The following is a 70,282-nucleotide window of genomic DNA, read 5'->3' on the forward strand; positions in this document are numbered from 1 at the left end:
GCGTATATGTTGCTGTTTAAGTCCATATCAGACAAATTTGAAGCATGAGTTGGAGAACTTCTTCATGTACAGCAGCATACTATATGCTTGGAGGGATTCTGCTGCTATTGTGAACACATTGAAGGCACATCTCACATCTACGCTGAGTAAGATTGACAGGTTTCTTCTCTGAGCTGAAGTGAACCTCTCGCCCTGAGTGTGTGTGTAATGAGAGACAGGTCTTATGACAAGCACTAATCAGCCCAGACTCTTGACCCTGTGGCAGTCAGGGAATACACCCCGACACTGCTAACAACTCCCCCGACCTCTGTGTGTGTGTGTGTGTGTGTGTGTGTGTGTGTGTGTGTATGTGTGTGTGTGTGCGGATGAGCGTGTGTCATTTCAGGTAGTAGAGACATAGCAAGAATGAGTTTATGTTCAGTTCAATCAAGCCCGGATGTGAATTTTCTTCAAAAGGAGAAAATATTCTGATATGAAAAGGTTATTAAATCTGTTTTTTAAGAGATTATTTGGAAGAAAAGAATGTTAAGGGATCTTATTTGTCCACAAAGGAAATTTGATTGATTCTAAAAGTTTAAAAAATCCCTTCAACTCACATTTAAGCTGCCGTAGGGTCAAGACATGTCCAGCAAATCAATCAGAAAGTCAGTTTCTGCTAATTAAAGCAATCGTTATTTTTCTCAAGAAATACGCTTATTCGCTTTCTTGCTCAGTTAGATGAGAAGATTGATGCCACTTTCACTTCTCACAGTCAGCAGCTTGTTAGCTTAGCCTAGCAAAAAAACTGGAAACAGGAAAATGGATAGCCTGGCTCTGTGCCACGTTTACAAAATCTTCCAGCACCTCTAAAACTCACAAAAACTTTATATTTTGTTTGTTTATGTGCCCGACTATTTCTTTGCCAGGAACAGTAACTTACTGGAGTCTCTGCTGGTTGCCTAGCAACTGTCCCTGCCAAGAAATAGTCCAACACATTGTCAACAAATTGTCATTTTTACACTTCGTTTTTTGAATGGATTAAACAAAAAACAAAAAAAACAGCCTGTTGCCAGTCTTTATGCAAAGCTAATCTAACTGGTTGCTGAGACTGGCATCGATCTTCTCATCTAACTTATGGCAATAAAGTGAATAAGCAAATTTCATGAAACTATTCCTCCATTAATGGCCACCATTTTGAGTTTTGCCAAAAATACACCTTTACCCCATGTTGGCTTAGTTGTAACAGACATAACATTAGTCGAATCAGCCGTTTTCTGCATTGCTCTGTTTAATCATGGTGAAAACTGCTCATTAAATACACAAGTCCTCAGTGTACTTGGATGTACCCTGCTGCCCCATGCTGCTTAAAGGAAAACTCAACTGTAGGTATGATTTTCATTTCGTTTGAAGGTTGAAGTGACACACTGCTGAGTAGCTGCACGAGCAGAAGCAGGGCAGAAAGACTACTGTCCTTGTTTTGTCACATTTCTCAAACGTATTCTCAAATAATCAAGACTGGAAGCTGGTAATACCATAACTCCATCTCATTGTAGAGTGTGAGTGCTTGGGATTTACCAGTCTATGTGTGTGTGTGTGTGTGTGTGTGTGCGTGCCTGTGTGCTGGCTTGTATTATTGTCACAGTGACACTCAGCAGGAGTGACAGTGGCTTTCTAGGAGTATCATCAGTGCTGCTGATAAGAGGGGCTATAGCCTCAGAACAAACAACACACTCCTTACACATCATCGATAAAAGAAGCATGACTAGATGAACTGAGCCAGGTATGTTTATTGTTATCCAGAGTGCACTGACAGACCAGAATAGACATACAGCACAGAAAAGAGTGAGCATTCAATAGAAAACAGAAATAAAATCTGACCTCACTTTGACATTTATGTCTGATAAAAAGGGTTAATAGGTGGAATATAGACCTGGTAATTTACAGTATCTGTCAGTTAACATGTATTAATCTGCAGTGCAGTGGAATAAAACTGAGTGCAGCATTTACAGTGGAGTGATTATGTGTGTAAATGTATTAAGATGCGTTTGATATACGCTCCAATAATTCTCAGAAGTCTCATCCGATTATACGGGAAGTGATATATGGAGTGTAACGTATCCGTGGAAATCTTTACCATATAATCCAGTCATTAAAGATACTATCACTCAGACCTGTGTGGCAAGTTAGCAGATGTGTTGCTCAAAAATAAAAAACACACACACACACAATCAAATAAAAAGGATTTGATTGATGAGGCAGCTAAGTGATTGACAGTTGGACATAATCAAGGCTTCGAGACCTGGGTGTACCTTTCACTCAGCAACAACATCCGTTAAAAGGTATATTTACAAGACACATTATTTATTGTTCGATAGACTTTTCATTGTATTAAATATATTACATAAATCATATTCTTACATGCAGAAAATGCAGTGTTGTACTGTAAAGAGAGTTTCCTCTGATATTCATAAAAAACAAAACAAAAAAACAACTACGATCTGTAAAAGGGCTGGTTTCAAATGTGTGGTTCAAGCCTCGTCCTTTATTCTTTCTTTCCTGAATGAAACGCACTCACTGTCCGCGCAGGGAGAAGGCTATCGCTGTCTGTTCAACTGGCCCTTTTTCCAGCTATAATCTACTTAATAAATCAATCTTAATACAACTAAATTCTTCACAAAATCTCCTACCTCAAAATATTGTGTTCATTCACCTTGCATAGTATCCATCTTTGTCACTGTACGTTGGCTGGTTGGCAGTAAAAGGGGTTAGCAAAATAAAAAGTTTTGACAGTGTTGTAGGAAATGAGATGTCATATCTGTTTCGAGATCCGAGCAACACAACCCCTGCATCAAGTAAAAAGCTCAACCTGTCTCGCTCGCAGCTAATCTGAACAGGCTCCGTGATGAATGACATAAGTGTTATAGGTGGCAACAAACTGAGTGTATTGCACGTGTCTTTAGAAAAGGTGATTTACGTCTGCGTCAGTTTGAGTGAGTAACATGCAGTGCTTAATGAATGCAGTGAAAACTAAAATGTGTCATTTGGGCTTACAGCTACTGTATGAGGAGCGTGAAAGCAACAATGTCATGGTGGATCATCACTCAGTACCAGCACTTACTGTATAAATTATTGCACCACACATGTTAAGTGTTCCCTGCACTAGAAAGGTTGCACAGTAAACCTTCTATGAGATAAAGAAATGAGCAATTCACAGGGAAGGTAATACTGCTTCTTGGCAAATTCAATACAAAAAAAAAGAATCAGACAAGTACATGGGGACTGAATGGGAGATGCATAAATGTGTTATCTGTATTTACTGTATATGTATTTGTGTGTCCAGTCTGAAAGGACAGCCAGTTCCCCAGCATGCAACGCTGATTTCCGCAGTCCCACAATGTACAGCGTCTATTTGGACCAGTCCACTCTGGCAAAGAAAGGGTGGGATTTGATATCATCCACGCCTCCCACACCTGCCCCCAGTCTCTCCATTGGGTTGTACTGGAGCAACTGCATGGGAGGACAAGGCGGAGACAAACAAATCAGACAAATCAAAATAAATTAATTAATAAAAGTCAGTCACTGCAGCATTTTTAGCCAGAGACATTAAGTATATACATTAATTTACAGAAGAGAGCCAAAGCATTAACATGCAAACAGGTTAAACTGAGTGTAATGACTAAATCCAGTCATGGGGCAGTCCAAATACATTTTTACAATTGAAGTAATAAAGCCACAGTGTCTGCATGTCCACTCCTCACAGCACAAGTACACTGGATATTCATGGCATTTGGATTTGTGCCACATTAAGTGGAGATAAATCCATGATAACCATGTTAAAATACATCTGAAGATTACCAGTGTTGAGGATTTGCAATTAGCTGTAAGATATTAGCATGGTGCGAGCTCTGTTATTAAGGACATGTCCACTGTGTGTAGGATGTGTGTTCATCTATTATAATCTGTCAGAAAAATGCATACATTCCTACATACTAAGTAGTCTGGTTTTTATTTTTGGTCTCACTGCTGTCATGTCTTTGCTGCACTTCCCAGAGATCACTCATCTATCAGATAGCGTTTTCAGTACTGGGATGTATTTTACTTCTGATGATAAAAATCTTGTAGCAGGTCATGCTAACCATGTAGCTGCTGTAGGAAATTACTTATTGTGCATCTTTTTCCCCTGGGAAAGACCCCGAAAACTGGGCATGTTAAATATCACACATTTCTATAGACTCTGTCTACATTAAATTACTATTGTGTTTACTAATCAGTGAGAGAGAGTTGATTTATTTAAAAATGCAGCAGATTATCAACAGAGTCCCTCACTTACCCATCTCCCATTAGCACAATTCATGTTCATGTCTCTTTTTTTTAATAACACAATTACAAAAAAACTTTTTAAGTCGGGGAAATCTATATGAGTGGGCCACTCAGTTAAATTCTGTACATGAAATGACAACACTATCAACATACAAGTTACCAGCCGCACACGAAACTCTCACCTGCTCCAGCAGAGATCTGGCCTCCTCTGAAACAGACTCAGGGATGTTGAGAGCAGTGTGGCGACCGATTCCTGCTGGATGGCACCGCAGCAGAGACTGTACAGAGGGAAGGGGGGTGGAAAGAATAGATAACCATCAATCAAAACAAAGACAAACCTGTCGGACTGAGAGCTAAAGGGACAGATATACTGACAACCGCAGAGCCTAGGTCATTGTGAGGGCACCAGGACTGGACAAATAGGAGGAGACCAAAGAGCCAGAGCACCTGAAACAACACTGATCACACCAACTACAACACGATAATGAATTCACTCCTGTTGCTCTTTCTTGGAACTGCTGTGTGTGTGTGTGTGTGTGTGTGTGTGTGTGTGTGTGTGTGTGTGTGTGTGTCAGACGGAAAGGATGACATGTTTTTACATTATACATCGTTCATACTGAGCAACTTTACTGGAAGCACCAAGCAGCAGCAAACATAAAGCCCTTTTATTTGTTTTTAGAGTAAAGACTGACCAGGTCAAACTGTCAATTACAAGAAATCATTGCTCTGGCAGAAAAATAAACCAAAAATTATCTCAGAAGTAATAGAAAGACCCGCAAGAGCTTTTCTAACCACAGAATGCAGCCCTATTGTTAAAATAATTGACAATAATGACCGTAATCATTGTATGTTGCAACAGCACATCTTTCAGGGCATCTACAACTACAAATTGAAAAGGCTAGAACAGAACGTGCACAGCAAGAGAAAGCTGTAGACTGTTTGAGTGTTTGTGTTGGGGGACCCTGTGTTTTTTTTCCATCAGTTAGGTCGGTTGCCTCTCTGTATCTCTCTCTCTCTCTCTCTCCTGATACGTGCTGCAGGAGTTCTGGCTGGGTTCCTAGCAGCAGTCAAGACTGCTCCAGGCAAGATCTTATCCTGCAAGGATCAAGAGACACTATGTGTGCCTGTGTGTGTGTATCCTTGCCAGGACTGTACCCAGACATAATCATCAAAGGAGACATCTGTGTGACTGACTTTATTTTTTTTTCCAGGTAAGTGGGTGTATATTGTTCAACACAATAGCACTAACCTAACACCCCGACTCATGTTTGGACCATAGATGGGAACCACTGATAGCCGATATGAAAATATGCCCACCGGCAATCAGTTAGAATTTATTCAAATTTAATAGATAATGAAAAATTGAAGGGACGCTCTGCACCTGCACTGGGTGTCTGTGCGTGCTACTGCGTGTGCATTTGTCCTTGAAGAGAGCAGCAACTTATAATTAGCATGTGTGCATGTATAACAGATGTGTATATCTGTTGTCTTCCAAACAAGAAAAGCTCTGAGATGCTCCCCTTCCTCCCAAGCTTGTCTTAAAAGATTGTCCCTCAGACAGCCCTGATCCTGGACCAGCCGAGTTCCAGCACCTTGAGAGCTGCCCTGGTCCTCACCTTCCATGCCGACCTCGGATCGGCACGCTCAAAGCCCAGCGCTGCTCCAGGAGCCAGCAAAGAGGCCCGGGGAGAGCTGACCCCCTGGCCCAGCAGATGGAGCTCAGGCTGGGGGAGAAAGTCACACCGACACCCCTGGCACTCCCCGAGAACCAGAGTAAGAGACGGCAGCCAAGACGCACCTCTCTCTCTCTCACACACACACACACACAGCAAAACAACAAACTCCACCTACTCAAACACATACAGACACGCGCACAGAATCACACACAACCTGGCATGACCATAAAGAGTGTGAGAGAGTTGAAAGCCAAGACACCTACAGACATCCCACAACACCTTAGCAACAAAGATAACATTTTTTTCGGGTACTTTTCGACTCACCATGCCAGTCAGGAGCTCAAACAGGATGGCGCCCAAACTCCACCAATCGCATGCTGCTGTCTCCTCACTGATACCTCCCACCTCTGAAACAAGAAGCAAAAAGAGAGGGAAGACATTGAATTAATCAATAAACAACAAGCAGAGAAATAGTTTATGTGTTGGGGAAGAACACAGGGAAGAATCATCAACTTATGATGGATGTAAAATAAGAAAATAATCAAATATGTGTAATTAAAATAATTTACTGATCTTAGGCTTAGACACCAAATACATAAGATACATCATTTTAGGTATTGTGCTTTAGGCCTCTTGGGTTCCTTAATGTTTCATTGAATTGATAGAATCAATTCAAAATGAGCACAAAACCATGGACACAGTCACACACAAACAAGTGTGTGTCTCATAAAAGGGTGATTTGCATAATAAAAAAGCAGTTAAATTGAGGAAACCGTCTGCTGCAACTTCACACCATCTGCATGACCTGACCTCAAACAAAAACACACACGCATACAACACACACGCATACATCACACACACACCAAGAAATTTGAAGCAAGAACAACCGAGAACAAATAGTAGAACATTTGTGTTCAGTTTTCTTTATCCCCGCACTACTTTTAGCTCCTGAAAATAAGCTACACAGACTAGAGCTGCAACTAACGATTATTTTCATTAGCGATTAATTTGCTGATTATTTTCTCAATTAATTGTTGTCTGTTAAATGTCAGTGGCAAATTAGTAAATCACAATTTACTAAAGCAGAAAAGTAATTCAATCAAATGTCTTGTTTTGTCCGTTTAACAGTCAAAACTCCTTAAACTTAATAATCAAATCGCCACATCATCACAGCCTTACCACAGACCCTGACGACAGGGCGTCATTAAGGTTTTTGTCTTGACAACCAAAACTAAATAAAGGCTCAATAATCAATAATTACAGACATTATTTACCGTCTTTTCCTTTTTCTAAAATTCTACCTCTTTGGACAGTCAATCTTTAAAACACCGAAACCCTTGCATCTACGCATGTGTGTGAAGACTACAAAACCCTCTCAAGGTGAACATTTAACGGGAAGTCTGTCCACTTTGAATCAAAAGTCTAGCTCATGGCCACGTTCTGCAGGAATCCACAACCAGTCTAAGTGCCAGCTTGATGTTTGTGTTTAAGTAAGACACACAAACCAAGAGTGAGCGTTTGCTACCGTCAAAAGAGTATGTGTGAGAGTGTGTGCGTCTGCTAGCTCCACTGGGTACCAGATGGCCTCTTGTGCCGCTCAGCTCCCCTCTGCTCTCTCCAGAGGGGCGGGACCCAGGGTCACGTCTGTGTGTGCCCAGAGACCAGGCTCCTCAGCTGGGGGAGCATAAGAGACAAAGACCCCTCATCTCCTGGAGGCTGCCGGGAACTCCAGGGGCCTGTGCGACTCTCTCGCAGCAAAGGTTAGAGAGGGCTATGATACGACTTGCACGTTTCATATACATACACACACACAAACACACACAAATACAGCCAACTGAGCAACCAGTCTTCAGGGCTCCCCAGGACTGCTGTTTTGACAGCCAAGGAGAGAAGATCGTCATTGAACGGACTAGTGATACCTGCGTAGTTACGAGCTGGAGGGGAAATACTGGACACACACACACACACGCACACAGACACACGTCTCAGAGCAAGGTCGATGTCATCACAATGGATTAATGTCTAAGGAGCTGCAGGGAGAGTACAGTGGAGCTGGCTACACTTACCGCTCTGTCAGAGCGAGGCAGGGAGAAAGGGAGATAGAGAGAAAGAGGACGGGAAGGGAGAATTAACTGCGTCCACAGGCCATGGGTCATTCAAACCCCACTGTTGCACTGCACTGTGCAATGTGTACATTATAATATTTGACCATACCTCCACTAACCTGGTGTTTTTCTTTCTTGAACAGCATATGAAAAACTTACAAAGAATTCTAAGAAAACAAAAGGATACTGAGGAGTTCAGATACACCACAATACAGTGTGTTCACCTCGTGGCCTCCTCTTCTTCCCTTTCCCCTCAACAATGCAGTTCCCTCCTGCTTTGTATCTTAATCACACTCCATCTCCTCTCTCCTGGGGGCCATAAGGAACTTTCTCTCTTCTCCTCTTCGACCGACTTCCCTAAAACCTTAACTGACAGTCATTGTTGAAAGAGGAAGTGAAGTGTGTGCAGGTAGGAAGTAAGGAGCGATCGGCGTATCATGTTCCAAGACTGTGTACGTGTGTGTGTCTTATGAGCTGGGGAGGCTCTGTTGAAATGGTGCCAATAGTTGATTGAACCAAATCAGTTATATATTAAAAAAAAAACAATCCTATGACGCATCTTTACTATGAGAGTGAAATTATTCAAATAATAAAGCAGAAGTACTTTCAGGGCACAATTTCTTACATGAAAAGGTCTTCAAAACAATGTCATAACAGCACTGTGTCAAAAAGGGAACTGAACGTTATCTTCCATTAGATCATACCGTGGCTGAGCAGGTTAAAGCAAAAACAGAACAGTGAAAAAACAGCAACGACGAGTATGATGATGAGTCGTCAGTAACTGACTTGTTACCTCAGAGGGGAAGAATATTTAATTTCCCTTTTCTTAGACATTGAAGACAATCGGTTTTGGCCTTGCTTCCCTCTCAACAGATTCCCATTTTTGCTCAAATTAGGTAGCATCACACTATCACTCAACAGCTTGTTTTTTTTCCTTATTAGAGAACAAAACATGAGCCACCTGATGTTTATCAGTGATGACAGAATGGTGAGAAAGTAAATAAGCAGAAGGGCAGAATAAATAGATTAATACCCTACTGCTGTATTTTCCGAGTTCACTCCCGTGTTTTTTGGGTGTGAATGTGTGCGTTTTAAAAACATGTTTCCCTCCTTCTTACAGACACACACACACACACACACACACACACACATACGGTCACAGCAGGCCCCCTGCTAGCTTTCTGGCAAACAGTCATAAATCTGTCATCAGGAATGAAGCCATCGCTAGAGCTGACCCTGTCTGGATAAACAGCAATACATAACAAGGGCAGGAGAGAGACACACTCACTAACCTCTGCGTTAAGAGTGTGCGTTCACAAGCACATACATCTGCAGATATATGTATGTACCAAACGCAGGGGTTTGCAGGTATGCAATAAATACAAACAAGCAAAATAGGTGATAGCCATTACTTTGTAATATGTTTATCCCCGAAAACAACATCAAAGAAAGGTGGACATAAGAGACACACAAGAAAAAGAGAAAAAGTTGCCAGTGTTTGAGTCAGACAGTCAATGGACGTGGAAGTGGTACTATCGCTCAACAACAGCATAACACACCCCCTGCTGGCTGCTAATATGTATTACATCCATTGATCCACATGGGATCAACAGTCATTTAACTAACAAGACCTTACACACCTGGGCTGAGGTCACTTCAATTCCACTTCATTTCACTAAAGCGCTGGCTTTATCCACAACATTTAACATTTTTTAACTGGCCATCTTTTGCCGTAAAATATTTATTATTTGTGGGAGCTTAATGTGAACACCACCCAAATGTGATTCAAAGGAGACTCTACTCTTTACTTAAAATGAGTTTTATTGTGTCGGGAGCTACTGTAGAGGATGTGCAACTTTTACATAAAGCCGAGGTTTCTCATTTTATTGCCTCCTCCAGATCCAGATCATACACAGGCACTGTGTCCAACACTGGTTAGACTTGTATTTGTCTTGAAAACAAACCACTACTAAATTTTACAGCGCTTGAAATGATTAGTCGATTAATTTATGGATGTGGTCAATCAAAATTTTGAGTCAATTAATAATTTACATAATTTGACAAAAATTAATATTTGTTTAATGTTTAAAGTGATAAAGTAAAGTTTTTTTGACTGCTGGTCAGATAAAATATGACATTTTAGGAATTGATTTAAAAAAAATGATTACCAAATTACTTTATGGTGAAAATAATCATTGGTTGAAGCCCTAAAATTTTACTGTACTTGACTGATACAGAATTGGCTTAACAATAGTGATAACTAACTGTAAGTCAAGTGTATATTTAGTCCAAATCCACCTTTTTTTAAATTAGATTTGAATGCCAAATTCATTATTAAATAGACAAGATTGTTCAGCATATTACATGTTAGCTTTCAGAGCTACCATCCACGCTCTCAGACAAGTGTGACAATCTCTCACTGCTTATATTAACAAGAAAATTACTACATTAATTACACAATGACTTAAGTGGCAAACATGTCTCGGCTTAGCACTTAGATTTTAGGCTCCATTATGCATCTGTGTGCTGAGCTTTACTCCTGTGTCTTTAGGTCATCTACCGCTGGCCACTATATGCCTCTATGTGCTTCTATTTCCATTAGTAGGCTTTTAAACAAGCTGTTGCTAAGGGAATAAAAATGCACACTTTGGATATTAGATAGAGCATTTGTTGCTTTCAGATTTATTACAACAGCGGCATACTGTATGTTCTAGTCACAAGGAGGATTTAAATCTGAAGTGACCTTCCTGGCTTGAGAGAGAGGATGAATATGAGTGAATAGCTTAATATAAGTGCGTGGGAGAGTGAATGGGCATGAGGGTCATTGTGTACGTCTCAGAGTGCGTCCGGCGTTTGCAGCTAGCACTTATTCAGTCTGCATATTTAAGAAAGATGTAATTAAACACATCACACATAATCTATCCAACAGTGTGAAGCCATATGCTTAAAGCAGCGACATATTGGAAAACTTATCCGCCTACATATGTCAAATGCATGTGCGCGCATACACACACAAACACCACCCCTCACCACAAACACACACGGAAGTGCTAAGCAGGGACATGGTGCTGTAGTCTAGCAGCAGTTTGTTTTAGGCAGCTTGTAAACAGCATGCCAGAGCTGCCACATGCCTGCTGGGGGCAACACATGGGGTTACCCCAACGCTGGCTCACTGTTGCACAACAGCACACTCTACAGGACAATGAAAGAACTACAACAAGATCCAGCTTCTCAAAACTGTGACTGTAAGAGTAAAAAAACAGATATTTCTAATTCATCCTCCAGATATTAACCCCTCTGAGAGTTAATTAAAATGTAAAATAACTGCCATGATAATTACTGTATGTATCCGTTAAACGCAGAAGACCAGAACTGAAAGATACTTATGGATTTCTGTTGATTTCGGAGTCAAGAAGAATCAGTGTTCATCTGTTTCTACTCTCGAGAGTGGTTTATGTATACTTTGATTGTTTATTCATGCCAAGCTATGAATGAGCGTTTTGTGACCATGGGAAAGTGGCCTACTTATGGCCCTGCATGCCTGCATAGAATTAACCCCTCATCAACCTCCCAACTGACACGCAAACACACAAAATGAGGTTCCTAATTAATATATACAAGTATAGAATGAGAAATAAAATAAATAAAGTGTATTAGCATGTATATGTATATCTCACCTGGTGCACTGTACATATTGGCAATAGCCTCTTTGTCACAGGACTCCTCCACGTCACTCCAGCTACAAAAGTAGGTAAGCTGAACATGACCTAAGGAGACAGGAAGAGACAGAAAGTGTGAAACATTCATCTCATGCTCTGCCTCTCATCAACCCCATACAGTCAAGTGTCACTCTGACTGCTACTTTTCAAACTGTTTACTCACCTTTAGAGCACTTCCTTTCTTAGTTCCTTTCTGCCTCTCTACATCCCTCCGCGAGCTTTTCAAGCACACAGCCCCTGCGATTACTCCTGTTTAGCGGCTACCCGTTAACGCTATCATTAGAACTAATGGTGTCATTAGGTAGCCATGGCCATTAGCCTGGGCTAGCCAGACTGATGCACCACACTACGCCGTTGATGGGCCCTTTAGAACAATAATTACCACCGGGGAGACGAAAACAGCCACTCAGCTAATTAGACGCTTGTTGATAACGAGGTGGAGAGAGATGATTGTAGGACGACAAAAGAAGAAGTTGAGGGGGAATCTGTGACCTCCTGGTAAAACAACACTTTCGCCTCTGGAGGAGCCTTCATTTTAGTAAATGGATTACATCATGGTCAACTGACAAGAGGCCGTCCCTCAGTCAAATACTATCTGCTCTAAGAAAGGAATAAGCTTAATTTCATACAAGTTATTCATTTGTGGCTGGAGAAAACAAGCAAATAAATATCACATCCACATGATACAGCAGCTTGAGAGGGATGCTATTTTATGCTTGCTGTAAGAGAAATAAAAGAAGATGCCACCAAGACTGTATAGGATAGGATTTTTTTCCACTAGCCATCATAAGATTTACTTAAAGTTCCCTGGTTTCTTCATTTGGTGCATATTTTATAAGCTAAAAAAAAAAAGTGGTCAATAATCATTGTAATCTAACGGTTTGTTATGTCCACCATGAAGTGAGAGGAATGATGTGTTAAGGTAACAGCAAGCAGATGTTTGCATTCTCTCAGTCCATTCAAGATTGAGGAGACTCACAGCTATGTCTTGCATTAATGTAAGTAAGTAGCTGTGGCATTATTGTTATGTATAATATTCCAGCAAATTTTGCAAGAGCATTTCTTTTTCCACAAACACTCAAACATCTCTGTTTGTAATAAGCTAATACAAGCTTTAAGCTTTAGGAGAGCTATGAGATAGATGACAAGATTGTGGTCCAAGACCTGTGATCTTACAGGACTAAACTAATAATGGATGTCTAACCTTGGTGGTCGAGCAGGATGTTGTTGGGGTTTAGGTCTCGACAGATGATGCCCTCTTGGTGCAGAGAATCCAGGGCTGTCACCATCTCTACAGCCCAGCATCGTACAAACTCCTCCGGGATACGAGCTTGGGATGCAGCCAACGACAGCTCGTCCAGCTCTGCAAACAGCCGCGATACTTCTTTGTCAAATTCGCTCCCACCTGTATTACTAATAACTCTTGATGATTCACCATCTAGACCTGATAAACTCTCACTCAAGACTGCACAGGCCTCAGTCCTGTTTGTGGTCGTGACAGAGCCTGCGTTGTTGTCACTGGGGTCTGGAACCAAGTCTGTATTTACTCTTGTACCACCCTCTAGTTTCTCATTAAGATAGTCAGTAACTGGAGGGTCAAGGGGAAGGTCATTATTTTGGCATGCAGGATGAACCACCATTTTGTCAGAGGCCTCCTGCCCAAATGTCAAGCTGCAGTCATCCCACAGTGAGTTGAAGGTGAAGGAAGATGCAACACTGGTGTCACAAGTTGCAGAGGCTGTACACAAAGATAAAAGCTCCTGCTCCACTGGCTGCTCCTCCTCTTCCTCAGGCTGACTGTGAAGCTGTAAAACATCCGGCTGGATGAACTTCTGAGGAGAGGCTGTGGCCTCGAGGCCCAGACACACCCCCGAAGTATCTAATTCCTCCTGTAAAGAGTCTACAGTCCCACTCATTACGGGCAGGTTGACCAGAAGGTCTGGTGGATGACCCTCATCCTCACCTACTGCCTCTTTAAATGAGATAACTGGCACTGACTCATTAGAGCCTTTATCACTACAGTCCAACCCCCAAAGCTCCGAGCTGTGGCCCTTGACCTCCTGAGCCAGCTCTGGAAGGTCCTCTGTGACATCTGAGCCCAGGTCAGATGTAGAAAAGAGGGGGACCTGTTTGTGAGAAGGACGCTGCTCTCCTAAGTCGAGACAGGTCACCTCACTTGCACTGTCTTTGCTGTCGATACGGAAAAACTCCATGGGCGTGTGCTTGGACTGATCCAAAGACAGAGGCACAGCAGGGGAGGGCAAAGGACTGAAGACTTCACTGTGGTCCTGTCCCTCGCCACGGTATTGCTCATTGTCAAGGGTGTGGCAACTTTTGTCAGATGACTCTGTGAAAAAGCCAAGTTCCTGAGAGCTGATGGGTGAAGAGAGGCTGTCGTTGCTCAGCAGCGAGCGGCTACGTGAGGAAGTGGTGGTTGTCGCTATGGGCACTTCCAGTGACAGCATTTCCTGTTCACTCTTTTCCTCCTCCTCTTCTAGTGCATTTGGTTCTACTTTGTCTTGTTCATACTCATTGCAAAGAGTCAAGTAACTGTTGGTGCACTCTTCCTCAGAGTTGGCTCCGGAGTCTGACTGGGCCCCAATTTGTTCGATAAGCCTGGGCATGAGAGGACTTTTCTTGGGTGACGCAATGAGGTTCTCCCCTTCCTTCTGCAGCCCTGAGACCGAATCAGAACAAGCAACCTGCCCAGAACCAGAACTGGCTGAACCGACATCCAGCTGTGGTACAACATGGTGTGGAGAGTGTACAGCCGCTGTGTGGCTCTTCTGGATGAAAGGAATGTCAAAGCTCTCCTCTGGGCTGGAATTACGAAGGTACTTTCCAATGTGAGACCACAGCTTCCCGCCTAAAGATGAAGGAAACAGGACATTATTGACAAAGAAAAAAGGAGGGTGGATTGAATGAGGAATTGGAGAGAAAGCCGTGGAAATTCTGGAAAATTACAGCACATTCTCACTGCAGGAACCTTTCCAGGAATATTTTTAGGAACTCAGCAAATTCACCTGTGTTTCAACCGGGGGAACCTGGGTCTAAATTTAGTACCTAGGCCATAGCTTCTATCGTCCAAAATGTTCCTGCTCCGGGGGTAGCAGCCCCGAAAGTTGCTGACTGGTCAAACACAAGTCTCAAGGCTGCTACAATTTGTGTATTCACACAGTAAGCAAGCAATGGGTGCCAGCAGTAGGGATTGGGATGGTTTATTGATATTCAAACAAAAGTGTTTGTGCAAAACAGACTTTTAATTCCTGACTTTGGCTCCTTAGTTATTGGGACTATTTGGAAAAAGGGTCATTAGTTTCCACTTAGGAATGAGTAACCAGGGCAAACAAAAACAGTTTTGATTGAACCCAATTTGGCTAAATGAGGTTGGGGTGGGTGCCTGCTTTAGGTTCCCAGTGTAATGTTAGCATTTTGACTTCTCTCTGTCTTACACACACGTGCGTGCGCAGACATACTGATACACACACAGCTGTAGTGTGAGCAATTGGAAGCCAGCATCTGTTGTGTGTGATGAGAATGGATAGGGGGTTCACAGTGATGATAATGATAGCGGGGCAGCTCGATGGCTTAGCAAGTAAAACCATCCACATGTTGTTTTGTCCAATGTCACTCAGGTCACTGCCTCCCTCCTCATCCAACCCATCAGCTGCTAACAGCATACTATAGAAGCATAAGGAGAAACTCTGAATCACAGAGCTGTGGTGAAACTATGCCTTTTCTGGCATTTGATTAGCTTTATTAGATCATGTTGAACAGCCCCATATGATATTCAATACTGCCCACTAATATTAGCGCAGGGTGGTTATAGAGTGCACCAGATTGAATAGGTTACAGGGCATTAAAAAAATATGGCTGCATTTCATTGTACGCACTCACCCACACACATGAGCTACACACACATCCTAGAGTGAATGGGATGTAAGGAGGCCCAGGTGTTGGCATAGCTAATGAAGCATGGCGCCACCTGGTATTCAGAATAATGACCTGTGACACACACCCATCTCTATCAAACATCTGTCTGGAACAAGGGCAGAGAGAGGGGTGGGAGAAGAGAGGGATCAGGTGAAGGAGGGGGAAAGACAGTTGGAGGTAAAGAAGACAAAAGAGGGAAGATGAAACTGATGAGCACGAGATGTGTGTGTTTTACCTTCAGCATACTGCAGCAAAAGAAAAACTGTGTCTTCAGAGACGACAAACTTCCTCAGCTGCACCATGTGGGGCACAGAGTGAGGCATGATTGTCCTCTTAGTCCGCTCACAGTCACTGCTCTTCCTCAGACCCTGTAATAAGAGGGGAGAGGAAAAGGAGGTGAGTAATTACAAGGGAAGTAAGCAAGGAAGAAAGAATGTGCATTTAAGGACAAGAGGAGAAAAGGAAAATTAATCCAAATAAAGAGGGCATGAGCAGAGGAAAAGGAAGGTGGGTCTTTTAGTTTGTGTGTAGAGTAAGGTGTACAAAAAAGATAAGGGAGTGTGGCAAAGGAGAAACCTCCCATTAAAGAGGTGCCAGCTATGCCCCATGGCAACCCAAAGTCACTGGATTCATCAAGCCACATACAGCGTGTGACTTTAACAGAGCCCCACAAATCTATCAGCGCTACACGTAAAGTTCACATTGGTTGCCAGTGTGTGTAGGTATGCATGTGTGTGCGCATGTGTGTGTGTGTGTGTGTGTGTAGTCATGTGTGCCTGCGCTGTGCGTTGGCATCTGGCACACGTCTCACACCTGAGAGCAGAGGAGCTGACAGGGACAGGCCCATTAGAATCAATTACACCGGTCACACACAGGGGTTTCTGGCACACTTCACACTTACACTTACAGTTAGGACGACAAGGGTACGGGAAGCACACACACACATGCGCACATATTACACTTACTTTCAGGATGAACGTCTCTTGTGTTCTCTTGTCCATGACCAAAAGAACCTGTGATGGAAGATGCCATTAATTGCCAGGTATGAACACACAGTCTAAGATGATGTAGTGGTTATGTCCTCCAGAGCAGTGTTTTTCAACGACTGGGTCAGGGCACACATAAGGGTCACTGCAAGATAAATGTAGGTCCCTAAATTATACTAGAAAAATTGGCATTAACATCCGGCATCCTGTTGTGTTGACCAAACCAAGTCCCAGCCACATAACAATGACGGAAAGGAATCTATAGATGTCTGTAGTGTAAAATTAATGCAATACTACAGCAGCTGCAAACAGCATATAAGTGACAGAATTAACACATATTTTTATGAATACATCATCATCCTGAATCAATAAGTTGATTGACAGAAAAGTAAATGACAACAATTTCATCAATAAGTCATTTATTAATAATTTGGCAGTTCCATTTCCTCGAATATGGAGATTTGCGAGCAGTAATTGCTAGCAGTGTCATCTTTTCATCTGTACCCAAATTCCAACAAAAAAATAGAGCTCCTACTATCTCTCATTTCACTTTCCTTCACTTTCTCCCTCTAGCTCTTCCTAATAGCTTTATTTTCCCTCTCTCTGACGTCTCCATTGCTCGTCTGCTCCCTCACCATGGCAGGGGAGAGCTCGAGCATATGTGTGTGAGCCGGTCTGTGTTTGTGCGTAGTGGAGTGCGTGCGTATGTTTAGTGGGTGCATTCTCTCCATGTGACCCTGGCGGGGACCAAACAGGTGCAGGCTAAATGGATATGAATGGAGCTGTGAGTAAACAGAGTGGCAGTGCTAGCCAGGGCGCTAATATAATTAAGACACAAACATCAGGGAAGGGGGGAGGTGGAGAAGAGGGCGGGGGGGGGGGGGGGCAGTAGGGTGAGGAGCTCTCTCCATCTGTCCCCTCTGTCCCCATTAAAAGTGAAAGGAGGAAGGAGGAGGAGGAGGAGGAGAGGAAAGCTGGGCCATTTCTGGATAGTGTAGTTTCAGTTTATGGCATTTTTTTTTTTAATGCTGTCTCTGATTTGTTTCTGACATATTGTGGATTTTGTGTGCACCTCTGTAGAGTAACACATGTTGGTATTATGTCAACATTTAACTTGGGGTTTTGTGTGTGTGCATGTGGAGGACGAGCATCATTGATTCAATGTTGTGTGCCGCTCTCTGAGCTGCTTGCCAAGTCATTTCATGGCTGAGTGGTGAAGTTGCTTCACCGGCAGCTGGTTGAGAGGACCAGCAACCTAAACTGACCTTGTGGTAGTCATAACTGACACTAAACATACACACACTCAGCCCTTACCATACCATCCAGTAAATCTATTACGTTTTATCGCTTCAGATAAAAGAGATGGTCGAAGAAGGAAAGGACACAAGGAGGAGAAATTTGAAGTTGGATACCATCCACATTAATCTGGGCCAGAGCAATTATTAAATAAATGAGTGTCTGCCAGACGTAAGTGTAGTTATTTTGTTAGGAGAACGTACTGTTTTGTTTTCACCTTAAGAATTCAACTCTTCCGTATTTACTTTAATATTCAAGAAGAAAATTCAAATCAAAGAAAGGGAAAGGACTTCTGACACTCATCAATTTTTGTCATTTCGTGTCTTTTACACACTATTGATTGTGATTATAAATGAACAACATTAAAGTAAACTCACAAAATGTGGCTGTAACAAGTTGCAAGACCTTTCAATCATAAACTGACCTTATCTATAACCCCCAACACCCTGAAAGCTCTCAGCTCCTCAGATGGACTCTGCTGGCCTCCTCTGCTGGTGGACGGGCAGCACTGTGCCCCCAAAGCCTTGGAAAAAAAAAAACACAATTGGGCAGTTTTATCATTAAAATATCTCAATGTGTCACATTCATTAGGTATTGTGACCTCTTGCAACATGTGACCCAAGTAATATGTGAAAAAGAGTGTCATAGTCAAAATACAAAGACAATATATTGATAATTATAAAAATATTGATTATTTTGGACTGTCAATGTGCTTTATAAAAAGATAGGTTTAACATTTTTCAACACTTGCTGTGATGTTTTCATCGGTTATAAACCCGGCCGCACTCTAATATACTGCCTCAAGTGGTTTGAGGACCCTGGTGGATGCATGCATATAAAGCACATTTGCATAATCTAACATAGACAGCATACAGGCCAATGACATTTCCATCCCACTCACCACTGTCTGTGTTGACCCTTGACCCATGTTGATTCTCAGATGCTGACTGGATATCTGTTCTGCACGCATCAGATACTCTGCAGTCTTCTTCTTCACTGCCTCTCGCCGCGTGGGACTGGGCTCACCTGAAAACACGTGGGTGAGATCAATAGGTTTTCTTTACCAAGCGGTTTTTATAGTGCAGGGTTAAAGGTTTCTGTACTAGCATTTTATTTACTGGTTATTAGAGTGATGAATAAGCTAATAAACCACAAAGTAAAAGTGATGTCTCTTTGGTTTGGCCCCTCCACACTGGGGTGCAAGGTCAGGGTCATTGGAAGCGATTCTCACGACCGGGTCGCATAGATGCTATCTGACAAGAACCGATCATCCATCCACCCCTGCCTGCCAGCACAAGCAATGAAGGCCAGATGATTAGGAATGACGGTGTACATAAATACACATTCGGTTTAGTGTCCTCTCATATATTTTTCTGAGCATCAAAGCTGAGTATCCACCCTGTGTCTGTCAGCAGTGAAGACACTGTAATATAGGGACATAAAATTTTAAAGATGTTGGTGTTCATCAGGCAGGGAGGGTCAAATGTAAAGATGCTACTGAGCTACATTATGGAAGTTCACCTCTAAAATCGCTGGACTACACTGTTGTCAACTCTCACGGTAAAATACCATGTTGGTATTAGTTTTGTCAGTAAAATATCTCTCTCCCAAACTGACCTTGCACTCCTTGCAGCAGCAGGTCCACTCCGCTGCGATAGCAGGAGAAAGCTGCCTGGAAGTCCTGCTCTTTCTCCTTCTGTACAGCTAAACAGATGAGCTCACTGGCTCTGTCCAGGTAGTCTGACTTCCCGTTGACACCACTGGCTTTCTTCAGACTGCCGGAGAAGAGTGGCGTTCGGGTTGGCCAGCTGACCTCTGGGTTAGGGGCTGAGGAGGCAGGGACTGGGGCAGGAGATGGGGTGCGGAGTTCGTGTAGGGAGGGCAAGCGAGGGCTGCAGCTGCTGCTAATGTTGGTGGCTCCCCCCTGTGGTTGGTTTGGGGAGGTGCGGCCTGAGGCCATGCCATCATCCAGCCCAGCCAAAGAGTCTGTATCCACAGGCAGGGAGGTCAGGTCGCTGTCACTGGACGGGCCTGGAGAGGAAAACAATGATACATACCCACTTCATAATAAATCTAATTGAGCTCTAATGTAGGTGGGTGTTATTTTCATGCACAGACAACCTTTACCTCCATACTCAGATGTGATAGTCAAATCATCTGCACCACTGATGTCTCTTTGAACTGAAAAACATGTGCACACATCAATGAGCAGTCATTGTAAATTAAGAGGAAGACTGATTCTGAGGAGGTTATTGTGTGTAATCCTACCGTCAGAGCTGCAGTCTGATAAACTGTCTGCCAGGAAGTCAGAAAAGGGCTCAGCTGGTCCAATGAGCTCTGAGCCGTCGTGAACCTCACCTCCCTTGAAAATAATTAAAAACATTGCAGTCCATGTTCTGTCTCGGGGTACGTTTGTGTTTCTGCATTTGTGTGTTTCGGTACCTTAAAGAAATCTTGGATGTGCTGACTACTATAGAGAGCAGGGATATTAGCAGAGAACTGTAGCAGATCCTCAGAGCACTGTCTTCTTTCCTCAATCACTGAGTCATCAAAACGACCTGCACAGGCATACATGGACAGAAAGATACACACACACACACACACACACACACACACACACACACACACACACACACACACACACACACACACACACACACACACACACAGTGAGATTGCCTTTAAGCAAGTGATCACATCAAGTACGAGTAGTGGTTAGGGTCTGAGTAATAACACACAAGGGGGCAGAGTCATCACTACTTCTCCAGTGGTCCAGGATTTATTGTCTTGTACTACAGCAAAGTCACTTTAACAGGTTTTCTTTGGTCACTTTAGAGAAGATCGACACAGGGGAATTGAGGGGGTGAGTTTCTTACCAAAGACTTTGGCCCTGGCAAAGGGAGGAAACAGCTCTGACTGGCTACATACATTCTTGTGCAGCTGCCAGAGGTTCTGATGAAGCTTCCGGAAATCACTGTATCTCTTCCATACTGTTATCTACAGAAAAAGAGAGAGGACAGATGGATGAAGATAGGGAGGAGGAGTTGGGGAACCAATAATTTCATGTTTAAAGAAGCTTCACCATTATATACTATTGGATTATATACATTTTGTTTACAAAACACTGCTTAAACAAGTAACTTGATTTTGTACTTGTTTTAAAAAGTAATCTCATTATCACTTTTTTTATTTTAAATATCTGAATCATTCAAATGTCCACTATGTCTTGTTAAAGACAACAAAAAAAGAACTCCATAGAGCTATTGCTCCTGTGCCAACACTAGAAACAATCTAACTCATATGACAAGTTACATTCCTCATCTCACTGCCATCTCGTGCAATAAAACTTAACACAAGTCACAACATTCACACACAAACCTGGACGAAGTAGTTCCTTACTCTGTGGGATAAAGCAAAACATAATGGCCGAATGTTGAGATGCAAGTCCTGTTTGCTAAAATCCTGGCCAGTGTGCTGCCGTGAGAAAAACTGGACTGAGCACCTTTCCAAACCAGGAGCACTGCTCAATAATGGAGGTATGTGTTTCCAGGCAAAACTTTTTCACTGTCTCCGAGACACAAATGCAGTAATTGACATCATGCCTGCTACATTAGCGCTGGTTCCAGGCCAGACTGCATTCCTCAGTGTGTCACAAATATAAGAAAGCATGTATGTGTGTTTTCACTGCATGTTCATAGGTACATTGTGAGAAAGGGGAATAGTTAAATTTTCCTTCAAACCTTTTAAAAGACAAAACAGTTGTGATGAGCGAAGATGTGAGAGGCATTCAATAATATATAATTTGTGGACAATAAGTGTCCGTATTCTGACGTATAGACAGTGAGCTTGGAATGTAAAAAAGAGGAATGCAATAGTTCTCCTGCTGTAGGCCTAATTCTTGGCTTTTTTATGTAAAGTATTTTTCACAACTTTTCATGCCAGAAAAATGAAGCTTTGCTTTATAAAATCTCCAACTTGCACGGCTTCTTTCCACAAATTTACCTTTGTCACTTTCAACTTATATTTGTTGTAAATTTCATAAACAAAATCTGTAAAACTGCTAATTTTTAAATGTGTTATTATATTGGTTTTGCAAGGTCTCAACCAACTTAGTCTGACAACAGATAGCTTATACTATTTACAGTAGCAGTGTTTATCTTCCAACCTTGCAGTGAAAATTCCATCGAACTCATGCCTTTCAAGAAAGTCAACTGTTTGCCAGTGGTCTGCGCACTCATACAGTCACAAGATAAAAATAATATGTATAATAATATGTATGTCTTACCTCTTGGACATCCTCTGGGTTCTTCCTAGAGATGATCTGTGTGGAAGAGGGAGAAGAGAACTCAAGGCTTTAGCCTCCATGTGAGTGATTCCTATCTAAAAGTATAAGCTGGTTTCCCGTGAGGCTGGCACAAGTATGAGCAGGGAGATAGCTCTGAGTGTGACAATGAGTGCATTATATAGTGAATGACGGAAGTCTTGAGTGTAAGAACGAGACATCACCAACATTCATAACAAGCAGGATGGCAGGCAGGCAGAGACGAAGTGTGTGTTAAATCACTGTGCGCACTAATAACTGTAGGTCTGACAGAAGTTATGTCTATTCATTTCATCATTACAGGACTTGCTTCTCTATACCCACACTTGATCTGTGATTTGTTGTATATTATCAGTGTTTACAAATTAAAGGCTGATTGTCCAAAGCTGTCAGTGAATTTTGTCTGGATTTATTCTCCTAACTTGAAATATTTTCACAATACAGCAGCACCTTACACTAGGAGATAAATACAGGGAGTTTAAGCCATTGTAGGTTATGAACTTAATCAAGGCTTTGACATTTCTCCATCCCATCTTATATAGCGGGTCTAGACTGGATAATCAGGATCCCCCACAACGTTGATTACGTTCAAGGCATTTCTCTAGGAAACTTGCCCCAACATATAATGACAATATGAACCAGTTATCTAGTTAATGTTAGATAATGAACAGATTTTTTCTGCTTAAATATGCAATATATAATATTATCTCTTTAATGCTCGTCTATCGTAACGCTACATATAACACTAACTAAGCTAGTTAGCTATCTAGCAAGTCAGATTAAATCAGTCAGGCTAATATTGCTAATGTAAGTTAGCCACTACACAACAATCCACTGGGCGTAAAAACCCCAAATATTAAAATATAAGCAAGTCTCAGTGTGTCCGTTAGCTACATCTGCGGTGTCCACAAAAGCTGATACCATTGCCAGCCAACCCTCAAGAGGTTAAAGTAACGTTTCTTGTGTTTGCATCATATTAGCTTGGTTAGCACAGCTCAAGCTAAACAGCTAGTACATATTAGCTAACAACACCTAGCATTAGCCTTGCTGTCAAGAGTGCCCACCCTCCCTTTACTTACCCTTGCGGTGACTTTGTACACAGTATAGCCTTTCTGGTGCTTTTTGGGATCTGTGACAGTATAAAACCGAGCAAGTTCTCCTCTGTCCCGCTGCGATATCATTCTGATAGTGACAACATTGCCAAAGCTACCAGCCGGCTAGCCGTACACATTCATTCCCTGACAGCACAGTGACAGGTAGGCAAATAAGTTAGAGCTCCTCCTTGAGGAAGGTTGGTGAAACTACCTGCCACAACCACTTGCATCCACTTTGTTTTTTCAGATGTGATAACACCAGTTTTATTTATTATTTAGATACATATATAGTATTTATTAAGTGAGTGATTATCAAATGATTGGCTCTTTTAATTAACTATATAACATCATATAAAAAATCAGCAATTAGACTTACAGTGCTTGTACGCGAACAGACAAGTGCATATGTGTTAGTGCCATATAGTCTAATACATAATCATAGCATATGCATAAACTGAATGTGAAATATATAATATAATGTAGAGTTGGCTGACTTCCATTTCGTTACTCTAGTTTCAAGGTATAGTGTTATAGGTATTAAGTTATACATTTGATCATATATGGTGAAATTAAACTACCTTGTCTCCAGGCCCGTATGGCCAAGAATTTTGTGCTTTTATGAAACAGAGTTTAAAGTAAGACAGCAATGTAAATCTCGATATGATAATCAATATGACAGATGCTAAATAATATGACAACCGATCCGTGATTAACAATTAATAGCAAAGAGAAAAGATGCTATGAACAGAGAAAACTAAAACATAGGAAATGGTACACACCGTGTCCTGTAAAGTTGAATATACCCAATACCCAAAACTGTGCCCTCCTTTGTCAAGATTGCAATGGCTTGGAGATGTTGCTCATACAACCACGTTACATTATTGCAATGCAGAGTAGCAAAAGTATGATTGCGGCTAGGTTCACAATCCAGGAAGTGCCCAGACTGCTTGACGCGTTGTTATTTTGACAAGTGACAGTCGGTGTCTTCATCATCTCCCTGATCATGGCATTTCCATGAAAAAAGTTGCCCTGTGAAAAAGAAAAGATGACATAAATACATAAAATTCTCTATACTGTATATGAGACGCAAAATTAAATTTTGTGGAGACATGCAGATCAGCTCCAAAATAAAGGTGTGTCTGATACAGGTCTGTATCAGAAGACTGACTGATAATAAAAATAAAATGTATGTATCATTAAAATGATATAGTCAAGAAAATGTTTTACACAAACACAAAGGACCAGAAGAGACACAATATGAATGTGTTTTTTAGTTTGGAGGTTGAAAATAAAAGACACATTAAAACATTTCAGTTACTTTTTAAAATTCTGTTACTTACATCGTCATCCATGATCAGCTGAAGTTGCGGTAGGTTCTTTAACAAACTCTCATACTCAGCAATTCCATCCTGGTCTGAAGTTGTCATCCTGTCAGAAATAAGTATAGAGCTTCTTCAAAAGAGCAAGACATCAAGATACATCTGCATGAAAAATATAATGTATGTAACCTGTAAGCAGTTTGTAAAGCAGCACTGGTGCTAGAGAAATATCATGTGAAGGATTACATCGGGTCTTACTTGTAGCTTGTCTTCATCGATGGATGCTTTGTATCTGGGTGGCTAACACATGTGCTGATCTCGATTGCAGGATAGTAGAATAGGAAGGCCAGGCACATCTCATCAGTGGTTGCTAACCCCATCTGAAGGAGGAAAATGTGAAACATCTATATATCTATTGACCAGTAGCTTTCAGCTATTTTAGCTAGCATTTCTTGGAGAGCACTGATTTCATTTAGAGCACATTATATGCGTAATGACATTAGGTTATACAGTATTTACCCACCTGAGTGACTCTGGTGCGATTGATAGTACTGTAGGTGCACTCCACTGCAATCTCATCGCCCTGTGATGGGAAACAAGTGATGTGGCATCATAAACTATAGAGCGCAGTTAATATTATATAGTTTTTGAGAGCCTAATAACTGCCTTGTGACATATGGGTACAACATATGGAGGCAATGGAGACTTACCTGCTTGATGGTCTTGATGTTTCCCAAATTGGTCATCTGCTGCATCTCAAAGTTGTAGTTTTCATCCAAGCCCAAGAAGTCTATCTGCTTTCCATTTCTACAGAGACCAGGAAGTATGAAATAAGCTTAACAATATGTTTACAAGAAAACAATAGTACAATGTATAATTGGCATCAAACCTTTTTATTTTATTTCATTCCAAAACACAACTACCCTGAGCTCATTATTCAATATCTTATAGTTAACAATTTGTTACTGTGTTTTTACATAAACAGTCAAATTATATAAATCTCTTTTTTTATTCTTCAATTTAGATATTGACAGACATAAAGCAAATCCCCAATCTCTCTTTCTTACCTGTAGTGGCCAACTCTGACTTTCCTCCCAGCCAAGTGAGTGTGCATCAGCACAGCGAACACGTGAAGGTCCGGTAAAGGATTCACACGCTAGGGGTGGATTGTAAAGATTATCAGGAACACAGTCATGAACAATAAAAAGAAAATGACCTCTTAACTTGTCTCTAGTAGCCACTGCTGCAGTTTGAAATCCATACTGAACCACAACAGACCTGAGAAAAGATGCTGGTGTTACACACTGAGTAGGTGTGGAATTGACTGGCTTTTGGAGGGATGTTGTACTGCAAGTGGTCCAATGTTTGCAGACCTGCGGTCATGATGCCCACATCATGCTGCCGGAGTTGGGCTGTATAGTACAGTCTAAGTCCTGAGCTGTCTGTCCTACCTATACAGGGGGGGAGACAGAAGTTTAAAAAATGTTGCATCTTGGTCATGTGATGAAGAGACACATGACAAAAATAAGTACTTTATTTACACAGTATTTAAAACGGTATTAGTACCGTTAGAGTGTATACTGTGTATTATTGTCCAGACAGCAGCCGAAGAACTAGTTTTTCATTGTATTAAAATGCACTGGTGGCATTTTAAAGGTAAATTCCTCCAATTGTATACATAAGGGTCAATTTACTGATCATGGGGAGTATTATTTTCAGCCGGTGAAAACAGGTCCATAATGTCTTCTGTGGCCCTTAAGTGGGCTATGCCAAGTCAGAGAAAATTACCCTGGGGATGTAATCGGGGTTATTTGGCTTTGAGCTTGAAAAGTATAAACCTATAAGAGAAAATCTGTGTTACAAACAGGAGGTTTGGTGCATACAAGAAGTGGGAAGCTAAAGGGCTGGTAGGGTTTAACGAAGAGATGCTATTGGTTACATCATGGAACTTGACCCATACTGGGGACAAAAAGTCAGGATATCTCGGCCTCTGCTTCTTTGATAGTAACCATTCTTTTTTAATCTGTCTTTTGTGAGCACTTAATGCACAGAGCAATAGATTCAGTAAATCATTAAATCCCTCAACAATAAATGTCCAATCTGTAACCAATATTACATGTGTACTTTGTAATATCACAATTCTATTCACAATTCTATATATATATATATATATATATATATATATATACTCTACTGTATTGTATAGTGCAGCATGAAAAGGATCTACAGTATTTACCTGTTATATTGTTTGGATTATTGTAGTGGATTTCCAGCCTATAGAACATCTCCCTGTCCTCACCTCCAACAGGAATACCTGCATTTTCTGGGAGCTCAGACACCTGAGGTTTCAGAGATAAACTGGGGATCAACTTGCAAAAGCACAACAATGACATGGACATACACAGAAGAAGACAAAATGATCAGACATGGACACTTGATTCTCCCTTACCCCTCCGCCCACTGCCCATGTAGCCACCACCCCGAAGCAGGCATCCCCTATGTCGCCCCCGTAGCACGGCTTGTCGTACGGCTCCGTCACAAAGGAGGGGCAGCGGTACAGCAGCATGTGATGGACAATGTCATGGTGCTCAATCACCGGTTCAACCTGCGGTAGAGTGAGGAGAGATTTGGTACTGAAGGTTTAAAGAATGATGAGTGTTGGTAGAAATAAATATGAAAATTGTTGTTCATTATCATGTTCACTTTTCAGGTGTGGGGCCACAAGTTCCTGATAAATGACACTTACCTTTACATCAATGATTTTTATTGTAGCTGCTTTAGTCAGACCAATTCACTCAAAAGCTGATCAAACGCATCATGTAAAGAGTATTGGATTGCAGATTTTGGTTAAAGGTGGTTGAAGAGTGATGACGGTAATATGTAGAAAGCATAATTACCAGATATATATGATGCTTTGTATTTAGCGTTGGAAACTTCATGACCTTGCAGTGGTAATAGGTATGAATGGGAGGGAGATTGATCTGTAAAAAAAAAAAAAAGATAAAAGGTGAACAAAATACAATTTGTGTCTGTCTTAGTTCAGATGATCAAATTGTTTTGATTTGTTTTGATTTTTAAATTGTTTCCATCCCTTCATCCAAACTGTATATTGAAAAAATAAAAAGTAAAAACTGCAATGTATTCCAGCCCTCCTCTTAGATATTCTGTCTAATTTGATAAGTGAGCTACAAGGTCAGATATTGAGAAAAATCTACAATTTATCCCACAAACACGCATTGTCTATCATTGTCATAACTGTTTTAAATTATTCTTACATTGTCCACTGTGGCATTGAGAAAGTTGCCGTTGGTTAAGATCGTTCTGGGGGTATAGTTCAGCAGGTTGACTTCCTTGGTGCCTCTACGGGCCGCATGGTAAGTGATCTCATCTGTTGATCCGTAGGCATAGATCACTTTAATGGGCTGAGCCTATAAAAGAGATGGCAGTTTTAGTCAACAAATATGATACAATTACAAAAGCAACTACATGAAATGGAGTTTATTGGGGGGACAGGGACATGGTGTGTTTCTGTGTTCCCAAAGCTGAAAAATCAAGTCTTTATCTATCAGTTTTTTAAATTCAGGTGATACAGATAGCCGTTTACTGTGCGTGACCACAAATGTAAAAACGTACAGCCAGCTTTTATTACCAAAAACGTATAGCATTTCAGGTGTTCAATGCGAAACAAAATCTTGGGTGCCTCTTTCTGTTGCTGCCATTGTCTTCATATCTGAAAACACGCAATTGAATGCGTGGTAAAGGCACATTGAGGTGAACCTAACAAAAGAACTCCTATAAAAGAGTTTACATGGATACAAGCAGGAAACTTGAGCTTTACACCGAGAATCAGATTAGAAATACAAAAGACTATAGTATTAAAGGCTTGTGCTTCAGGTTGTCAAGCTCCATGGTGTACTACCACAAACAAAGTTTAAATGAGGTGTAATTAGTTGATTAGGGATGTTGGTCTGTAGGCATTCATTTTGGCTATCGTTACCATGGAAACAGCAGCCTCCTAGCTGGGGTAGTTTTCCACCATCCTTACAAAACATGGTTTCATACTGTATAAAGTTTTAACCAGTCTGACATCAACAAGACTGACATTTTTCTGACATTGTATAGTGAGGAACTTTCCAGTCGCATCACTTAGACAATAAATCACTGAATAGTCAAGTGCATCTTTGTATCAATAGTAACTCCTGCTGCTCCTTTGTTAACGTATTTAAGTTAAAATGAAGTTGATATTGCAATATTGGTGCAACTAATGCCATACATGCAGAATGTACTGTAGACAGTTGGGAGATCATATCTGAATGTCTTACAGTGATGTGGAAGTCTTGGTCATCACACGACTGAATGGACCTCTCAAAGGTCACGATGGTTTGACCTTCACTTTCAGTCAGAGACAGGAGAGTGTAGCTCTGCTGCTCGTCCACCAAAGGCATGGAGTTCCCTGTAGCGTGATAATCCTAATGGACAGAAAGACGAAACCTTCACAGAGCAGAAAGCTGAACATGGAAACATTAAACTCATTCACACATGTAGGACTAAAGTATCTGGTAATAGCTTACTTTGAAGTAGCTTCCACTGGGTCCAAGCCCCCCCATGACGATATCTGACCCCTTCATGCCTCCGTTCGTACTGAAGCCAAAGCCCACCCAGCCTGTTGTGTTGACTACCAGTTTGAATGTAATGTTCCCTTGTAGGTCATCAAAGCCCCACTTCAGGCAAACCAAATGGTCCTGGTCCAGGTACTCCATGAAGGGCATGGTAGGGTCTGATGCCCCTGCTCTATTTGTCCCAACCAAGAACAGATAGAGGAAAGGAAGCAGAGAGTGCATGATGTCTCTGTGAAGGTGGAGGTCTTCAAACTGAGCTCACTCTTTGCAGAGTTGCCAAATACCCTCCCGCACTCCTCCTCCTCCTCCTCCTCCTTCTCCTCCTCCAACACACCTGCGTAGCTAGATGAACTCAAGTGATACAGGCAAAAAGTGCTCAGTCATTTGGTATTTGCCCTTGTGGAACAACTAAACCTGTGCATCACTTTGGCAGCAGCCTCAATCACATTCTGATTTTTGTGTTAATTTCACTTTTAAATTCAAAGATTTCTTCAAAGCTTATTCTCAGTGTTAAATCTGCAAGTTCACTGTCTTTGATGTCAGAGCAGTGAAAATCTTCAGCCTCCCTCTCAAGTCTTTTCATATAACTACACACTCAAACCCTCTTTCTGTCTCTGTCAGTGAGCTGTGGTCGGGTGGACTGTGGACTTCATCTACTTACAGTAAACTGTATCCCCTCTCAGCTACTCATTGATATCAACCAGTTCCACCGGTTCTTTGCCATTGACAGACAAGTGAGACTACTGCTGGCCTTGTGTGTTTGATATATGAGGAGGTGACGAGGAGGGAGCAGGGATGAAAGGTGTAGCTCTCATTTTGGCCAGAGTCGAGGTTGTCAATATATTAGCTCTGGCCAAAATGAAAGGAATACGTCTTATCAGCTCACTCTTTCACTCTCTTTGTCACCTTCTCACTTCATATGGAAATGTGAATCGTGGGATTATTCTTTGAGTTGATCCTCAGCATTTAAAGTCAGTCGAATTTTTGTAATTCAACATCATTCTGATCAACATTCTCATATTTACTGTGTTTAAAATTTCTATTTACAGTGCACACACTTCAACTATCTCTGGCACTTCAACTTTAACAGAAATGTCAACTGCTTTCAGCCTCTACACATTAACTGACAGCTCAAATACTGACTTCTTATGTACCAACTCACAAATGTTTACAGGACACTTTAACTATCTCTGTCGCTTAAAATTTAAATTTCTTTCATCTTTCACACCTCAATTGACAGTTCAACTGCTTTCAATGCTGAAACAGGGCTGAAACTTTACATTCAAATTTCAAATGCTTTTAGAAATTGCACCTGAGGAATAGGATATTACATAAAGTGTCAATCAAAACACAGTACAGCGCAGCAAAGCTAGCCCAGAGCAGGCATGTGTGTATTATCTGTACAAAAAAAACACATTAACAACGCAGTGAAACTCTAGAAGTTGCTTACTGTAAAGAAGTGGTATCTGCATCAAGCCAGACCTGATGTGAGCCTTTCTGACAGCACTTTAAGTGATTTCAACGGCTTTTGGCTTTAACACTTCAAGACACTTCAAACCCATTCTGTGCTTCAACTGCTACAAACAGCTGGTTTAAGAGATTCACCTTAAACTCCCATTCAACATCTCAGATGCAAATAATTAACATTTTAAATTTCCTTTAAAAGTCCAGCATTTTCTTGTTTTGTAATCAAAGATGTGAGATGTGATTATTATTACTGCTATTGTTGTTTTGTCTTTGTATTTTTATTTGAAGGCCAAAAACTTGGACAGTCGACCTATCCGATCCTGACCACTGGGATATCAACGATGGACCTTGCTTGTAATGTAATAGCATATTGAGCCCAGCAGAGGTCGCCTTCAGCATAAGACATAAATTCAGGGAAACTCCCTTTCAGCCGTCAACACGTCAGTAAACGCACCACAGGAGCTGCCTTAACATTAAATTAATATAATTTTTGCCATTTTTCATTATAACATTTTGCCATAGCTTGGGCTCAGAATAAAACCAACTAAAATGACGAATTAAGATAAAATAAATCTTAATATTAGGCTTTTCTTTTTTTAAAGTAAACATGGCTGCTATTGATTTAATGACATATTTGCAATTTGACTGATACTGTTATTATTAATAAAAAATAATTATATTTGCCGTTAACTGTTTTTATAGCTATAAAATGTCTTTGAGAGTTTCATGAATTAATATTGTTATTATTGAGTATTATTTCAGGATTTCAGCATTTTGCCATATTTGTGAATATTATTTGAGTTTTATTTGTTCCCTATATTTTACTTTTTTGTCATTTGTAATTTCATTTTATATTAGTTGAACTAGTCACGTCTTGGAGGGCCTTATCGGACCTAGACTACCTTTCCGGTTTCTCTCGCGGTGCAGGTCACTCCCTCCGTGCTGTCAGCAGCTCCCTGCGCGGTTCAAACTCGCAGTCGCCTTGAAATAGTCTGTTCCCACCGTGTGCGTTTTCCAGGTTTTTGGAGTTTTTAAGTGACAAACTGTTTTTAAGTAATGTGTTAAAGTCTGTGTTGCGGCGGCTGTCCACTGGGAGGAATTACTGCGTTTTCTTCGCTTTAGTTGAAAAGCAGCGGGTAGAAATGTCCAGCTGAGGACTGGAAATCCTGAAAACCGCAGGGCCTGTTTTTGTAATGATTGATCAATGCTTCGACAATGGCGCTAAAGGTAAGTCTGGCAACTTTTCTAGGCTGTTTTAACGTCAACCCGGCTGTATTGCCTCATCCAGTTTCCACTGACAATAGTTTTTAAAGGAAAACTGCGGGCTGTGGACTTGTAGGAGCTCAGAGTTACAGTTTCTCGCAGTAGGTCTACAGTGAACACTCAACTCGGCAAGATACATAACAAGAGTCAAAAACTTTTCAATACTCTCGTTTAGAAGCGCTTACGACACATTTGTATGCAGTAATTGTGAAACGCGTGTTTTTGCTGTAGGCCTACATGGAAAATGTGTCTCATTAAGAAAGTGTCTTGTGACATTTTACTACCTTTCCAGTGCGGGTCATTTCTACCACCGCGGAATGCTGGGAAATGTAGTCTTTGGCGTGTGTATGGCTTTTTGTTCATTCAGTACAGTGTATGTGTGAGTGAGAGTGATTATTGTTAATCTTGGTCATAGACTATATTGTGTATTATCATCATTAATACAGTGAGTTTTAGTATTATTAACACAATCCTTTGAGTTACTGTTAGTATCAATAGTATGAGCTGCCTATGATTAGTAGTTACTATTAAAATAACAGGAAATAGGTGGGTGGGTGTGAGACTTATTTTGATTACAATTCGGTTTTTTGGTCTGATTTTTCCACAAAAACTTCCTCAACTCTGTCTCAGTCATTCAAAAACACAGCATCTATGAAAATGCAAATATTGTTCATATCAGAAGTTTTACTGCTTCACACAAGATGTCTCCTACTTCACTGAAAACATTCAAAATCATGCTTGTTGGTACACGTGTTAAAATCAGATTTAAGATTTAAGAGAGAGAGAGAGAGAGAAACCCTTCTGCACATGAACAGCTTTCTAGTGTCAAACACAAGTAAAACGCCTTTTTGATTGCAGGGGGACTTTAAATTGAGATAACGTGCAAATGACATCATGCAATCATGCTAGGAAGATGAACAAAGTGCTTTCACTACATCAAAGCAATAACTGAGCCAGTAGGCGCTTTCTCTCATGAAGTTTAAAAACACCATCCAGCGTCCTTGCCTCCAGGGAGGTGGCAGGCTAATGGTGAAACAGATCTCTGTTCAGGGAAGAGCTAATAGCCTTGCATTCCATCTTATTGGTTAATGAGCAAGTTAGTTACATAGTCGAGCAGTGTTAATGAGATACTGTTGTGATAACGCAAGGCTGACTTTTTAGTTTGGATAAGAACTGGCAATCCCAGTGAATTTGGATAGTCAAACTAATGAATATGAATGAGTGGGTAGGCGTGAACATCAGCCGTGAAGTGAACTGTGAAAAGAGAAGTCATATTTACAATAGTTTTCACTGTCATTTGTTGAATGTATTTGTTTGTGTGTGTGTGTGTGTGTGTGTGTGTGTGTGTGTGTGTGTGTGTGTGTGTGTGTGTGTGTGTGTGTGTGTGGGTGGGTGGGTGGGTCTATGTGTGTGTGTCTGGGGCCAAGGGGGAAGGGCAGATTAGTAGATGTGGGTCAGTATGAGAACAACTGCAGGCTCCTGTATTAAACTGAACCAGGTAACGTGATGGTGCTGGCCTTGTTTTTGGTTGATACTGGTGCCTGGTTAAGAGTCAGCATAATATACCCAGAAGAACTAGTTTAGCCTGTTTCACTGTGATCTTATTTCACTCCACAAGAGGTACAATACTGACGGTGCTATTGGGTGTGTTGCTATATGTGTGTGTGCATGCACATACACGTGCAAGTATATGTCCATGTGCTGCCTGTCTTCATAAAAGTGTCCATCAAACATGCACTAAGTCTTGTGTGTTTTTTTCTTGATTGTCTTCAGGCACAAGTTTTATATGACTTCACTGCTGAGGCTGGAAACAACGAGTTGACGGTGAAAGAAGGCGAGACAGTCACTATCACCAACCAGGTAAATCTATACCAGCACTCCTCTACCTTCCTTCTCCCTACCTGTTTTATGTACATCATGTAAAATATGAATTTAAATCAATGTAGTTTGCATTGTCTGATATCTTTTATTAAGAATTGTTTGTCACCACTGACACTGTGAAGAGGAAGAGGAAGAAAGTTAAATATTAAGTTTAATTCAATAAAGATTTGGCAGCTTATATTATGTTTTTTCAGCAAGTAACTTTTTATTTGTGGTATTTTCCGCCTAAAATTCCAGTAATAGTTAACTATAATAGCTTTGTGTGTTGTAGCCTCAAATTTCAAAAATGTTCATGTGACTCTTCTGTAACATTGCTATTGCCTATAAAGGCCCAACTCACATGATCTCCGAATATCTATAAATGATGAACAAATACGTACAGAGGGCGCAAACATGATGTCATTACAGCAAGTCGCCAACAGTTCAAAGGTCACTCACTGTGTGCTGACCTAAATAGTTTTATAACCAAAGTCGCTCTTAAGCGAATCAGGACCTACTGTATGAGGGAAACAATCTTTTTTTTTTTTTTCACTAAATAAACGGACTGTGGAGGAATTTGTCCTGGGAGCTCTCAGTGTGTTTACAGACACTTGGGTAACGTGGTTATTGTCAGCTTTTAGCTCTAACCCAATTTCTTTAAGGACATGTAAATTGGAAACCTGGTTTTCCTTAATTGCAGTAACGGTTTGCGAGAAACACAGCTACATTTTTTGTGGAGAGACCTGATTTCTCATGGGTTTTTGCACAGATGCACATGCAAATACTTCACAGTATTGGCAAGTATTGCTGTGGCAGCAGAGCAACAGGATCAAAGGGAACATCATTACTTGTAGCAATGTATCCTTGCATCAAAAGGAATGGAATAAGTGTGACATAAACTGAAATAAATACATCATCATCTACATCTAATAGACTGCTCTCTCATTTTTACTGTGGTCTCATCTGTGCTGTCATCAACATGCTCCAAACACCTTAAGCATCATTTGAAAAAACAGTACAAACAACAGCAGAAATCTGACTACTGACCAGTTGCATGTAAATGTGTGTTTTAGAGCAATTGGGTTACTGCAATGCATTTAAACACATTCTCAGATTTCCTTTGAATGTGGTTTTTCCCCCCAGTAGCCTGGTCTTTTGTGTGCATGTGATGCAGACACCTGCAGCCAGTCCTGGTCATTTATGCTAACATGTTGTTTCGGGTCTCACTCTATCTCAGGGTATTGGAGGCGGCTGGATTGAAGCACAGAACTCCAGAGGGGAAGTTGGACTGGTGCCAGAAGACTACATCGAGGTGAGATAGTCCGTCACTTGGTGTATGGTGGTAATTTTACCTGCAGAAAATTAAGCTGCTAAGCCATCTGCTATCATGCTTTGAGGTTAAGATGCACAACATGTACTATCTACATCAGAGTACAACTAAATATTTAACATTTGAACCTCTCAATGCCTCTATCCGTTAGATATTTGTCATTATAGACAAGGATATGTTTCTGCATTGACTGCAGACTGTGCCTGAAACAAACTGTGCAGACTGTGCCTGAAACAAAAATCACAACAGGATGTTCGTCCTTCAGGGTTTTGCTGATTAGGGTGTTTGTGTGTGTGTCCAGTTTGATCGAGCAACTCTGACTTCATCATGAGGATATGATTCACTCTGAAGACATTCAGAAAGAGACCCGGAGAGAGTTTGATTAAAAGTAAAGTCTGCGAAGACTGTTTAGCCTCACTCAAACAACACATCTAACAATGTAGTGTCTGTGTGTACAAGAGAGAGGTTGATATTATCCGTCTGCTTTACTTAGCAAACAAGCTCATGCGGATGTGTGTGTTTATCTGACCTTAAGTTACCTCTCCAGCTGCCCCCAGACTGTTTTGATCATAAAAACCCACTGATGACAAATGCACTTGTAGCTTATGTAATTTCTAATGAAAAACATCAGGACACAGTCTGTTTCTCAAGCAAGTACTTTCTATTTCAGCGCACTCTACGGGTAACAATAAGAGGATGTTGAACTGCAAACATAGCCTGAAGAATTAAGTGTGGTATCTTCATATTGACTAAAGCAGATTTAAATGTGTAAATTCAAGTATCACCAGCAAGGGCTATCACACTTTGGATAAACTGAGAAAGTTAAAAACCCAGTTTGCAAAGCCAGGGAATACCAAGGAGACACGATCACATTACTGCAGAAGAATGTACCTTTAAAAGTCATTAAACCACACTGGAATATCTGGATTTGTTCTCTTAATAGGACTGTTTTCTGTCTCTCCCTTTTTAAAAAAATCTTTTTATTTGTAGTTTCCATCGCTCCCAGGAGCAGGAACCTCAGCACTTACTCCAAGTGTAGGAAATGTTGCAGCTCCCGACCTTTCCCTCTTTGATGCCTACGCTCCCCCATCAGTACCTGCACCAAACCAGGTAATGCACTCTCCTAATGAAGGTATGGGTATATTTAAGTAAACATAAATACCTACAATAGTACAACAGTACACCTGCCCTGTTTTTCATTCTCCCGCTCAAAAGTATGTGTGATGGGGTGATAAAGCAGAAAGCAGAAGTGAGCGATGACGGAGCTGTACTGACGTTCATGCAGCGTGTGTGAACCCCAGAGATGCAGAAGTGAGAGCAGCTGCTGTGGAAGATGTTCGGCATGGTCATGTCATTTATAACTGACACAGGTTTTAGCTCTGGTAAAATAGAACCCAGAGGAAACAAGTTCAGAGAAATCTTTTGTCGTTAGCAGGCAGGAAGTTCCATAAATATGAGCGTACTGCTGGATCAGTAGAAATTTGGGCACAGTAAGAGGTTGAGTCAAGGCAGGATGTGTGTCAGCCATCATCCCTCATGCTCTCACACACAGACGAGCACATCTGTATCCAGCATCACGTTAACCCATCCCCTGCTGAGTGTAAACCTTCACTGCTGGTGCTGTGTGTTGATGTCACCTTCTTTTCCCCCTCAAGGTGGATGCTGGGGGCTTAAGTCCCCAGCCGGACACCCCCGACACCCCAGTTTCCCCCTACCTTTCGTCCCCTGATGAGGTAACTGCCACCTGGAGGTGGTGGATTAGGCCAGTGGCATGAAAGCAAGCCCTCCACCTCATTCCCTGCCCCAAGCCCCGTCCTATCTGATTGGTCTGCTTTGGCAAATTCCCCCTCCTACTCCTGCTGCCTGCAGAAAGCATGATCTCACCCTCTCCGTTCACCTCGCACCACAGCACACACTTTCACATTCGCACTCACGCGTCACCAATCGACTCCCGCACCCTACCAATGAGCACCACAGTGAAACTTTAAAAGCTTAAAGATCAGAGTCGATGATCTTCGTGTCTCACATATAATTGACTAATCACACTGACGAATCATCAGACATTTACTCCAGATGATGATCAGAATCTCATAAATAATCCTCAAAAATTTTCCAATGCCATTTTGACTGACTGTTAAAATGTGTGTATCAAATGTTGTCTATTTATGTGCAGTGTAGGTGCTGCTGAATCTGGGAAGCGCTGTTGGAGTGTTGCTCCTCACTGCACTGCAATGTTCACTGTGTCAACGTCATTGCAGCATTTTTTTGGTGTGAAATTTCTGTATGTCTAGGTGCATTATGTGGTGTATTAAGTAACCCTGCTCTAGTCCAGTGTTCAGGTAGCTCAGTGCTGCTTGGTTAGCATTAAGCTAACTGCAACCTACAAAAGGCACACATAAACTCTATTGCATGCCCATGCCCACATGTTTTCATAGTGGTCTACACAGTGTGTCTGCCTTGCAAGCATGGCATGGAGTTGCATTTTCAGTTTGTAAGTACTGTAAAAAGAAATGTGTGCATGAACTTGAGAATGGTAGTGTTCACCATTATAAGCATGTGTCCTTTTTTCAAATATGCAGTATTATTTTTGATATTTGTAGTTACTGCGTATGTTAAGCAGCATTTACAAACTACAGTGTCACAGTCAAGTTGATTACCTTAGCAGATTCCCTGTTTGAGGCCAGGTCTGCATGTTGTTTTAAGACTCCTGTCAGCTTCTCATTAAACAGACTCCAAACAAGACTGGACTCTACTCTCTCCCTCTCCATTTCACTGCTTCTTTCATCCCTCACATTTCCTCTATCCGTCTCTTTCAGGCTAGTAATGGTAATGATCCCTGGTCGGTGTGGAACACGGACCCGTCGGGGGGCTCCAGCAACAACTGGGCCTCCAATCCAGAGGGCACCCAGACAGGGAAGAGTGTTGCTGACCCATGGGCCTCTGTATCACATGGCCATCCTCAGGCTTACCAGGGCCCAGGTAAGAACAGCTTTTCAGTTAGCAGCCATGGTTGATGTCGGAAACATAATGTGTGTCAGTACAGTGATCACTGCCTGTGATCTTGGAACATTTATAAATTGTAAGTTTGATTCTTGTGGTTGTACATACCCTACTCAGAACTGCTATTCAAAACCTCGGCTTTTAAATAGGGAAATGAAGACTGCGCCGCTCGTGTGTCATTCTAAAGTGCTTTCTTTTCAAGTTCTTATATTTGTTTGCTGTCTAATGTTTAACATGGGAAGGCCACACTGTTTTTAGCTCTTGTCATCATTATCTTTCTTAACAGTTTAGCGTACTGTTTGCAGATTTAAAGGTTTGAAACTGTAATTGTGGGGACAGGATACAGTGGATGTGGTTGTTCTGGAAAGCCAAGACTTACTGCTGAGCCCTCTGGAGGTGTGAGCTCAATTCAAATAATCAAATTTAAGCAAGCCTGTGTTACTCTACACTGCAACACAGTTGGATTATGTGGCTTGTGAATCGTGTTGTACATTTATAACAGTGTCGTCTGATGTCAAAATCATCTTTCTGTTTGGATGCTTGTTTTGGATTGTCATGATAGAGGCAGCTAAACCCCACAACATTCAGTGTTTTAGTGCACACCCTGTATAAATGTTTCCAGACATGGTGAAAGGTCTCTGTTTGGTTAATCCTGTAATGTAATGTAATCCTGAATGTTTGAGAAGTGTAAGAGTGTCTTGGTCGTAAGACAGTTTAAAGATATAAGGATTTTTAAATGTGCTTAATGTCTAATGTTTTGCTCCCAGATGTGGTTCTGCTCAGTCATCTGTCTCTGGCCAGTCCCTCCACACAGATGCTCCAGTATGTGAACTGGACAGGACAATCAAGTCATGTTTTTGCCAGACTGTGGAAAACATAGCCTCACGCATGACTCAGAAGGACAAATTACTTGACCTGTTTTTTAAATTCTCCAGTTGTTATTGTAGAAGAGAGAAGTGGGGGAATAAATGGCAAGGAGGAGAATTAACAGACTTTTCCTTTCTTTCTTTCCCTCTTGCCAAAGACATCTACCCGTATCCTTACCTTATCGATTACACAGGTATCTTGTGCATGGCCTACTCGGAGAGTTTCCAGCAAGTAGTTTTAGGAAATGATTTACATTCTTAAAAGCATGTGCGTGAGGCATTCAGTTTGTATCTTTGATATTAACCCTATATTAACTTTATTGTGATGTGGGAAAGTGCCAATTGAAGGGGAGTGTGACTGTATATCTGATACATGCAATGTCCTTGTTAAGTCATAATCACAATGTGAAAACGGCAGACAGCAGTAACTTAAGACAGAATAAAGTTGTCAGAAGGGGGTTTAAAGTCGTGAGGCTGGTTAGCCAAACTTTGTAACAGAGAAATTGTAAATTTAGTGATTATTTAACACTTTTTAGACCATTTTAAGGATGCAGGAAGAAACATTTAGGGGGTTATGGGCTCCTGCTACGCTAGGCTAGTAATCTTTTAGCAGGACTATTAGTTTAGCTGTTTAACTTTTTTGTTTGTTTATCCATCATGGTTGGATTTAGTTTAGGATTTACTCCCTCATTTTAAATGGGATAAAAAACTGAATTGCTAAGATGTTGGTTCATCGAAATTGATTGTCAAAGGAAACGGGTAGAAAAGAGATGAAGAGTTGCCTTTAGCTTTAGCTAAGCTAGCTGTGGCTTTCTCACCAGCTAGCTTTAACTTAACAATGTGCTCTTTGTAGTTTTGCAGTGTTTACATGCTGTTTTCTTTTAAATTATAGGTTTCAATGGCATAATAATATTTTATATGGTAAAGCAATTAATATTCTGGTGTTAACTGTGTGACCAAATATGTTGTGGTATTGCGTTTTGGCTTTGTAGGGCAGATGTCATGCAGCACTTGTGATTTCCTAACTTGCCTGAAAATCATGTTACATAAATTAGGCATTATTTTTAGTACCATTGAGAATCTGTTCCTATTTAGAGCCAGTTTCAAATTGTTGGCTACGTGTTTGTCTTAGCTGTACTTGCAGATACAAGAAATTATTTTACACCAGGATGCATGCTCTCTGTTTCCATGGGAAGCTTGAGCTATGGCAGAAAGGAAATGTTATTTGAACCCTTAAACACATATAACCATACATCGCAACAAGGGGGCAAAGTGCAATATTTGCAACTCATTCGTTTCAAGGTGGAAATGCTCTGTGTGCGCTTAGACATTTGTTGGCGATGCATGTCATTACAGAAATGCAACATTTCTGATAGCTTATAGCTGCATGCTTAACACAACTGCACCTATTACCTCTCTTTCTAATCTAATGTTTAGTACCACTTTTTTACTCATGAGATAAAAATAAGAAAACCTAAATTAAGAAATGACAGAATATTTTTAATTCAATACTCATTTCATCTACTTTAGATAATATTAGTCAGACTAATGCTGCAACACGTAGTTGTCTCTCTATCCAACGCAACAATGGAAACAATGAATATTGGTTTATAAACAGAATTGATATATGTCCATCTCTGCTAGTGTTTAATTAATATGATAGATCAGAAGCGGCTGTATGTATCAGTTAATCTTCTCCAGCAGCTGTGAATCTTCACACAGCTCTTGGCTTTTTGCACATTCACGCGTAGTACAGTAGTTTGTCGAACACAGAATATGAACTTTCTGTTCCTGTGAATTAAAACCACACCCATGTGTTTTCTCATGTATCTGCCCTCAGGAGCAGAGGATGACGAGTGGGATGATGAGTGGGATGACATGAAGTCCACTGGAGGTTACGCTGAGTCAGAATCTGGAGACAGTGGAGCGATACAGAGAGGAGGAGCTCATGCGTCTTCAATGAAAATCTCCCTCAACAAGTAAGACTTATAATAACATATACTGCATTTAGTACTTTATTACTGCCTGAATCAGCTGTAACATGCAGTCTTCTTGTTAACAAACAAAAGTTAAGTTTACATTCAGTGTTACTCACAAAAATGCATTGTGTGTTTCTTTGAGGTCTAACAAATGTGTTGAATGCATTTCCTTCCTCTTAGAACACTTCCTCTTAAACATTTGAAACCTACATTGTTTACATTCATGGTTACACGCAAGCAGTCTTCTTCTCTGCATTCGTTGGCGTATTGCTGCATATCTCAGCATGTTACCACCACCTGTAGATCAGTGTGAATAGTGTGAAACCATTGGCAGGAATGTGTATCACCTCACATTAAAACATACCTCCATAACACTGCCAGAGGTCAAAAACTCCTAACTCCAAAGTCTTCTGACTCTGAGGTTGGAAAAGAGAGTAGTCAGGGCCATCACTTTTCAAACTTCTCACTCTCTTTGAGCAGGTTTCCTGGGTTCTCCAAGTCTGGTCCAGAGCTCTACCTCCTATGCAAGCAGCTTGCTAAGGGCAAAGAGAAGCTACCAATCTATGTAGGTTACCTCTAAATACCCATACAAATTGTTTACAGTATATCATCAGATGTCTTTACTTAAATACTGACTATACCTGACTGAACTAAATACAATATGCTGTATCATAACACAAGAAACAGGTAGATACGATTATTACAGTATTACAGCATGGTTTGACATGGTTTCCTCTTTTAGCCAGTGTGCACCTATGTTTGTATGCCATAAAATGGTGGAGTGGCAGATTTCTAAACTTAATGTTTTATTCTCAGGTGGGAGAAGTTGGTCCAGTGTGGTCTTACCCAGAAACTCAGCTGGACTGTGTGGTGGCTGATCCCAAGAAAGGCTCAAAGATGTACGGCCTCAAGAGCTACATCGAGTACCAAATCACACCCAGCGTAAGTATCCAATAGCAGTCAATATTTTTAATCTGGGATTTAATTAAACTGGAGTTTAGATGCTGGCCAATGCCTAATAACTGCAAGTAGACCATCTTGAAATATATTCAATTAGTATAATTGACTAGTATAGTCATTTTTTTTTGTAGACCACAAACCGGCCAGTCAATCACAGATACAAGCACTTTGATTGGCTGTATGAGAGGCTACTCGACAAATTCGGGTCAGCCATCCCCATCCCCTCTTTACCAGACAAGCAGGTGACCGGTAAGTGCCTGACTCAGATGTGAGACACAAAAAAAGTTTAACATTGCAGACGACAACATGAAAATGAAATATTTTCTTTGTATTCTCGCGTCTATTCCAGGGCGATTTGAGGAAGAGTTTATTAAGATGCGTATGGAGAGGTTGCAGGGCTGGATGACCAGGATGTGCAGGCACCCGGTTGTTTCCAGCAGCGACGTATTCCAGATTTTCCTCACCTACAAGGATGAAAAGGTGTGCTATTCTTCTCCCTTCAGATTCTGAATGATCTGAGCTTTTAACATTGTATTTTTTGAGGACTGAAAGTAGATCCGATTTGTTCTTCAACAAATGTACAAAGCAGACCTTTTATTCAAGACCAAAACACTAACATGATTTGTAATTACTGAAACTTAGGTTGGGGATTATTTATTATTGCTTAATTAAAATGGTCATCATCATTGGTACAGGACTGGAAGATGGGGAAGAGAAAAGCAGAGAAGGACGAGACAGTGGGAGTGATGATTTTCTCCACGATAGAGCCTGAAGCTGCGGACCTGGATCCTGTGGAAGTGTGAGTTTAATCAAACTTTACTCTAAACCACTGCAGATAGAAAACCTGGCTCAAAAAGCACCTAATTGTGTGGCTGTGATGTTCACCTGCTTATGGTTTACTGCATGTAAAATGTGTCCCTCGCCCACAGGGAACAGAAATGTGAGCAGTTCAGCAGGTTTACCAAAGCCATGGATGACGGGGTGAAGGAAATCCTCACGGTGGGCCACGAGCACTGGAAGAGATGTACAGGCCGTAAGTTCACACCGCACTGAAGCTAAATAAATGTTTTACCTTACACAGGTCACACCTTAACTTTGTGCTGTAATTACTGTTTATATTAAAAACTGGTTCATTATGTTGCGTATTTTGTCAACTCAAGAAAAACTCTTGTTTCATTTCTTCCCCTCCACAGCTTTGCCAAAAGAGTACCAGAGAATCGGCAAAGCCTTCCAAAACCTCTCCTCTGTCTTCACCAGCAGTGGATATCAAGGTACAACGATGAATACAAATAGGACATCAAATATTGTTTTTAGGGACTTGGGCAATGTTAGTTGTGTCTTTTCCCTTTGCTGTATTTGGTTACACCTTCAAAAGATTGCTCTAATCAACACATGTAGTCATCCTTAATGGTAGTACACGCAATTTACTATGCAGTCATGCATTATGTGGAAATCTGTTTTGAAACAAATTGGCACACAGATCCTGACATATTTTAACCCCTTTCCTGTTGCACAAATTTCTGATTCTGATTCTGATTCTGCAGGCGAGTCAACCCTGACTGATGCCATGACAGCAGCAGGCAAGACGTATGAGGAGATAGCTCAGATGGTGGCAGAGCAGGTAGGTGCCATGCCTGTTGTAACACACTGTAATATCACAAATTCAGCAAAGGGGGTGTTGGATGTATTGCACTTCCTTCACAAACAAGGCAGGGGAGCAGAACTTTAAGGCCTATGTTTTTTCAAAGTGTATTTTAGATCATATTGTGTGTTCACTCTCAATAATCTCAATATCTCACAATGTCCTGCTTGCAGTCAATGTTTACATCCTACTTCTGGCATTTTTAAGGACCCCTTTAACCCAGCGTCCTGCTCATGGATTTGTAGAGGAAGAAGCCACAGGAAAACTTATCTCTAGTATTTCCTGAATCTTGTTTAGACCTACTGTTTGAATGTGGCTTTTCTGACCGTTCTTTGTAGCCTGATCAGTGTGGTGTGTGTAAATAAAATCAAACTTAGGCCTTTTTTCAATGTCCCGGCAGCTTCCAGAGGGAGGATTCGTCTGGTAAGCTTGTGCTGCTCCAGACACTTTGTCTCAGTGCTCCTGTAGAATTGTTGGCTTTAGTTTAGCGATGCCTGTGATAGTCTCGGTAAAAGAAATCGTCTGCACATGGATTTATCTTAGGAGCCGAAAGTCTAAAACAATGCAGTGTATCTTTTGCATTAACCTGTGGAGGCTGCATACAGCTTTCCCGTGATGCATTCAAGCATAATGGAAGAATGTAGGTGTTGAATTGTATATACATATAGCCAGATGTACTGCAGGATAAGTGGATATATCAGCTAAATACTTTTCTATTCTATACTGTATAAGTCTCTGCTGAATCCAGTCACTTAATGAGAATCTGCAACATTATAAACTTGAATCTCCTGTTTTTTGTGTTTCAGTTAGGCTGTTGTGTTAAAATTAAACTTTTGAGAAGTTACCGCTGTATGTTGTTTCACATGTTTCCATGTATTCATTCTTATCACTTTCAGGTCTGTGTGTTATTTCCTGTTTTGTATTTTAGGTTACATTTATCTTTTTTGTCTCTGTGTTTTCTCCCTTTTCAGCCCAAGAAAGACCTCCACTTCGTCATGGAGACCAACAATGAATATAAGGGTCTTCTGGGATGCTTCCCGGACACTATTGGAGTCCATAAGGTATGTCAGGGAAATAGTTGCACAAAGCTTTGTTAGAAAACAAATTTAATTGGGATGTCTCATTTAAGTTTTAAGGTCAGTTTCTTTAAGGGGCAACTGTTTCTGCAGGATACGGTTGCATCAGCTGTTCTTAAGTTCAAGCTTAGCCTAATTATAACTTTAAGTTTTTACTAAGTGGAAATGTACACGTTACTAAATTAAAATGGGTAGCACCACACAAACTAGTTCTTACATAGAAATGACTTGTTACCATATATTATCACTCAGTAATAAGTAAGTATTTGCAAAGCTAATATTAGCTTGCTAACATATGACCCACTTTAGGGCCCTCCTTTAGTAAAAGAGGTAATTGGACGTGGTCGGCATATCTGACTTGACACTTGAATGAAATGCTATTTGATAAGCATGTAAACTGTGAAGAATTTCAATGACATTTCATAAAAATAAGACATTATACCTCCATGTTACAAAATCCAATCTGATAGGTTAGCAGAATTATTTATATATATATATATATATATATATATATATATGGAGACAGTTTCAGTTCCTTCTTTTTAAACTCCTTCACCGTATGTGGATGCAGATGAGTTCAATGGTCCTATTTTCACTACATATGATGTAACTGAAGATTCTTGTTGTTTGCTTCTTTTTGATTCTTGCAGGCTGCCATAGACAAGGTGAAGGAGGCCGACAAGCTGGTGGCCACCAGTAAAATTACCCCTCAGGACAAAGTCACCATGGCAAAACGACTCAGCACCATGTCTTACACATTACAAGGTAACACGCTCACTCTGAACCATTAAAGTGGTGGAGTTTATCGTAACATGATATCTGATTCAAGTGGGTGTCCTCCTGCCCCTTTGTCTCTCACAGCTGAGATGAACCACTTCCATAGCAACCGTATCTATGACTACAACAGGGTCATGCAGTTGTACTTGGAAGAGCAAGTCAAGTTTTACGAGACGGTAAAGGCATTTTTATCGACCATCTATCACATGTCCTTTTGGTTGTCTCATTACCTGCGGAGCAGTTGCATGGTGCTTAGATACTAAAGATACTAAACTATCACATGACCTCTCTCTGCTTTTATATTCATGCGAGTGTTTCTTCTTCCGAATCAACAGATTGCTGCAAAACTGAGACATGCACACAGTCAGTTCACTACAATGTGAAAGCAGCGGCTGTCGGTCTCGCACTACAAGACAAGAAGAGTTAAAGCAGCTCAACATCCAAAATATTCTTGCGTATTCTGCATTCTTTTCCCTCCCTTTAATTTAAATCTCACTTCTCTCTTTCTCTCACTCTGGCCTCATCTCTTCCTTTACTGCTCATGCCAACAGCTCATGGTGTTACTTTCGTCCACTGTTCTCAGAAGTTTATGAACAGGTAATGTGCAGCAGCTGAAAAGGCTTTGACAGCAGTGAGGGGTTTTTTTTAGGGCCAGCAATGATAGCAGAACAAGACACACTATTTACACACACCCTTTCCTCAGTCCAAGGTCCGCAGCTTGTGAGACAGGAAGTAAACATTCAAGTCACAGTTTCTGGCGTTGAATTGCTACATTGCTCGAGTTGAATCCCAGAGTTTCTCTAACGTAATGCGGATCTTAAGTTTTGTACGACACGCCTGTGCTCACATTATATCTACCTATTTTAAAGCAGTTTTTCATTCATTTTTCCATGTTAAAAATGGTAAAGGATTTACACGTTGCAAAACTATAGTCTGCACAATGATGTCCTGACACCGATAACCAAAGCCATCCTCCCCTCTGTCAATAGGGACAGCAGGGGGGTTGTGAATGCAGCATTGACAACAAATCAGAGCTTTACTGTCTTTTTCACAGCCAATATTAGGCGTATTTAATTATGTTTGCCTTTTATTAGGCCCATTGACATTTAAGAGAGTCCTAACATCTTCAGTAAAAGCAACAGAGCTTTCCGTTATGAATCCAAGCCCTGGAAGAGTTGGCAAAGGCAGAGTGTGTGTCCTCTGTATGTCCACTGCTGGCAATCCCTAGCCCCCTTTCATCCTGCACTTCCTCAAAGGCCCACGGGAAGCTCCACCTCCTTCCTGTCTTGTCCACGTGCCTTGCCCCTTTGAGGAAAATAGAAGTGGTTGACTTAGTTGCCCCCCAGCCTTCGTACCGTGACACTACAGTTTACATTTCAGGAGAGAAGACAAAATGTGGGATACTTCATTATTTTAAGACAATAAAGCAAAATGTCGGTGAATTATTACCACCTCCTGCAGGCGGTGCCAAACATGATTTCTCTCTCCCAGTTCTCCTGAAGTATATGTGTCCTTTATTATGACCAGATTCCAGCGTTTTATATGAAGGTGTGACAGCAATGTTAACTGTGAGAAACTATACTATAAGAAGAGTTTAGGATGGAGCCACTGATTTATGTCATGTATGCAGTTTTGCTTTTGCTTTTCACCGCCCATTTTTCAATCACTCTCTAATCTTGTTCACTCTTTGTTTTCTTATCACTTCATACATGAAAAATATACATATATATATATTCTATTGGACCTATCAGGTGCTTCTTGTCATTGAGATACTATTTTATGTATAGAGGTATTTGCAATACAGTGTAACTCAAAGAGGAGCAGAAATTCTGTTTGATTTATTAAACAATGATTTGTACTCACTGAGACTTTTCTTTGTTGTGTGTCGTCTTGTTCTCTGTGTGGCTCAGAGTGTACAACACACCGCACACACTCTCTGACTTACTCTTATAAAGCCCTTATTCACTTGAGCAGATTCTTGCGTAGAGACGGATAGGAATGAGAATGAGTCGGCAGCCTGTGCGAAGGGTCAAAGAGTGTGTTTGTGCAGTCTTGTAGTGGAGGAGGTGAAAGAGCCCTTTTACCCCACATTCAGCTCTCGCGCCCATCAGGTGCAGCTGGATGTGTAGGCCACATAAAGTGGCCAGCTGAGGAGATCGTATACACCAGACAGTACATGCATTCTCGTGTTTGTCTTCTATTGCATTTAGGGCTTCATTGGAGCTGGGAGCACTCGTTTCACACCTAAAAGAATGATTTTGCAATAAAAATACTTTCATACCCAGCCTATAAAATCTTGTAAAACATCTGTATTTTTGTTTCCACTTTGTATAAGAGTTCAAAGTGAACTGATTACAAACCTGTAGCCTTTTTTCTGCATCCTTTGCCCTACAGACTTTACCTCTGCTCAACGCATGCCTGCTATATTGACACAAACCTGGCAATAGGCTAAAGGTCTGCGTGAAGTAATTTGAATGTAAGTAACACTTACTGGATGCCACAGATAAACAGCAGTGCATATTCTGTATAAGAGTTATCTTTCATTCCCACCTGTCAGTCAGAAATATTAGTTATTATTATAACATAATGCTCTTGCAGAACTTGAACCACTGTCTTTATATGAAATAGTGAGTCACATTTTGTGTATATATGTTTATTGTACAATCCTTACAGTATGTATGTATACACAGTCCTCAAGTAGCACATCTCCTCTGCCTGACCCTAGACTGTGAGACAGTAGCACTTATCAAATCAAAGGGTTGAGGGTTATTATGTCTAATAAAATGCAGTGTTCTTATGTCCTGACTTGTTTGAGTAATAATATTAAAACTCTTCATTTCAATACAAGTTTACACAGTGGATTAAAATCATAGTTGGCTGAAATTTTAAAATGAATAAAATTGGATAATAGAGAAATCATAAATATGCAATAAGCACACACCATATGCCGAGCACTCATTAAACAGTCTCAAGTGATCTGCCTGCCAGTTGGGTGCCTCCTCTCAGTGGCTGGGAGAAGCTGTCAACACATCATACATATGTACCTCTCTGTTTTTTTTTTGTTTTGGCTGGGTTTCTAATAGTGTGTCAAGTATCAAACTAAATGTACAAAATAGAAGTAGAAAATAAGGAAGAAGTTGCTTCCCATGACTGAGTGGAAAATGTCCATGTCTACAGTATAAAGTTTGTCTTTTTCAAAAAATATGCAGCAGAAAACGAGTCCACAGTTTCGGGAATATCAAGCACACCAGACATATTTGCACATCGAGATGCCATTTCCAGGTTACTCTGTAAGTTCACTCACTGCAAACACTGTTGTTGACATAATTGACTTCCTTCTTGATGAGCTTTGTCAATCATCATCATCACGGTGTCCCAGTGAGATGCCCGTGTGAACCCTATTGCCGGTGTGGTTCATGCATCCTAACCGTTGCCATGGTGACAGTGGGTCAGGGTGACACACGGGTTCGGAAGCTGCGTGGGCGTATCATCATGCTGACCTTGCGTAGGGAGTAATAGTCAGAGTCTCTCCAGGAATACCAAACAATCCCATCAGGACCCAGAGGCCCCCGGCTGTTAGGGGTGTAATGGCCTCCCTGCAGAATCAGGAAGTAGTAAACACTCATGTCTTTAAGAGTATAAAGTGAGGGGCTATCTGTGTACACTTACCCTGTAGTAGACTCCATTAAGGTTGGCATAGAAGCACTGATTGTACCACCAACCGCCGTGGGAGATCTCAGCACAGATGTTGCCACTGTCAGGGGTGCTGAAGCCTTGCTTATCGTGGTACCAGCTGAAAGAGTCCTGCACTGTCCCACTGAAGCCTGACACATGGAGACGGTACTGATGCTCCTCGTCTTCCACACTGCACACACATGCAGAGAGACAGTAGGAAATGAAGCAGGAGACACTGCTGGTTGTAAGTAAGTGCGTGTGTTTGTGCACTTGTGCATAAACACCGACCTGAAGCTCTGGTAGAAGGCGTGTTTGTGCTGGCTGCTCCAGTCCTCCAGGTCGATGCGGAGACTGTAGTCTCCCTGGGTGCTCAGGTCATGTATGTGTTCGTTTCCCAGCCAGAACTCTGAGTGCAGGTCACCAAAACCGTCCCTGTAGTCCCTCCAGCTGCGGTCAAAGCTCACGGAGCCGTCAACACGCCGCTGGATCACAGTCCAGCCACCACCTGAAGCAAAAATAATGCATCTCACTGGAAAGAAAAGCATATGCCATGTCTAATGGGTTATTACACTTGGTCCCATCTGGCCTACAGGTCAACTGCACTACAGCAAACCTGGAGTTGCTCAACAACAACAAAGCAATGTGTGCTTGCCAACACATGGATTGAAACTCTGGAAATTCAGTAGAAAAACAGTCACATCTAAGCCAACTTTCTACCCTTGTGTGATGGTACATGTCTCACCATCTCTGTCCATATCGCAATAGACCTCCACAGGCATGCCGGCCAGTGATGGCACCACTGTGTAGAGACCTGATCTCCTCGCTCCATTGTAGTAGATGGAGGCACAGTCTATGGGACAGTTCCTCACATGCTGAATCTCATGTGCTGAAAAACATGTGAGGCAGGATTGAGTTAAATCACAAATGGGGGTTTGGCGCCCTCTTGTGCATGTACTGTAATGTTTCTGAGAGTGTGTACCTGGGTGCAGAGCTTCTTGAGCACTCATCAGTGGGTTGGGGCGCACTATGTTGATCAAGCACCCAGGGTTACTTTTTACTTTATCCACCAAAAGTGTCAGATTATGGAGTTGGTTCTAAACACAAATACAGTGAAACTATCAAAAACCACCCAGTGCACATGAGATTTTGAGGTTTTTATTCCTTCACATTATTTTAAGAGCATGACTAAAACACTGGAGGTGAAATAGTTGTACTTATGATGGGTGTACCTGGAGGTCTAGGATCAGAGTGCCCTGCAGGTGCAGCAGGCTGGTGGCTTCAGCATAGTGAACCTCCATCTCATGAAAACGCTGCTCCAAGGAGACATTCAAGTGGTTCCTCTCTTCACTCTGACACCGTACATGTAAGTACCCAATCACACACACACACACACACACACACACACACATTAACTGAGATCTGTGTAACAAAGTCTTTAAAATTATTTCAATTCTATTTTTTTAAAGGTGGAAAACGTAAAAACAACTTTGATTCCCACACCTTTTTAAACCAGGGTTTGGTGCTTTTTTTCAGCTATAAATGACCCGATGCATATATTGTAAGAATTGATTTTAATAAACTAACAAAACAAATAACACTGATGTAAAATATGTGACATACAGTACATGAACTAGCTTCAATTTTAGTGAAATAATATAGTTCGTTTGTATAGTATAGCCAGTCATTCACGAAAAAGTACCAATTTTTGGCTATTTTGCTGTGCAGATCAGCAGATAATATCTTAAACTAACAGTGAATAAACATTAAGTATACTAAATGGTTAAATGTATTTCTTGAGTTTTGTTTAATAGTAAAATAATCTCACATTTGACTTTTTCAAGGACAAAAACATACACAGAAACACACATGTATTGATTAATTTAGCTCTCTTAGCAACTTTAAGTATGACAGTAGTGGTGCATTTCGGCAGTTGCAGCATCTGACAGCTTTTCTCATTCTGGCATATGTAACAGTGTTTCTAAAGCAGTGATAGTTTATAGTTTATAGACACTGTTTTGAGATGTTTGAAAGCACTATAGCAATATAAAAATGCAGTTATTACAAATATCGCCTCATTTCTTTATGTGCAATATGTTATTAAAAACATGCAGCAAAAAAATGAAATGAACAAATCTTGTGGCACCCTTTGCCCGTCCTTAAGGCCCTTTCTATCATCTTTAACAGCCTCCCACTACTGAACATTAAACACATATTAAAACTCAAACATGCAACGTGTCCTAGTGCTCTCGGGACAAAAAGGACGAGCCTTCTCTTCTAAAACTTAAAGCCAGACACTTTAGTATGTGGTCTATTCCTAGCCTGGACATGGAGGATAACACTAACTCCCATTACCACAAACCCTGGATCCCTCTCCCCCTGCCCCCATTCTCATGTCCAACACACACAACACGCGCACCCTCTCCACCATCCACCGACCAGCCCAGCTGAGAGAAGTTTGTATAGGCTCACTGCTTGAGACGCATGACGCAACACGTGGAAGAGTAGGAGGCTAATCCTGTTAGTGACTAAGGTCAAGGACATGCTGGGAAGGAAGCCAGCTTGATGACCAAGCACCACGTTACAGTGCAGAACTGAACACAACAAATGTAACGTGTTTCACTGAACTAGGATCTTTAACAGCCAATCAGAGCATACAGACAACAACTTAAGGAGAGTTGACTCCGTTCTTTCAAATGAGTGGTGAAATTACCACGTTCAAGATGTTGTAAGATCAAATATTTATGTTTAGTCTGAACTGTCTCCCAACCAAAGGTATGGCATTGAAAAGTGCTATTTAATGTGACACACAGAAGAACGGAATACGTGCACTTTCAAATGAGCAAATAAAAGTGAGTTCTGTATGTCTACTATGTAAAAAGGCAAGGTCACATTGTCACAGCATCCAGTGAGCTCCAGGTGGACTAAAGCAAGCACTCAAAGCAGTTGAAAGGATTGTGGCTGATGGTTGACCCAGGTCGCCTTAAGTCAATATGGAAATCTCACCTGCAGCTCGAGTACTTTGATGCGGTGCCGGTGGTTCCTCAGCTCCTCCTGCAGCTCAGAGATGGTCTCCTTCAGCGCCACAATCTGCTGCTTCCTCTCCTCGTTCTCGTGCAGCCAGTAGGAAACCTCGTCTGTGCAGCGAAACATATCCGGGCACTTCTGCTCGTCCAGCTGAGGCAGTGTGGCCACCAGCCGACACATCCCATCCTCCATCACCTGTTAGATGGAGGAGATTTGATAATAGACACCTTCATGAACAACTCCTAACTTCCAGACCTGTCAAAGCATCTGTTCACCCCCCAAATTCAAAGTTTAACTGCAGTACAGTGGAAGAGTTTTCTTTTCTTCAAGGTCAAGTCCTTACAAACCATTAGATATATGGGGAGGACTTCACAGGTCAAACACTTTATTTAGTGCTGTTATAGTCTGTTAATGAATTAATATTGCAGGTAACACGCATGCTAATTAAGATGGTGAACATAATATTAAATATAAACATTTTCCTCCTTACAGTTTAAATGCAATTCAGTCATTCACAATAAGGGGTGGGCGATGTGAGTATATATCTTCATAAATGTCTCAACCGTTAGAGATTTTGCCATTCTGTTTGTACTGTGATAGCTAACTCTTTGATATCCCTGCATGTCAGGACGTGACAAAACAGGACTATTTATCGCAATACTGTATTGAAATACTTGATTTTTCAGGTATTTAATTCACTTGGCCAAGTTTATTCGGATTTTACATAAAAACGTGATCAGTTTATAAGATACAATATAAGCAATATAATATATGTTCAAGGGCCAAAGAGGTGCATGTTTAATTCTGTATTTCTGGCAGAGCACTACATTCATGAAGTTCTTCTTCTTCATTACTGTAAATGTGGCAGAAAATGAAACATTATTCTGATTCCTGCAGAGCTGAGATGCTCTTTTGCAGAGCGGACACATCTCTGGAGTAAAAGGAGGAAACAGCTTGTTCAGAGAACATCACTCTGGCCTGTATTCCGGATGTTAACAGAAATTACCTGGTTTGTGTACTCCCCACACTGGGATCCCCCTCCATTGCGCTGAGTGGTAGTGTTCAGGTTGTCTGCTTTGGCCTCTGGAAGCAACACGATGAGGATGCAGAGAGCAGAGCACACGCTCCAGCCGGGAGGGTTGGTTAAGGACAGGAGAGACATTGCTGCCGCCCGGTTAGTCTGTTCCTGCCTTGTCAGTGAGAGTGTGCTTCACCACGTGAGGCTCTGCTGGCTCTTTCTACAAAGAGAAACGTTAGTGTAGTATGCTCCTATTGTCTTATTCATTCAAGCCATCAAGACACCTTTTAGCAGACAAAGTCATGTTCTTTCTCTATCTCTAATTGAGACGAAGGTGGTGATCCCCTCAGTCTATCACATTACTGTAGTTTGTCCTCAGGTAACTCAATAAACACACACAAGCTTGCGCACGTCACCTGCTCTTAAAGCCAAACTGAGGTTTTGACTTCAACTAAGCTCAATTAGGAGGCAGGTAACAGTCTTCATGTTTCTCACTCAATAACACACATACATGCACAGACATGACAAAATGTGGTATTGTCTTTTGCAGCAAATATATTTCTTTTTTTTGTTACTATGGAGGAACAGAAATGTTTACTGTGCACTTGTAGCACTTGAGGAAATGATGGTACTCACCCCAGTTACAGACCATCTCCTACCCCACTCCCGGCCCATTTCAGGCTGAGGGGTCCTTTCCATTTTCTACGTCTCCTTCTCTTCTCGTATTGCTTTCTCTCTCACTCTGTGTGCCTCATGCTCATGCTCGGTCTCTCTCTCTCTCTCTCTCTCTCTCTCTCTCTCTCTCTCTCTCCCTCCCTCTCTCTCTCTCTCTCTCTCTCTCTCTCTCTCTCTCCCCCCCCCCTCTCTCTCTCTCTCTCTCTCTCTCTCTCTCTCTCTCTCCCTTTCAGCATAGACATCTTAGTCAGATAATCCACCTCTAAGAGGATTCACAATGACTGAGGGATGGAGGGAAGCAGACAAATAGGGAAGCGATAATAAAATTAAAGAAAATGCTGCAAAAATGCAAAATCCATTTATTTCTTAGTGTTACTGTTAAATCCTGCTGCCGTGTCTTTACTGGTTAAATCAAATGCTGTGGCAACTTGTACTGAATTGTATCTCATGGTTCTAAAGCTTTTTGGATTTGACTGAATATTGATTATGTTATAGACATATCATAGAAATAGAGAGAGCACAGTTGTTTTTAACGTAAAACAGAGAAAAGAAGGAATAGAATCAGTGCACTGCTGGGAAATAATGCACATACATTGCATGCCTCAGCAAAATGCCAAACAAACACCAGCACCTACAGTGAATAAGCATCACCTCCTGGCACAATAATCCCGCTCAAAGCTAGTGGTAATGAAGGCTGATGTGAGCGGGAGTGTGAGGGGTGCTGATCCTATTACAGTAGCCAAGCTGCTCTTTACATCTTTATGCCCTCCACTATAGCTCAGCATACATGGCCTCATTGTTATAAGAAAAAAGCTAAATGCTATTGAAAGCATTGTTTTTATGGTACTGTAATGTAACAGCTATTCAATATACTGTTATAAAATGCAAACATATATGTCCTACTACCGTGAGTGTACTATATCAATTTGCAACTCTCTCTCACACTGTACTTTGTCCTTAAAGAGGCCCTGCAGAGAAAAACTTCTGAGCAGCCATCCGCCTGCAATTTTCAAAGGATTGGCGACATCACACAGAAGACAGGGCAGTGTTTTGCTTGGCCAATGCACAGCAAATTGAATGCACACAAACTGAATTCCACATATTAAACTCTCAGTAATGCAAAATGTCCCTCATAAAAAAACATGCTGTCGTGCCTGATGGTATCTGCTGAATGCATGTGAGAGAAACTGTGTGTGTAGGGCCACATGGTGGCACCATGTAACAACTTAATTACCTGCCGGCTTTGGCCGTCGTGATAATGAGCTTCCACGCTGAAATATCCCAGAGAAACAATACAAACAACAAATAACTCAACAGAATTACTAGACAAGAAGGGAAACGTTTTGCTGCTGGTTTCAGAAGACATTGAGGCCATAAAAAAGCAGGAGGCTTAATGTAACAAACAGAGCAGAAAGTCTGCTAACCTGATGGGTAGTGGGATCTTGGTGCCAGGACCAAGGCTGTTTAGACATGTAGTGCCTTTAAAGAGATGAAACGTTTATTTGAGGGAAGAAAGGAAACATGTTTTTTCTCCCTTGTTTCAGCAGTTTAAATCCTTGCTGAATTTTAGTTCTGTTCAGTTCTGGTTCTATAAGAAAACTACATTTGTAAAATGTGGTGCAAATTGAGCATTTTGTGTGTCAGAAAAAGAAACACCATCATAAAGCCTTTCATCAACGCACTCACTGACATTGTGTTTGACACACTGCTGTTACCTTTGACAGTGTACTTTCACACCCAGAAACATGAAGACCGGCAGACGTCTGCTCGAGGATCAATAGCTGCTGATGGTGTTGTTTGAAGTGTAATCAGAAATCACAGTGTAAAAAACTTTAAACAAACTTTTAGTCAACTTTAAAGCAAAATCCAGTCTTGCTGAACAGCGGCCACAAGTGGAAACTACAGTAAAATTGCATATTGAATTGAACTGCATATTGAGTCAGTTGCTTTAACATGACTCCATCAGGTTTATCTGTGGTATGCTAAAATGTAGTGTAATAGGAGCAGGGTAAGAAAAGAGCTGTAAAGTAAGCAAACATGCTCATTATTGTTACTTACGTCTACAGCAGCCATCTAAAGCTATCTAACATTAGCATTAGCTAAAAGAAGCTACCGGTCATACCAGGCCAAGTAAGCTTGTAGTGGGAAAACCTGCGAGCGTATTGAATAGAACAAGGGTGCATTTTATTGCTTATGAATTCAACTTTACATTGTGTTATTTCTACTACTACTCAAAAGCAACACAATCTCGCTTTAATGACATAAGATTAGTCAGTCTGGCCCTTTAGTTCCTTGACTTAGTGACTTTTTACTCAAACTTTAAGCCTGCTGCTGCAAAGGTAAATTAATACATTTGATTTTATTTACCAATTCTGACACAGCCTTTTGAAATTACTTGACGTCAGTGACAACATAATGAAACTCTCCGGATTCTGGATCTGGCTCAATCATTCATCGTGCAAAAAAGGCAGAGCAACATTTGTCATGATGTTCAGTGGCTTTTCCCAACACGTTGACATCGAGCTAAAAGCTGAGGCTGAGTGATGCGACAGTTTGACAGGATGCAGGACAGGTGGCAAGGTATTTCACTTCCTGTGTGAGTTCAATAGAGTTTGATTCATCCAGCTCTCTTCCCCTGACTAACAATACAGGAGCTTTTGTCGAGACGCTAACTGCCTGCATCGTACTTAGAGACCAATCATGTGTAACCAAGGAGCAAATGTCCATCACACAGGGTGAAAACTGTTACTATGGGTAAAGCAGCTGTTACTCTATGAATGAGGACATTGTAGTTAGTGAGATGTAGGAGATTCCTGGAAAAGAAGCTCATTTATGAATATATAGTTGTGTGTATGTAGTTGAGAGTGAAACAAGAGAGAATAATCATACAAACTCAATGAACTGTCCAAACCCACACACAGCAGGCTACTTGTTTGATGGGACACAGCTTGCTCTGTATTTTCTGAATGAAATGAGGAGTTACACAAATGGCTCTCACCACGAGAAACATCTAGAGCTGCAGTGTCTGCAGTCGATGCAATATTGATTTTGTGGAAACAGAATGACAAGCTCTTTAAGCAGAATTGTCTTTCTTTATAGAATTGCTGTTCTCTCTCAGTCACAGTCTTGTGACGTACTAAAAAGAAAAACTGGAATAAATGAGTGAAGAAACATAAAGAATGCAGATGCTTCCTCACACATGGCACGAAGCAGGGCTCACTGAATGGTTTGATTAGTATGAAAATGATATGAATCATAATGATGCTATGGCCTCTGCCATATCTTGGTCACAAGATCTCAACTGTACTGAACACCGATAGAGGATTTTAGACTGACGTGTTAGACAGCGCTCTCTTCATCAAAACACCAAATAAAGGGATATGTTTCAGTTCCAAAATGATAATTTCCTAATCATTTTCTAGTAATTTACTTTAACATTTTTGGAAAAATAGGAATTTCCCTGAAAGCACTGCTCCCTTAAACAGAATAGATAGTGCTTGTCTGTAAACAAATGTCACATTTTTGCATGTGTCGCTGACCTGCTAGTTATGCTAGCAGGTAATTGGATTTGATTAATTGGAAGTGTACAGATTCAACATTGTCTCTATTGTTTCCTATACTTAGATAGCTCTTTCTGGGAAACGTCCTAGCACATTTAGGAACTTACCAAAAAGTCATATAATGTGTGATACAGTACATATATAAAGTTAATTTTGCATGTGCCTAAAACAATAAATTAACAATAAAACCAGAGGGGATTCCTGATGAGGCAATATGTATTGACCCATATATTTCTCAGCATAAGAACATTTTTATAAACATTACATGAATCTCGCCGCTTCAGGGAAGTTCCAGAAATAAACTGCTGGTTCACTTTACACTGACGTCGGTGAATAATAGAGTCAGCGTTCAGAGCTGTGGTTGAGAGGCGGACATTTTCTTGAAAGAAACAATGTGACACGGTCCTCATTAGCAACAGAGAGAGTGAGATTCAAAAGCACTGAACTGAATACTTTTAACTGGACATTTCCACTCTGAGCCTCTGATCAGTGCCAGAACTGTGACCTGCACACTTAACCTATTGCTTTCCAATATGAATGTTTTGCTACAGCTCCCCTTTAACACAGAACACAAGCCATGTCATCTGTTTGTGATGCATTGAATGCAGTGAGGGGCTTTGAGTATCAATCACTCAATATCAATCAGTATGCATCGCCTGTCTGCACAATTCTCTGGACGGATATTTATCTGGAGCAAATGGCGTTACACTGGATAGTTACTCATCATGATGCAACCATATCCATCAGATTTCAGTCTCTTTCAGTCTTCCCTCATACTGTACACACACATGCGCACACACACACACACACACACACACACACACACACACACACACACACACACACACACACACACACACAGCCATAGATTTCAAGGTCTAGCTCAAAGCTTCTTGGCTGTAATAAATTTGAGGAGACACTAGACTTAATCTGTTCCATTCATCACTGTACTCCCCTCGGTATCATGTATCATGTCAACCTTATTAATCCTGAATGCACCACAGGGACATGCTAGACTTGAACTTAAGTAAGTAAAAAGGCAGAAGAAGCGAGAAGAGGTGGCCCAGGCTCCTCACACAGACGGTTACTGTCTTTGATGATAACAGATATCATCCTCTGAGACTGAAGGAGGTCACATAGAGCAAATGTACAAGTCAGTCTGTGAGGATGCATTTTATTTGGTAACGTACTCCTGGCAGCATTCGTTTGGAGAAGGAGAGTTGAAAAGTCTAAGACAAGAGAGTCATGATCTAGCTGATCTGAAATGCTGGCCTCACCAGATGTAGGAATGCCATTTTTATTTTTCAGATAATAAAGGTAATTTAAACATAACAATGTATCCATGATATCCTTTTCATCATTATATTCTCCTCTAAAGCCTCTGAAATATTTATGCTAAAAACCTGAGGGCTTCACCTTCCTCTGCTGCAAGCTCTAATTACAGTCCACTTCAGAAACATCCCCCTCATATACCTGCCCTCATTTACCATGTCACTGGCGTGTCGGCAGATTCATCAAGCACACTGCTGCCTCTGTCTCATTGCCTCGCCTGAAGGGAGACTTAACCTACTCTTCCACACTGCAGCATGGAGGCGTGTGTTGACTGTCTTTTAATTCAATAAGAGAGAGATTATTTTTACAAAATGCACTATGCATTGAACTCATTGCTATTATCCGTTCAGGTATCTACAAAACAATATGTGTCGAATATGACTTATTAAGACTTCCAACAAAAGTAAAACATAATTTTTTTTTAAAAACATTAAAATTATTACACAACAAAGCTTTCAGTCACCAATTTATTTTATTGGTCACATGTCAGCTATTCTTTTTAAAATTCTTGATGGCTGGCAATATTGAACCTGCATTAATAGAGTTTATGGCCACTTGGGGGCAGTGTAGACAAGCTGAGAATACCTTATGAAGTTGGTGAACTTGTTACTGTTACTAACAGTTGCCTGTTTACACTTCCACCAGACACGGAGCAACAGTACCATTCATTTTAACTCATGACTTTAGCTGCCCGGCCCTTTTAGCTCTGTGTTGGTCTCAGCAACATTTCAGCTGCTAAATGCTACAGAGATTTGTTGGCTGGAAAACCAAAAGCCATTAAAGAGCCACTAGAACGCTCAATAAGGAAACTACAAAGTTGGGTGCTAATTCATTGTGGGTTTGTCACTCTGAGCGATCCCTTTAACATACTACGCTGTGTCATTTGATCCATTGTTAATATGAAAATATTGATTAGAGCATCTTTAATTAATCACAAAACTTACTGTATAACTCATTTTGAAAATTAAATCTGCCTTTAAAGAGCACATTTCATCGAAGAAATCTTAAAGCTGTGTGTCAGCCAGACATCTTGGGGTGAAAGCTGGTCTGTTGTGTTTTACATCAAGCAGAAAGATACATCACAAACCGAGCAGAGCAGAACTCCTTCCTGCTCCATCCTTCCCCTCATCTCCTCTAGTTGTGCTGTTTGTGTCTCCAGAGGACACACCCAGCTTGACCTCTGCTTCACAGGACAGAAACAGCATTTCACACATACAGTAACGCTCCTCCCCTACTGACAGACCAGAGAGTGTGTGTGTGTGTGTGTGTGTGTGTGTGTGTGTGTGTGTGTGTGTGTGTGTGTGAGTGTGTTTGTGTGATGCACACCAGTGGGACCATGTTCGTGAGAAAAGACAGGTTTGACAAACTGGGCAAGCAACACTGGCTTTACGTCAACACAGTCATTCTAACTCTGCATGTACAGGTACACTCACCCTATCATTATCACGCCTTATTATAGACTGCAGCTTCTTTTCAGCCCACAGAGTGAATGAGGGCCCATGGCGGATGAAGACGGCAATTCATTAAGATCAGATGATAAAGGTAATTTAAACATTAATGTGTGTGCATGATATCTGCAGCATTTAGAATAGTTTTTGTTCAAATGTTCTTACTCATGTCAACCTAATGTGTTGTGTGAATAAGCAAACTTGATTTCAGAGAGATAGCAGCCCGGCTGTTTTTTTTTTACCCATATTCCAGATGTTCATCATCATATTGTGTCTGTGCAGCCTTTGTTCTTACATGTACCGAAGCGTAATAAACAAAGAAACTGATTTTTGAAGCTGACATCTTTTTTAATTCAGCAGTTGTACAAAAGCAGTACAAAAATAGCCTCAATATGTTGTATTGTTCTTTCTTGGGAGTCCTCTGGAAGAGGTGCAAATCAAAAGCAACAGGAGAAGAAAGATCATTTAACACACACACAGAAAGCAGCTCACAGAGGCAAAACAACAGCCATGCCAGCAGCTCTGTGAGGCTGTACTGAGCTAAATGCTAACATTAACGAGCTAACATGCTCACAATGACTAACATGCTGATGTTTAGCAGGTATGTTTATTATGTTCACCATAGATAGTTAGTCCCCATGCTTAGTTTAGCATTTTAGCATGCTAACATTTGCTAATTCGCACTCAACACAATGTACAGCTGAGGCTGATGGGAATGTCATCATTTTTGCAGGTATTTGGTTATAAACCAAAGACCCGATGATGGTGCTATAGGAAGAAGTTAAGGGATTACCAAAGTGATTGCAGTTCATCCTGAGGGGGACATGAATGTCTGTGCCAAGCCATCTAGTGGATGCATATATTTGAGATATTCCACTGAATAAAAACTATAGATTTTCATGGCAATACATCCATTAATTGAGACGTTTCACACCTAATGGTGGACAATACAGGAAAAGTCAGGGTATCATCCAAGATCAGTAGGATTCATCCTCTGGGGACCACAAATGTCTGTACAAAAATCCATTGTAATCCATTCAGTAATTGAGATATTTCAGTCTGGACCAAAGTGGGGGACTGACTAGCCAACAGACTGACAGGCCACTAGCGTAGCTAAAAATAAAACAAACAAAACAACAACCACAACCTGTTCGCTGATTCTTAGAAGTGGGTTATTTTTAACTCCTGGTATATTTAACTCCAAATTTGATGAAGACTACTGATTGAATAAGACAAGTGTTTGTCTTCACTTGTTGTGCATGTGTCCACATACCCTTTGGCCAGCTGTATCATGGGGACACTCAGGATGTAACTAGAGGATGTAAGAGCAACACCACACACATACAAGACAGATAATAATATTGACTTGATTATTGTTAAGTTCACGTAAGACCTCAGGCTGCCCAAGGTTTTAACAGCAGTGGTGAGTCACAATACATTGCTCACCAATAAATTGGATCACCAATAAATTGGATCACCAATAAATTGTGACGGTGTTGCTGTAAAACACTTTTACCCCTTAGTACCATGTTCTTGAACTCAGCTGAACTCCAAGTATTTTATTTTTGAGGCCTCTGCTACTAACCCCAAAATGTTCCAACCATCACACAGTGACACATACTGCATTTGACACGGCTACTCTCCTGCAGGATGAAGTGTTGAATTTGTGTTTTATGAATATGGAGTCTCTTTGCGTCCCCTCCTCTCTCCCTGCTGATGACGTAAAAAAAGGGACTGTGTTTTTTTTTCCGTCACTTGCATTGTCCCTATACTGACTCTTTCACCGCTTCTCCTGATTGTTGACAAAAGATAAGGCAGCCTCCATCTCAACAGCGCACACACAGATTAACTGATTTTGGGGAGAGAGAGGCAAGACGAAGGGCATGGAAGGATAGGAGACATCAGTGCTCTCAGCTACGATGAAAGTCTGGCATTTGTGAAATTGTTCTGAATTTAACTGTTGTATTATATTTTACGGCTTTAACTAAATAAAGATCACTATATTTGATCAGCTGTTCTTCGAACTTAGCGTCTAATCAAGTTGGTGACAAATGTCAAGATCCACAAATAAAAAACAGCTTTATGTGTGACGATTTGAGAGTAATTTATAATAATAAGTAATAAAAAAGCTAATATTTCTAGACATTTATATGCACAGCAAGATTTTCAAAAGCAAATGTTAATAGGTTAGTGAACTTAATATTAGTTATTATTAGTTATATTAGTTGGGTTGCGTTTATTAGTAGTTTGTGGATTAAAATACATTTGTCATCACCAATAACTCACAAATTATACACATTTCTAAATCTTGTTTGTATTTGTGCATCATTTGTCACCAGTATTGAGTCTAATTTCTGTCCATAGTAATCTGTGTGCTCTGTTTCCTGTGCAGATCTCTCTCGCTCTCTCTGACGTGACACTAACCTTGTGATGTGTTTCTATTTGGTTACTTGAGTTGAAATCAGTTAACCACGCTTGATGTGTTTTTTTTTCCACTTTCTGTTATGTTCTTGAGCCGGGCCGAGCCGCGACAATGACTCACACTTGAAGAGTTTTATGTAATCAAGTGTCAAGTCATTGCGTGTATTGTGAATGAAAATGCTTAATCACACACTGAATGCGCTCAATCACACTTCAGTGTTTTTCGCACTGAATTAGAGCCGCTGTATTAGCAGCAGTGGATTCTCTGCAGGCTCTAAGCGACGCATTGAAAGTCCTGCGGGACATTGTAGACAGGTGAAAACCTCGTATCTCCCAGATGTCAGATTGACCAGCGTGTATTTGGAGGTTTGAGCAGTACAGGTTTAATAAACACAGACAAAGACATTTTGTCGTCAAAGAGGAACAATTTGAGTCACCATCCACTTCTCCCTACACTGGAAGCACATGCACACACTATCTCCACCTGATCCAACCCCTTGTACACAGGTGCCCTGACCAACCTGTAGGAGTTACCAGCACAGCAAGGCCATGATCCCGCACTGGCTTCCCACCCATGAACACAGTCAACATCCAGACAGCTCCACCTAAAAGCACTGGAGGGTAATAGAATTGGAGGTATGAAGTTTTTCACATGAGGATCACTGGAAATGGTTGGCTTGTATGGATGCTCTAAAATGAATTAGCAAATATGGATTCCCTTCTTATTCTCTCAGTGTGTTCGTCTCATTCACGTCTCTTTCTATCTTATTGCCTGACACCATAGTGTCATGTTTGTATCTGACCCTTTTATAGCTCTGAAAGTGGATCTGCAGTGCCTTTTCTTTTTACTCACGTCACAGTTAGCTATATTTTCAACATTTCACCACGGCTTTATGAAAAACTTTTATTGGATATAACGCTGTTTTTGAAGCGAATGCTGGTAGAGGTACGGTATTTGTTTCAGGCTTATTGGCTAAAATCGACCTGACATTTCTCTGAACACATGAAGAATGTGGATATATATCGAGTTTGGTTGTTAGTGCAGTCTGACACAGGCTTCAATAATGTTCTCCTGAGTTAACTTCCAAATACGGGTGCTTGACTGTGAGCAGTCTCCACAAGATAAGAAATGATAAATTGATGATATTTACAGGCATAAAGATAGACCTTAAACCCTCCATTATCTTTATCTTGTGACTTGTGTAACTTGTGTGTCCTGGCATGTAGAGTAACAAAGAAGCAAGTTATACAAGTGCATTTATGTATTTCTAATGCAGCAAATGGTTTCACTGGGATCTGTGTGTGGGCTTCTCCATCTCGGTTTCCTCTTTGCTAAAGGCTGCAAAAGCAACATCATATGATAAGCCACTGGTTCAGTCCAGTTCAGTTTAGTTCTGTTCAGTCTTCTTAAAATCCACCACGAAATATGATTTGCGGTAAATATGAGGCCATGGCCAACAGTGTGACCCGGTGCAAATAGATAATAAGGCAACTATCAGCAATTTGTAAGTAATTACACTCAGGCTGAAAATTGACTAAGACATAAACTGACGATTGTTTCGGTGAGCAGCATATGCTATGAGTTTATGAATTTCCGAATCCAATATCCAGCTACAAATCACATTTTGCTTGACATGACCTGGTAACCATGGCAACAATGCATGGTCATTTGTGGAAAGGAAAAGAGTCTCAATCCTGCTCAGATGAAGGCGAAAAAACAAATAAAAGGATGAAAAACACATTGAGATCGAGAATGGATGTTTGCATCAGGCTGCAGATGATGCATGGAAACCAGGTTCTGCTGCTGGCAGACTGTACATCAAACCAGAACTCCATCCTCCCACTCCTGTTAACTTACAGCTCTCTCTGCCCACTATGTGTGCCAATCACAGAGGTATTTATTTTGCATTTGCATAATGATAATGACAAGAAGATTGTGTGTATGTCTGTGCGTGTGCATGCGTTTGCCCATTCTGCAGCCTGGCAATCTGTAATTAGAGGATTCTGCTGCCTCTAGCTGTTAGGTCCATTAAACCGTTTTTCCTGGGTATCCCCATTCCTGGCAACAAGGGACTAATTACTGCTTAACAGCTGGGAATACTATAAATGACTCAGTATGTCAGCTATATATAGCGAGCTATAAAATGTAAGTGAAATGACTGATGAAAGAATAATTTTTCATTAACTTACCGGTTTGATGCGGCTGTGCCTCTTTTGTTATGTGGCAAAACTTGACATTAAAGCAGGAAAAGATGAAAGCAACAGCATTGGATGTTCAGCCCGGTCACAATGGGAGAGATCAAAGGTCGCTGGGGAGACAAGGATTCACATAATTTGTGTTGTCAGTCAGTTTCAGAGTGCGTGCTCATTTCACTTTCTCCAAATTTCATGGGACTGTGAGTCTCCCTCCTCGTCTGAAAGCCCAAGACCTGTGCCACCGCTTACAGGCATGAGACAAAGATAATGAAAATTGCATTTGTGAATTAAATCAAGGATTATATTTCAGGCAGATGAGAAGGGTAATTTAATTTGTCCAAATTCAGGGGTCATTTGGGGTAACACAGGAGCCTCCACTCAGGGCGAGTCTCTCTTCTCTCTGCAGACTCAAACCGTCTGCCATGTGTTTGTCAGCATGTCAGACGTTCAGATAACAGATGAAAGAATTATTAAACACTCTCATTCGGATTTTAATGAAGGATATCAGATTTTAGACACTTCTTAATATCGATGTCAGTGTGAAAGACTTTCTCTCTCCTACGCTGCATGCAGTGGCTGTAGTGAGAACAGTGTGTGTGTGTGTGTGTGTGTGTGTGTGTGTGTGGGGGGGGGGGTTACATAACATACAAAGTGAAATGTTGCATGTTTTAGTGCTGCCATAGCACGTTTTTTCATATGACGTTTGTGTGCATGTGTACCACAGTATGTGTTGTAATCCCAGATTATACCCTCTTTCTAAAGTGATGAGATTAATTTCATAGAGTCAACATTTTACATCAATCTTCTTATTTGGGAATATATTTCTTTAAGAAATCAGTTTATCTAATTATAGGCTGCTGCACCCCAGTATACTGCTACCAAAGCACTCTTGTTCTTGGTGGCACATCATAAGGGGGATAGGATTTTTCTTTCACTACTTTAATTTTCCAATAATTTCATGGTCCACGAATACTCTTAGTTTACAATTTGTTGAGGACTATTTCAGCAGTGGATTAATACACGTTTGGTGCTCTATTGAGTATTTAGGGCAGCAGATGAGAGTTTGTGGCATTGACTCAAAATAAACAGTGCCAAGTTCATAGTAATGAGGGAACATCCAACCAGTGCAACTGTGTGGCTCATTCATGTGTTTTTAACACAACAATGGCGATAAGCTCTATCAGACTTTTACTACATAACCAGTGGTATCAATTCATTGCTGGTTTTGGTCTTTTTATGGGAGTTGTTGTTGTTGTTAAAATGTGTATATTTAAAAATGAATCGGAAAAAAATTACAAGGTCATACAAGCAGAATGGATTGGCGATAACTTGTATTAAATGACAGCTTGTAGATAACAGCAGGTGTATGCATGGATTAAAATAATAATCTAATTTACCACAGAGCCAGGAGCCTTGTAGCTACCTTACAGTATTGCGCCTCGCTGTTGTTCAGTCTTGCATCACGCCCTGGCTCAGCGAGTGGAGCCTGAGATACCTACAGTGTCTGGGGGAGAAACATTTGCAATTACGGTCGATACTTTGTTCTTTTCTGGAAATTGACTTCGGCAACTGGCGCGGCAGCCACATTAGTTGCAGAACTGTAAACAAGATCCAAGTCTCACTGCGAGAAAATGTCTTGTCGAACACCTCATCACGCAACACTTGAGGCATGAAGAAGAAACACTTCTGGGAATTACTAAGTTCATCTGGCCCTGAAATATCTGTTGCTGTAGCCATCTGGTTGCTAGCTGCTCCTCAGGTTGACAGCTACACTTGAAAAGAATGAACAGCCCACAGCACTTATGTTTCGCAGTGGTGTGAAGAGATTCAGGGAGCGAGCTGTCCGTCCTCGCTGCAGACAGTGCTTGTTCAGACAAAAATATATTTTTGTTCTCTGAACTGCAGCAGGCAGAAAGAAACTGAAGCTTCGGGAGGAATTTGTTTTCTGTAGAGGCTATTCTGTGCCGCGCAAAATATGTGAAAGATGCTTTCACTTGAGCAAACTTTTACTGCATTTTGGATCTCCGCACCTTGATGCATTGAACTGACCATCACCAGATGAAGATCGTACCAATTTTCATTCATTGAATATGAGTTAAAGTGACCTTATCATAGTGTGAAAAGCTTTTTGTGTCCTCATTGTTTGACAGTTCCAATGAAAGCTCAATTTCGAAAAGGCAAAAGGCTCAGGGCCAATATTCTTCCCTCTTCTTGGGTAGATAGATAATACCATGAGTCAAAGAGGAGGAAATGGCTTTTGAAAAGTGCATGCCAGATGCAATGTGAAGAGCCCATCTAGTGTGAAAGCAACATGGAGGTTTGCAATTCAGTTGCCCAGAAACACAAGCTGCAGTTATGGCTTTCCTTTTGCTCTCACTCCTCACGGGCATCAAGGAGCAAATACAGGTCAGTCAGTCAGGGTTCAAACACTTAACCTCCCTTTCTCATACTCTTTAAATCAGCATCGCGTTCGAAAAGACATGAAGAAATCCTATCAGTGTTACGTAACCCATAAAATGAGGCTGTGAGACTTCAGCTTTACATCTTAGCTGTGATTTTTCACCTCTTACAATCTTCTTTGTGCATCCAGAAAGAAATACATTGCATCTCATTGCCAAATAGCAACAGCTGCGATTTTTCTGCCAAATGCAGCATCATGATAATGCAGACTGTGATGCAAATGCAGTGTCCCCATTAAGTTTGGCAGCAGATCTCTTTTGTTTTCTATGCTCACAGGAGCGGAAAACATTGCAATTAATTTCCAGGGTGTAGAAAACAGAAAATGATCCACTTGAAAAGAATGATGACTTTTTATGAGGAAAAAATAGAGACAGGGATATTGATGCTACTTTTTTGTCACAATAACTGAATCACACATGGAAGCTAAAAGGCACTTCATATTAGAGAAAGGTCTGGTAACAGCATCAGTATGCCAATCCCTGTGTGTTTTATGGCAAATTCTAAAAAGACTTAACGGGCTGAGGTATCAAATCTAGCCATCAGAAATGGGTGATATTCATAGATGTCTTTTTCGTGAAATTCATTTTCTAAAATTAGACCTAGTGATTGCATGACTGTAACATATTGTTCATAAAAATACAAGCCTTGGCACTGACAAATTTCCACTTTAAGCACAATTTCCAATTGATGGTGTTGACTGGCATTGTTAACCAGTTTGCTACCATGCAACAAGTTTTGTGAATTACCCCAAACATGGTAGTTATTGTAGGTTAGTATATTGGGTTACTATTTAGAAAGTCATACCCAGAAACACAATATCCTTACATTGTTAATCTTTGTAGACCCTAGCAACATTGTTAGCACTTTGATTTTGTAGCCTGGTGATTTTCTATATTTTTCTTATTGGCGACAAATCCCCTAAAAAAACCCCGAAACCAATAATAATCTCAATATTTCTGAAGACTACTGAAGACATAAGCAGGTCATGAATATATATTTCCATTTTAAAAAAAGATGCAAATAATTTCCGAAAACAGCAAGGAACTGTAGTTTTATCAAATATTACTCCAATGGAAATAAATAGCGTATTTGTTGGGGACTATTTTCAGCAGTGGATTTAGTGCACGAGTATTTACAGCAGCAGGACGGTGTATGGGGGATTTACTGAAAATAAACTTACAGTGCCCATGTTCATGGTAATGGAGAGACATGTTGGTGTGTGCAACAGCTCATTGATGTGTTTTGGTTAATTTTTGGACATCAGTGGAGGTCTGTAGGAGAGGAATGAGCTATGTCAGGCTCTGGCTACGCAGTAGCCAATGTTGGTTTTAGTATTTTCATGGGATTTATTGTCAAGAAGAAAAACATACAATATCACCAGACTTATCCTTTTAGTTTTTATTATGAGCAGCTACTTGAGCCACAGCGTCACTGTAGCAACCATGTCAAAGAAAAGATAATTGAAAAAATATAATTACTGACTAATTTAACATGCTGATGATAAACAGAAGGCAATGGATTAACATCTGGCTCGCCCATATCCGTTCCCTACCTGTATCATTTCCACACAGATGGCACCTGCTTTCTGGCAAGATAGTAGAAAGCACACAACAAAATGAGACAACACCTACACCATTTCCCTATTCCCTGTTCATTGTGTCTGTGAGCGACAGAGTATATCTGCTGTGATGTACATGGCAGGGTGCACTGTGATCTCACACCCACACTATTCATCTAAGTGATGTGTAGCACAATGAGTGTTTGAAGAGAGTGTTTAAATAGCAGCAATAAAAAACGTCTGGTCTGTGCTGCAGCACAAGTTGGGAATGTAAAACACTCTCAACTCATTTTCGAATGTGAGGAAAACGTTGGACCAGAATAAAATCAGAGTGAGTTTTCACCCATAGCGACAGTTTACAAACAAAACGTTGTGCAACTCATTTTATGTTTTTTTGTTGTTGGAGAAAGAACCTAATCACAGGCTTGTGTGATCAAGATGGTGCACACATGCATACAAATGCCTAGTATGCATAGTGTTTGCCACCAAGATGAGCATGTGTTATCCAGCAGATAATGAGCTGTTGGGCTGCTGTGGGTTGAAGGCTCCAAAGGAATATGGTTAACCACAAAGTGAATCTGATAGGAGGAGAGGGAGGACTTCTATGGGTGCTTTCTTATCAAAGCCCACCACATAATATCTTTGGGCAAGGGCTTGTTATGCAAGGTGCAAAATCCCAGTTGTACGTGCTTCCACAGACTCACACTCAAGGGTCTAAAACAACGTGAGTATTTTTCAATGAACATTTGCTGTTTGTCTCTACAGCGACGTCGTCTTTGTTAAAAATCAAAAGATATTTTGTGATTTGGCGATGTTGTTGTTTAGTGGTCGTCTCTGCGGGGGGAAGGGACATGGTGGGAGTTGAATATGAGAGCCCAATTCACTTGTATGGATTCCCCAATCAGCTCTCAGATGTGTATTGATTAGTCTGTCATTGTCTCTGACCGCTGTGTGTCACTCGCCTGTGAAGACAGAGGCAAGTGCTCAGGCGGGGGCACTAAAAGCAAAGGGAAGATTCCCTTGTGTAAATGTGTGTGTGCGTGTGTGTGTGTGTGTGAGTACCAGACCTAAAAGAGTGACAAACAGTGGGGGAGTAGCAACAGAATCTGGAGAAAATCTAACAATTATTAAATCCAACGCTTTTCTGTTCCAAAGACAAACCATTAAAGAAAGATGTCCCACATTATTTAAAAAGCACACCTCATGTGTTGTTTGTCGCTGCTGTTATCATGGTGTGTGTGTGTGTGTGTGTGTGTATACTCGAACTCATGTTGCTTGCACTCTGCAAACCTCCCTGTCAAACAAACAACCCCCAAGGAAAAGTTCCT

At 41.0% G+C, this 70,282-nt stretch overlaps 4 protein-coding genes across 6 annotated transcripts; 1 reads left to right on the top strand and 3 right to left on the bottom strand.

The window, feature by feature from the left end:
• Window positions 1–3,345: 3,345 nt before the first annotated feature.
• Window positions 3,346–23,516, bottom strand: rps6kc1 (ribosomal protein S6 kinase polypeptide 1). The gene is made up of 16 exons (XM_070925593.1): window positions 23,415–23,516; window positions 22,300–22,335; window positions 20,891–21,011; window positions 20,457–20,572; window positions 20,283–20,376; window positions 20,142–20,195; window positions 19,632–20,045; window positions 18,916–19,040; window positions 18,439–18,537; window positions 16,698–16,745; window positions 15,968–16,100; window positions 13,004–14,665; window positions 11,758–11,847; window positions 6,300–6,382; window positions 4,482–4,577; window positions 3,346–3,486 (listed from the first exon to the last, which is right to left on the bottom strand). The coding sequence occupies exons 1-16, from the start codon at window positions 23,514–23,516 to the stop codon at window positions 3,385–3,387; spliced, it is 3,375 nt and encodes a 1,124-aa protein (XP_070781694.1). The 3' UTR covers window positions 3,346–3,384.
• Window positions 23,517–24,302: 786 nt separating this feature from the next.
• Window positions 24,303–29,589, bottom strand: moxd1l (monooxygenase, DBH-like 1, like). Its single transcript, XM_070925594.1, has 13 exons — window positions 29,320–29,589; window positions 29,071–29,217; window positions 28,024–28,176; window positions 27,646–27,729; window positions 27,198–27,353; window positions 26,985–27,087; window positions 26,027–26,199; window positions 25,816–25,904; window positions 25,459–25,555; window positions 25,272–25,331; window positions 25,007–25,128; window positions 24,770–24,857; window positions 24,303–24,458 (listed from the first exon to the last, which is right to left on the bottom strand). The coding sequence occupies exons 1-13, from the start codon at window positions 29,587–29,589 to the stop codon at window positions 24,303–24,305; spliced, it is 1,698 nt and encodes a 565-aa protein (XP_070781695.1).
• A 2,202-nt stretch (window positions 29,590–31,791) lies between these two features.
• snx9b (sorting nexin 9b) lies at window positions 31,792–47,453 on the top strand. 3 transcript variants are annotated; one of them, XM_070925439.1, is made up of 19 exons: window positions 31,792–32,061; window positions 33,871–33,957; window positions 35,195–35,269; window positions 36,278–36,397; window positions 36,943–37,020; window positions 38,104–38,266; window positions 40,994–41,132; window positions 41,613–41,697; window positions 41,949–42,074; window positions 42,224–42,341; window positions 42,442–42,572; window positions 42,788–42,891; window positions 43,022–43,125; window positions 43,286–43,363; window positions 43,637–43,713; window positions 44,706–44,795; window positions 45,461–45,575; window positions 45,672–45,763; window positions 45,923–47,453. In XM_070925439.1, the coding sequence occupies exons 1-19, from the start codon at window positions 32,050–32,052 to the stop codon at window positions 45,968–45,970; spliced, it is 1,842 nt and encodes a 613-aa protein (XP_070781540.1). In that variant the 5' UTR covers window positions 31,792–32,049; the 3' UTR covers window positions 45,971–47,453. The 3 variants fall into 3 exon arrangements, with proteins under 3 accessions (XP_070781540.1, XP_070781541.1, XP_070781542.1); XM_070925440.1 differs by having other exon boundaries at window positions 40,997–41,132; XM_070925441.1 differs by lacking the exon at window positions 36,943–37,020.
• A 1,583-nt stretch (window positions 47,454–49,036) lies between these two features.
• On the bottom strand, window positions 49,037–53,448 carry LOC139302520 (angiopoietin-related protein 1). The gene is made up of 8 exons (XM_070926228.1): window positions 53,293–53,448; window positions 52,266–52,481; window positions 50,492–50,611; window positions 50,242–50,356; window positions 50,005–50,148; window positions 49,551–49,767; window positions 49,257–49,452; window positions 49,037–49,183 (listed from the first exon to the last, which is right to left on the bottom strand). Exons 1-8 carry the CDS (start codon window positions 53,446–53,448, stop codon window positions 49,037–49,039), a joined length of 1,311 nt encoding a protein of 436 aa, XP_070782329.1.
• Between the last annotated feature and the right edge of the window lie 16,834 nt (window positions 53,449–70,282).

This window comes from Enoplosus armatus, chromosome 19, assembly GCF_043641665.1.
Source record: "Enoplosus armatus isolate fEnoArm2 chromosome 19, fEnoArm2.hap1, whole genome shotgun sequence".
NCBI classification, from domain to species: Eukaryota; Metazoa; Chordata; class Actinopteri; order Centrarchiformes; family Enoplosidae; genus Enoplosus; species Enoplosus armatus.

What these genes read in the sequence shown, in the direction of transcription:
- moxd1l (XM_070925594.1), bottom strand. Translation starts at nt 29,589, where the DNA reads ATGCACTCTCTGCTTCCTTTCCTCTATCTGTTCTTGGTTGGGACAAAT. An exon ending in TCAATGCCACAGTGGACAAT is followed by an intron (nt 27,730 to 28,023) that starts GTAAGAATAATT and finishes TTTTTTTTACAG; the next exon opens with ATCAATCTCCCTCCCATTCA. An exon ending in ACATCAAGACCATCAAGCAG is followed by an intron (nt 25,332 to 25,458) that starts GTAAGTCTCCAT and finishes TTCCCATCACAG; the next exon opens with GGCGATGAGATTGCAGTGGA.
- LOC139302520 (XM_070926228.1), bottom strand. Translation starts at nt 53,448, where the DNA reads ATGTCTCTCCTGTCCTTAACCAACCCTCCCGGCTGGAGCGTGTGCTCT. An exon ending in TCAAAGTACTCGAGCTGCAG is followed by an intron (nt 50,612 to 52,265) that starts GTGAGATTTCCA and finishes GTACGGTGTCAG; the next exon opens with AGTGAAGAGAGGAACCACTT. An exon ending in GCCTTCTACCAGAGCTTCAG is followed by an intron (nt 49,453 to 49,550) that starts GTCGGTGTTTAT and finishes ATGTGTGTGCAG; the next exon opens with TGTGGAAGACGAGGAGCATC.
- rps6kc1 (XM_070925593.1), bottom strand. Translation starts at nt 23,516, where the DNA reads ATGATATCGCAGCGGGACAGAGGAGAACTTGCTCGGTTTTATACTGTC. An exon ending in GCTGCTGCAAGGAGTGCAAG is followed by an intron (nt 19,041 to 19,631) that starts GTCAGTTTGGGA and finishes ACGTGTTTTCAG; the next exon opens with GTGAGCCCAGTCCCACGCGG. An exon ending in TGTTGGGGGTTATAGATAAG is followed by an intron (nt 16,746 to 18,438) that starts GTCAGTTTATGA and finishes CTTCCATCACAG; the next exon opens with GTTCTTTTGGTCATGGACAA.
- snx9b (XM_070925439.1), top strand. An exon ending in GACCTGGATCCTGTGGAAGT is followed by an intron (nt 42,892 to 43,021) that starts GTGAGTTTAATC and finishes CCTCGCCCACAG; the next exon opens with GGAACAGAAATGTGAGCAGT. An exon ending in AAGTCAAGTTTTACGAGACG is followed by an intron (nt 45,764 to 45,922) that starts GTAAAGGCATTT and finishes CCGAATCAACAG; the next exon opens with ATTGCTGCAAAACTGAGACA.